The following is a 72,089-nucleotide window of genomic DNA, read 5'->3' on the forward strand; positions in this document are numbered from 1 at the left end:
AAGGAATCTTTTGGGATTGCAGAGGTCTTAAGGACTTGGCTAAGAGAAGGTTTCTTGCAGATGCGTCTATCGAGCATAGGTTGGATTTTATTGCGCTTTCGGAAACTGGTAGAGAAAATTTCTCTCCCCAGTTTCTTAGTACCTTATCGGGCGGTGTCGATTTTGATTGGCATTGCTTGCCTCGGAGAGGAAGGTCGGGTGGGATCTTACTTGGAGTTAGATGCGATTTGCTGGAAGTACGGAGTGTAGTGATGGGTGACTTTGCAGTTAAGTTCCGGGTTAAGTCCAAGGTTGATGGGTTCAATTGGGCTCTGGTTGTTGGGGATCGTAGCAGAATTTTAAAATTTCCTACGCATCACCAAGATCCATCTATGGAGTATACTAGCAACGAGGGGAAAGGAGTGCATCTACATACCCTTGTAGATCGCGAGCGGAAGCGTTCCAATGAACGGGGTTGATGGAGTCGTACTCGCCGTGATCCAAATCACCGATGACCGAGTGCCGAACGGACGGCACCTCCACGTTCAACACACGTACGGAGCAGCGACGTTCTCCTCCTTCTTGATCCAGCAAGGGGGAAGGAGAGGTTGATGGAGATCCAGCAGCACGACGGCGTGGTGGTGGATGTAGCGGGATCTCGGCAGGGCTTCGTCGAGCTTCTGCGAGAGGGAGAGGTGTTGCAGGGGAGGAGGGAGGCGCCAAAGGCTGTAGTATTGCTGCCCTCCCCCTTTATATAGGCCCCCTGGGAGGGGGGGGGGGCGCCGGCCAAGAACCCATCTATGGGGGGGGGGCCAAGGGGGGAAACTTCCCCCCCAAATCAAGTGGGGCGCCCCCCCACCCTAGGGTTTCCAACCCTAGGCGCAGGGGGAAGGCCCATGGGGGGCGCCCCAGCCCACTAAGGGCTGGTTCCCTTCCCACTTCAGCCCATGGGGCCCTCCGGGATAGGTGGCCCCACCCGGTGGACCCCCGGGACCCTTCCGGTGGTCCCGGTACAATACCGATAACCCCCGAAACTTTCCCGGTGGTCGAAACTGGACTTCCTATATATAATTCTTCACCTCCGGACCATTCCGGAACTCCTCGTGACGTCCGGGATCTCATCCGGGACTCCGAACAACTTTCAGGTTTCCGCATACTCATATCTCTACAACCCTAGCGTCACCGAACCTTAAGTGTGTAGACCCTACGGGTTCGGGAGACATGCAGACATGACCGAGACGCCTCTCCGGTCAATAACCAACAGCGGGATCTGGATACCCATGTTGGCTCCTACATGTTCCACGATGATCTCATCGGATGAACCACGATGTCGAGGATTCAATCAATCCCGTATACAATTCCCTTTGTCAATCGGTATGTTACTTGCCCGAGATTCGATCGTCGGTATCCCAATACCTTGTTCAATCTCGTTACCGGCAAGTCTCTTTACTCGTACCGTAATGCATGATCCCGTGACTAACTCCTTAGTCACATTGAGCTCATTATGATGATGCATTACCGAGTGGGCCCAGAGATACCTCTCCATCATACGGAGTGAAAAATCCCAGTCTCGATCCGTGCCAACCCAACAGACACTTTCGGAGATACCCGTAGTGTACCTTTATAGTCACCCAGTTACGTTGTGACGTTTGGCACACCCAAAGTACTCCTACGGTATCCGGGAGTTGCACGATCTCATGGTCTAAGGAGAAGATACTTGACATTGGAAAAGCTCTAGCAAACGAACTACACGATCTTTGAGCTATGCTTAGGATTGGGTCTTGTCCATCACATCATTCTCCTAATGATGTGATCCCGTTATCAATGACATCCAATGTCCATAGTCAGGAAACCATGACTATCTGTTAATCAACGAGCTAGTCAACTAGAGGCTTACTAGGGACACGTTGTGGTATATGTATTCACACATGTATTATGATTTCCGGATAACACAATTATAGCATGAACAATAGACAATTATCATGAACAAAGAAATATAATAATAACCATTTATTATTGCCTCTAGGGCATATTTCCAACAGTCTCCCACTTGCACTAGAGTCAATAATCTAGTTACATTGTGATGAATCGAACACCCATTGCGTCCTGGTGTTGATCATGTTTTTCTCTAGGGAGAGGTTTAGTCAACGGATCTGCTACATTCAGGTCCGTATGTACTTTACAAATATCTATGTCTCCATTTTGAACACTTTCACGAATGGAGTTGAAGCGACGCTTGATATGCCTGGTCTTTCTGTGAAACCTGGGCTCCTTCGCAAGGGCAATAGCTCCAGTGTTGTCACAGAAGAGAGTCATCGGGCCCGACGCATTGGGAATCACCCCTAGGTCGGTAATGAACTCCTTCATCCAGACTGCTTCCTGTGCTGCCTCCGAGGCTGCCATGTACTCCGCTTCACATGTAGATCCCGCCACGACGCTTTGCTTGCAACTGCACCAGCTTACTGCTCCTCCATTCAAAATATACACGTATCCGGTTTGTGACTTCGAGTCATCCAGATCTGTGTCGAAGCTAGCATCGACGTAACCCTTTACGACGAGCTCTTCGTCACCTCCATAAACGAGAAACATATCCTTAGTCCTCTTCAGGTACTTTAGGATATTCTTGACCGCTGTCCAGTGTTCCATGCCGGGGTTACTTTGGTACCTTCCTACCAAACTCACGGCAAGGTTTACATCAGGTCTGGTACACAGCATGGCATACATAATAGACCCTATGGCCGAGGCATAGGGGATGACACTCATCTTTTCTCTATCTTCTGCCGTGGTCGGGCATTGAGCCGTGCTCAATTGCACACCTTGCAATACAGGCAAGAACCCCTTCTTGGACTGATCCATATTGAACTTCTTCAATATCTTGTCAAGGTACGTACTCTGTGAAAGACCAATGAGGCGTCTTGATCTATCTCTATAGATCTTGATGCCTAATATATAAGCAGCTTCTCCAAGGTCCTTCATTGAAAAACACTTATTCAAATAGGCCTTTATACTTTCCAAGAATTCTATATCATTTCCCATCAATAGTATGTCATCCACATACAATAAGAGAAATGCTACAGAGCTCCCACTCACTTTCTTGTAAACACAGGCTTCTCCATAAGTCTGTGTAAACCCAAACGCTTTGATCATCTTATCAAAGCGAATGTTCCAACTCCGAGATGCTTGCACCAGCCCATAGATTGAGCGCTGGAGCTTGCATACTTTGTTAGCATTCTTAGGATCGACAATACCTTCCGGCTGCATCATATACAATTCTTCCTTAAGGAAGCCGTTAAGGAATGCCGTTTTGACGTCCATCTGCCATATCTCATAATCATAGTATGCGGCAATTGCTAACATGATTCGGACGGACTTCAGCTTCGCTACGGGTGAGAAAGTCTCATCGTAGTCAACCCCTTGAACTTGTCGATAACCCTTAGCGACAAGTCGAGCCTTATAGATGGTCACATTACCATCCGCGTCTGTCTTCTTATTAAAGATCCATTTATTTTCTATGGCTCGCCGATCATCGGGCAAGTCAGTCAAAGTCCATACTTCGTTTTCATACATGGATCCTATCTCGGATTTCATGGCTTCTAGCCATTTGTCGGAATCCGGGCCCGCCATCGCTTCTTCATAGTTCGAAGGTTCACCGTTGTCTAACAACATGATTTCCAGGACAGGGTTGCCGTACCACTCTGGTGCGGAACGTGTCCTTGTGGACCTACGAAGTTCAGCAGTAACTTGATCCGAAGCTTCATGATCATCATCATTAACTTCCTCCCCAGTCGGTGTAGGCACCACAGGAACATCTTCCCGCGCTGCGCTACTTTCCGGTTCGGAAGGGGTGACTATCATCTCATCAAGTTCCACTTTCCTCCCACTTAATTCTTTCGAGAGAAACTCTTTCTCCAGAAAGGACCCGTTCTTGGCAACGAAGATCTTGCCTTCGGATCTGAGGTAGAAGGTATACCCAATAGTTTCCTTAGGGTATCCTATGAAGACGCATTTCTCCGACTTGGGTTCGAGCTTTACAGGTTGAAGTTTCTTGACATAAGCATCGCATCCCCAAACTTTTAGAAACGACAGCTTAGGTTTCTTCCCAAACCATAATTCATACGGTGTCGTCTCAACGGATGTCGACGGAGCCCTATTTAAAGTGAATGCGGCAGTCTCTAAAGCATAGCCCCAAAATGAGAGCGGTAAATCGGTAAGAGACATCATAGATCGCACCATATCCAATAGATTGCGATTACGACGTTCGGACACACCATTTCGCTGAGGTGTTTCAGGCGGCGTGAGTTGTGAAACGATTCCACATTTCCTTAAGTGCGTACCAAATTCGTGACTTAAATATTCTCAACCACGATCTGATCGTAAGAACTTTATTTTCTTGTCACGTTGATTCTCAACCTCACTCTGAAATTCCTTGAACTTTTCAAAGGTTTCAGACTTGTGTTTCATTAGGTAGACATACCCATATCTACTTAAGTCATCAGTGAGAGTGAGAACATAACGATATCCTCCACGAGCCTCAACACTCATTGGACCGCACACATCGGTATGTATGATTTCCAATAAGTTGGTTGCTCGCTCCATTGTTCCGGAGAACGGAGTCTTGGTCATCTTACCCATGAGGCATGGTTCGCACGTGTCAAATGATTCGTAATCAAGAGACTCCAAAAGTCCATCTGCATGGAGCTTCTTCATACGCTTGACACCAATGTGACCAAGGCGGCAGTGCCACAAGTATGTGGGACTATCGTTATCAACTTTACATCTTTTGGTATTCACACTATGAATATGTGTAACATCACATTCGAGATTCATCAAGAATAAACCATTGACCAGCGGGGCATGACCATAAAACATATCTCTCATATAAATAGAACAACCATTATTCTCGGATTTAAATGAGTAGCCATCTTGAATTAAACGAGATCCAGATACAATGTTCATGCTTAAAGCTGGCACTAAATAACAATTATTGAGGTTTAAAACTAATCCCGTAGGTAGATGCAGAGGTAGCGTGCCGACGGCGATCACATCGACCTTGGAACCATTCCCGACGCGCATCGTCACCTCGTCCTTTGCCAGTCTCCGTTTATTCCGCAGTTCCTGTTTTGAGTTACAAATATGAGCAACCGCACCGGTATCAAATACCCAGGAACTACTACGAGTACTGGTAAGGTACACATCAATTACATGTATATCACATATACCTTTGGTGTTGCCGGCCTTCTTGTCCGCTAAGTATTTGGGGCAGTTCCGCTTCCAGTGACCACTTCCCTTGCAATAAAAGCACTCAGTCTCAGGCTTGGGTCCATTCCTTGGCTTCTTCCCAGTAACTGGCTTACCGGGCGCGGCAACTCCCTTGCCGTCCTTCTTGAAGTTCTTCTTACCCTTGCCCTTCTTTAACTTAGTGGTTTTATTCACCATCAACACTTAATGTTCCTTTTTGATCTCCACCTCCGCTGATTTCAGCATTGAATATACCTCGGGAATGGTCTTTTCCATCCCCTGCATATTGAAGTTCATCACAAAGCTCTTGTAGCTTGGTGGAAGCGACTGAAGGATTCTGTCAATGACCGCGTCATCCGGGAGATTAACTCCCAGCTGAGACAAGCGGTTGTGCAACCCAGACATTCTGAGTATGTGCTCACTAACAGAACTATTCTCCTCCATTTTACAGCTGAAGAATCTTTCGGAGACTTCATATCTCTCGACCCGGGCATGATCTTGGAAAACCATTTTCAGCTCCTCGAACATCTCATATGCTCCATGTTTCTCAAAACGCTTTTGGAGACCCGGTTCTAAGCTGTAAAGCATGCCGCACTGAACGAGGGAGTAATCATCAGCACGTGATTGCCAAGCGTTCATAACGTCTTGGTTCTCTGGGATTGGTGCTTCACCTAGCGGTGCTTCTAGGACATAATCTTTCTTGGCAGCTATGAGGATGATCCTCAGGTTCCGGACCCAGTCCGTATAGTTGCTGCCATAATCTTTCAGCTTGGTTTTCTCTAGGAACGCGTTGAAGTTGAGGACAACGTGGGCCATTTGATCTACAAGACATATTGTAAAGATTTTAGACTAAGTTCATGATAATTAAGTTCATCTAATCAAATTACTCAATGAACTCCCACTCAGATAGACATCCCTCTAGTCATCTAAGTGAAACATGATCCGAGTTAACTAGGCCGTGTCCGATCATCACGTGAGACGGACTAGTCAAGATTGGTGAACATCTCCATGTTGATCGTATCTTCTATACGACTCATGCTCGACCTTTCGGTCCTCCGTGTTTCGAGGCCATGTCTGTACATGCTAGGCTCGTCAAGTCAACCTAAGTGTATTGCGTGTGTTCCGAGGCCATGTCTGTACATGCTAGGCTCGTCAACAACTGTTGTATGCGAACGTTAGAATCTATCACACCCGATCATCACGTGGTGCTTCGAAACAACGAACCTTCGCAACGGTGCACAGTTAGGGGGAACACTTTCTTGAAATTATCATAAGGGATCATCTTACTTACTACCGTCGTTCTAAGCAAATAAGATGCAATCAAATAGTGACATGATATGGCCAATATCATTTTGCTCCTTTGATCTCCATCTTCGGGGCACCATGATCATCTTCGTCACCGGCATGACACCATGATCTCCATCATCGTGTCTTCATGAAGTTGTCACGCCAACGATTACTTCTACTTACATGGCTAACGCGTTTAGCAATAAAGTAAAGTAATTTACATGGCGTTATTCAATGACACGCAGGTGATACAAAATAATAAAGACAACTCCTATGGCTCCTGCCGGTTGTCATACTCATCGACATGCAAGTCGTGATTCCTATTACAAGAATATGATCAATCTCATACATCACATATATCATTCATCACATCTTCTGGCCATATCATATCACATAGCACATGCTGCAAAAACAAGTTAGACGTCCTCTAATTGTTGTTGCAAGTTTTTACGTGGCTTGTATAGGTTTCTAGCAAGAACGTTTCTTACCTACGTAAAACCACAACGTGATATGCCAATTTCTATTTACCCTTCATAAGGACCCTTTTCATCGAATCCGTTTCGACTAAAGTGGGAGAGACAGACACCCGCTAGCCACCTTTTGCAACTAGTGCATGTCAGTCGGTGGAACCTGTCTCACGTAAGCGTACGTGTAAGGTCGGTCCGGGCCGCTTCATCCCACAATGCCGCCGAAACAAGATAAGACTAGTAGCAGCAAGAAGAATTGGCAACATCTATGCCCACAACTACTTTGTGTTCTACTCGTGCATAGTAACTACGCATAGGCCTGGCTCATGATGCCACTGTTGGGGATCGTAGCAGAATTTTAAAATTTCCTACGCATCACCAAGATCCATCTATGGAGTATACTAGCAACGAGGGGAAAGGAGTGCATCTACATACCCTTGTAGATCGCGAGCGGAAGCGTTCCAATGAACGGGGTTGATGGAGTCGTACTCGCCGTGATCCAAATCACCGATGACCGAGTGCCGAACGGACGGCACCTCCGCGTTCAACACACGTACGGAGCAGCGACGTTCTCCTCCTTCTTGATCCAGCAAGGGGGAAGGAGAGGTTGATGGAGATCCAGCAGCACGACGGCGTGGTGGTGGATGTAGCGGGATCTCGGCAGGGCTTCGCTGAGCTTCTGCGAGAGGGAGAGGTGTTGCAGGGGAGGAGGGAGGCGCCAAAGGCTGTAGTATTGCTGCCCTCCCCCCTTTATATAGGCCCCCTGGGAGGGGGGGGGGGGGCGCCGGCCAAGAACCCATCTATGGGGGGGGGGGGGCGGCCAAGGGGGGGAAACTTCCTCCCCTAGTCAAGTGGGGCGCCCCCACCCTAGGGTTTCCAACCCTAGGCGCAGGGGGGAGGCCCATGGGGGGCGCCCCAGCCCACTAAGGGCTGGTTCCCTTCCCACTTCAGCCCATGGGGCCCTCCGGGATAGGTGGCCCCACCCGGTGGACCCCCGGGACCCTTCCGGTGGTCCCGGTACAATACCGATAACCCCCGAAACTTTCCCGGTGGCCGAAACTGGACTTCCTATATATAATTCTTCACCTCCGGACCATTCCGGAACTCCTCGTGACATCCGGGATCTCATCCGGGACTCCGAACAACTTTCGGGTTTCCGCATACTCATATCTCTACAACCCTAGCGTCACCGAACCTTAAGTGTGTAGACCCTACGGGTTCGGGAGACATGCAGACATGACCGAGACGCCTCTCCGGTCAATAACCAACAGCGGGATCTGGATACCCATGTTGGCTCCTACATGTTCCACGATGATCTCATCGGATGAACCACGATGTCGAGGATTCAATCAATCCCGTATACAATTCCCTTTGTCAATCGGTATGTTACTTGCCCGAGATTCGATCGTCGGTATCCCAATACCTTGTTCAATCTCGTTACCGGCAAGTCTCTTTACTCGTACCGTAATGCATGATCCCGTGACTAACTCCTTAGTCACATTGAGCTCATTATGATGATGCATTACCGAGTGGGCCCAGAGATACCTCTCCGTCATACGGAGTGAAAAATCCCAGTCTCGATCCGTGCCAACCCAACAGACACTTTCGGAGATACCCGTAGTGTACCTTTATAGTCACCCAGTTACGTTGTGACGTTTGGCACACCCAAAGTACTCCTACGGTATCCGGGAGTTGCACGATCTCATGGTCTAAGGAGAAGATACTTGACATTGGAAAAGCTCTAGCAAACGAACTACACGATCTTTGAGCTATGCTTAGGATTGGGTCTTGTCCATCACATCATTCTCCTAATGATGTGATCCCGTTATCAATGACATCCAATGTCCATAGTCAGGAAACCATGACTATCTGTTGATCAACGAGCTAGTCAACTAGAGGCTTACTAGGGACACGTTGTGGTCTATGTATTCACACATGTATTACGATTTCCGGATAACACAATTATAGCATGAACAATAGACAATTATCATGAACAAAGAAATATTATAGTAACCATTTATTATTGCCTCTAGGGCATATTTCCAACACTGGTGGCGGTTTATGGTGCCGCACAACCCGAACACAAACCTGACTTTTTGGTAGACCTTGTTTGAATTTGCGGTTCCGAACAGCTCCCGATCCTGGTTGGGGGTGATTTCAACTTTATTAGAAGAAGATAGGGAAAGAACAATGATAACTTCGACAGCAGGTGGTTGTTCATGTTTAATACCATTATTGAAAGCTTGGATCTGCGAGAGATAGAGCTTTCAGGTAGAAAGTTTACCTGGGCTAATACTTTGCCCACTCCGACGTTTGAGAAGCTGGATCGAGTCCTTGCGAGCGTCGAATGGGAACAAAAATTCCCGTTGGTTACGGTCCAGGCGCTTTCGCGCGGTATTTCTGACCACACGCCTCTGCCCGTGGACTCTGGTGAGGCCACTCGCATGGGGAACAAAAATTCTTTTTGTTCGAAATGGCATGGTTTGAACGAGAAGGCTTCTTGGATTTGGTAGCCAGGGAATGGGCTAAGGATGCAGGAGGTAGGACTGCGGTCGCGCGTTGGCAGAATAAGTTAAGACACTTGAGAAGTTTCTTGCGTGGGTGGGCTAAGAATCTTAGTGGGATGTATAAGGTTGAAAAGGAAAGGCTCCTTACACTTATTCAGTCCCTGGATCTCAAAGCCGAGTCCACGATTCTTCCAGCCACGGAGCTTCATGCAAAGCTTGAGGCGGAGATGAGATTGAAAGAGCTTCTTCGTGAGGAGGAATTGAAGTGGGCTTTGCGGGCTAAGGTTCGCAAAGTCGTCCAGGGGGACGCAAATACTCAGTTCTTTCACATGATCGCTAATGGCAAGCATAGAAAGAAAAGAATCTTTCAGCTTGAACAAGACGAAGGGACGATTCTAGGACAAGAAAACCTAAAACTTTACATTACCGAGTACTATAAGCAATTGTTCGGGCCTCCGGAGGATAGTTGTGTATCCCTGGATGAGTCTAGGATTGAGGATGTGCCTCAACTTGCTGCTGATGAGAATGAAATTTTGACCGCCCCATTTATGGAGAAGGAGGTGTTTGATGCTATTTCTCAGATGAAAAATAATAAAGCTCCAGGGCCTGATGGTTTTCCGGCGGAGTTTTATAAAAAATGCTGGCACATTATTAAGGGGGATTTGTTACCGATGTTCCATGATTTATTCTCTAGACAACTTCAGCTATTTCACCTGAATTTTGGAACAATAACCCTGCTTCCTAAGAAAACAGAGGCTCTGAGGATTGAGCAGTTCAGGCCGATCTGCCTCCTCAATGTTAGTTTAAAAATTTTCACCATGGTTGGGACCAATAGGCTCACGCAGATTGCTCATTCTGTGGTGCAGCATTCCCAAACTGCTTTCATGCTAGACAGAAACATCCTAGAAGGGGTTGTGGTCCTTCATGAAATGCTCCATGAAATTCACTCGAAAAAACTAGATTGAGTCGTTTTTAAGGTGGATTTCGAGAAAGCGTACGATAAAGTCAAATGGCCTTTCCTTCAACAGGCCTTGCGTATGAAAGGTTTTGATGAAGCCTGGCGACGCCAGGTAGATTCGTTCACGCAAAAAGGGAGTGCTGGAATTAAAATAAATGACGACATAGGTCATTATTTTCAGACACATAAGGGCCTGAGACAAGGAGATCCGATGTCTCCTATTCTGTTCAACATAGTAGTTGATATGTTGGCAATTCTGATAGGAAGGGCTAAGGAGGCTGGACAGGTGGGTGGACTGGTACCTCATCTAGTTATGGTGGTGTGTCTATCCTACAGTACGCCGATGATACGATCATCTTTATGGAGCATGACTTGGCAAAAGCGAGAAATATGAAGCTGGTGTTATGCTTATTTGAACAATTGACCGGGTTAAAGATTAATTTTCACAAAAGCGAATTGTTCTGCTTTGGTAGAGCCAATGACGAACAAGAGGCTTATAGGCAATTGTTTGGGTGTGATTTGGGGACTTTACCTTTTACGTACTTAGGTATACCAATCCACCATCGTAAGCTGACAAACAGAGAATGGAAGTGTATCGAGGACCGCTTTGAAAAGAAAGTGAGTTGCTGGAAGGGCAAGCTCATGTCATACGGAGGCCGATTAATTCTGATAAATTCGGTCCTCACGAGTATGCCTATGTTTCTCTTGTTGTTCTTTGAAGTCCCAGTTGGAGTAAGGAAAAGACTGGACTTTTATCGATCTCGTTTCTTTTGGCAGAGTGATGAACGAAAAAGAAAATACAGACTCGCCAAGTGGGATATTATCTGTCGACCGAAAGACCAAGGGAGTCTTGGCATTGAGAATCTTGAGGTCAAGAACAGGTGTCTTCTCAGCAAGTGGTTGTCGAAGTTATCCGTTGAGACTGATGCCACTTGGGCGCAGATTCTCCGTAGTAAGTATCTTCACTCCAAAACTTTGTCCCAGGTGACCGCGAGGCCGACTGACTCACCTTTTTGGAAAGGTCTTATGAGAGTCAAAGTAGTCTTTTTTAATAGGACAAAGTTCATTATCGATAACGGTGCTAGCACACGATTCTGGGAGGATACTTGGCTAGGAGAGACCCCCCTTGCGATTCAATATCCATCTCTGTATCGTATTGTTCAACGACGTGATGCTTTCGTTGCAACGGTACTTCAATCCATTCCCCTTAATATTCAGTTCAGGAGGACGCTAGCCGGCAATCGTTGGGAAGAATGGCTTCATCTAGTGAGTAGACTGATGGAGGTTCAGCTGTCTCAACAGACCGATAAATTACGCTGGAAGCTTACTAGGTCTGGAGAGTTTACAGTTAAATCAACGTATCTTGATGTTATCATTTCAAGTTCTATTCCTAGATCCAAATATGTTTGGACTGTCGAAGTTCCTTTGAAAATTAAAGTGTTTATGTGGTTTGTACATAAACAACTAATATTAACCAAAGACAACTTGGCAAAGCGTAATTGGATAGGACCTACTAGGTGTAGTTTCTGTGATCGGGATGAAACTATCAAACACCTTTTTCTTGATTGCCCGTTGGCCAAAGTTCTATGGCGAACGGTCCACATTGCATTTAATATTACTCCTCCGAGTTCTGTCCGAATGTTATTTGGAACGTGGCTTAATGGGATAGAGTCCGAAATAGCGAGACACATTCGCGTAGGAGTATGTGCTTTATTGTGGGCAGTCTGGAACTGCAGAAATGATTTGGTTTTTAACAGAACAACAAATATTCATTTTTTGCAGGTTATCTTCCGAGCCACTGCGTTGATCTGTATGTGGTCGCTACTCACTCCGACGGAGGCCAGGGATCATTTGGTTACCGGATCTATCCGCTGGGAGATGGTAGCACGGGATATATTCAACCGGTTTGGATGGCGGTCATGTAATAAGATAGGCAATTAGTTTACCTGTCTTTCTTATGCCAGCCGGTTGTGGCTTTTTGTGGCTAGTTTGTTTCTAGCCCTTTGACTCTTTGTGAGCTTTCCTCTATTTTTGTTTGAGACTTTAAGACCTTATTGAACCTATTTGCTTACTTATTAAAGTTGGCCGTATGCATCATTCTCATGCAGAGGTCGGAGAGTTCTCTTTTTCGAAAAAAAGACCCATGACGAGATGGTGGCTATAAACAAACACATATACACTCTGACCCGAAGAGGAAGTCAAATCCAAGACACATAAGCATTTCAATAGTAATACTGCGCGGAGAAAACCAGCATGGCTTTTGTCATGGAACGATGACGCGCGAGGTCGTGGACCTTTCCTTGGCAGTGGGAGTCCAGGATTCGATTCGCTTCGTGCAGTGGGTCACGCCGCTGAAGCTCCATAAACAAAACGAGCTGCAGCCGGGAGACGAGCCTCCCCTCACCTTTCCGCTCGCGCACTCCAGCCCAGGTAGTATTGCACCGCAGTTTTGTCGTGCTGTTGTGCAACGGTGCCACTGCTTTCCAGTATAAATAGTGGAGCATGTTAACCGGTCAGAACACACAAGCTCGACCTACTGATCATCAGCAGCAGAATCAAGCATCAAGCAAAGGCAATTTGGTACTACTGTACTAGCTAGCCCGTGTAGTTAGCCAACTACCGTAGCAATCTTGCATCGACATCCACATATTGATCGACCACCCTGGTCAGCAAACACCGACTCACCATGCCGTCGATTGACAAGGCCACCGACAACGGCGAGATGAAGCAGCGGCAGCCGGACCAGGAGCTGGTATGCGTGACGGGGGCCGGAGGGTTCATCGGCTCTTGGGTTGTGAAGGAGCTCCTCCTCCGCGGCTACCGCGTCAGGGGAACCGCCAGGGACCCCGGTAAGTCGATGATCGATCTCGCTGAATTCTGTGGCTCATCTAACGGGATGAGTGGTTTGTGCAGCGGACCGCAAGAACGCTCACCTGCTCGCGCTGCAGGGCGCCGAGGAGAGGTTCACCCTGTGTCGCGCCGATGTCCTCGACTATAACGGCCTTCGCGCCGCCTTCTGCGGTTGTCAGGGCGTTTTGCACGTCGCCTCGCCAGTCTCCAACGACCCCGTCGGTCCACTGACTTTGCTCTGCTCACTTCTTGAAGTTTCAGCAAGGGCCGCCTACTTACCTGCTACATGTGGTGCTGGTTTTTGCAGGACCTCGTGCCGGTCGCCCTTGAGAGCACTAGGGACGTGATCAGCGCAGCCGCGGACGCCGGCGTGCGGCGCGTGGTGTTCACGTCATCCTACGGCGCCGTGCACATGGACCCCAGCCGCAGCCCTCTATGTTACATGGTACGGGGATACAGATACGGCGATACGGGAAAACGGCACTTTCTCAAAATAGACTTACGGAGATACAGCGGGTATATATATATATATATATATATATATATATATATATATATATATATATATATATATATAGAAAATCAGCACCCCTAAACAATACTCACTTCTGCTTAAACATATCAAGGGCTGAGATTCCCCCATACCCCTTCGCTGTCAGGGGCACGACCGTCTTATGTAAAAAAAGTAACCCCCGCGCGCCTGTGTATACGCAGCTGCGGGACGAGCCGAGCCGCTTGGCAGCCGTGAGGACGCGAGCCGAGCCGAGCAGTTAGCATCCATGGCCCAGTATGTCAGATGCAGGGCGTGTTTTTTTTAAGTCGGCGTTCACCGGTGGGGGCGTACGTGTGGACGTGGCGCGGGCGGCCGTATCGTGGTGCAATTAACTGCTTTGCAGTAATTGCGGCGTGCATGCAGGCGCCGATTGCTCGCGGCTGATCTCCTGCCGCCCGCCTGCTGCCCTCGTAGTCCGCGCCCTCCACTGCCGCGCGTGCGGCGACCGGGCGCCTGCCGCCAGCCTTCCGCCTCGGGCCGGCAGTTGACGCGACCGGTCGGCTGCCGCCGCTGCGGCGACCGCCCGCTCGCCTTCAGACGCCACCGACGCATCGGCTGCCGCGCCTGCCGTCCTCACGCCTTCCCACGCCCCCGCTGCCGCGCCCAGACGCCACCGATGCCTCGCCTGCCGCGCCTTCACACGCCGCCACTGCCGCGCCTTCACACGCCACAGCTGTCGCGCGTGCCGCTAGCCGCCCTCCTCTCCCTCGTGGCGCGCGCCACCGACGGCTCGCCCGCCCACCTCCCTCCCCCGCCGTCTATAAAAGGCCGCACCAGCCCTCTCCACGCCGTGCCATCTCCCTCGCCCGCCCATCTCTCTTCCTCTCCTCGTCCGCCCATCTCCCTCTCCTCGCCGGCAATGTCTTCCAGCGACCCCGACGAGGGCGCGTGGCCGGGCGGCGTCTGGCCGCTGAGCCTCACCATCGGCGACACAGAGGATCTGGCCCGGTTCCGCCCGATGGTGCCGCCGGCAGCCAAGGTGCCGGGGCCAAGGCGGATTGGGGCGGACGGCATCCCCACCATAGGACCGCCGCCGACGAGGGAGCAGCTCCGCGCCTTCCCTGGCGGCCGGTACAACCGGAGGGCCCGCCGTGGGTTCTGGCGCGGGAAGAACTTCAACGTCGTCCTCGGCGCGTTCAGGGACTCGGTGGCCGGCCTCCCCGTCACGGACATTACCGGCGAGGTCGGCACTTCCCGTGGTCGCCGCTGCCACGGCCCACCTCCAGCCGCCCCAACTGCCCCGGCACTGCAGGCGCCCCCTGCCCTGGCACTGGTCGAGATCCCGCCGGCGCAGGCCGCCCTCGGGCAAGACGGAGACCCCGACGACACGCCGGGGCTACTTGCGGTGCTGGCCCGGTCGGCAGAGGAGGCGACGGCGGCGACCACTCGTGAGGAACGAGAGCGGCTGGCGGCCAAGCGGCGGTGCAGGAGCAGCAGGCGCGGGAAGACAACTGGTGGGATTTCAGCGACGACGACGACGGCGGCGACGATGGTGGCGACGGCGGCGAAGGAGAGGCCGGCGGTATGGCGCCGGTCGTCAACCTCACCGGCGCCAGTGACGACGAGTAGTCTAGTTTTAGGGTTTATATTTAAATTTCGGTCTAAGTTATGTAAGAGCAGTGCTCGGTTATGTTTAGGGTTATGTAAAATATTTTGAATTATGAATGAACTCGGAATGGTTTATCTGAAAAAAAATCCGTATGTTTAATTTGATGTTAGTCGTGCAACTTAAAAAAATAAACGGAAACATGCATTTTAATGTTACGAGCCGATAATCGACACAAAAATTGTAGAAAAATCAGTCGCAAAACGCATGCATGGGGCCTTCGCTCATACCCGAACGGTCTCCGGAGAACTTGTCATGCATGCACACCAAAAACATATTGCGTCACGTCCGGGGTGTGGTATGTGGTGTTTTCACCGGAAAAATTATAAAAAAATCTTAAAGCGATAAAAAAGCCAGAAAACTTTTCATGCATCCTAGTGATGATGGTGGAACACTATAAAAAAATGTGGGTACATTTGAAGGCTGTCGAAAAAAAACTCCTTTCGGACGGGGCCTTCGGTCCTGCCCGAACGGTCTCTGGAGAAGGAGGCCAATTTTTCGACATATTCGGAATGACCTCAATTTTTGCAAGTGAGTTGGTATGCCCACCCCCACAGTCAATACAAGAATTGAACGTATTTGGACATAAAAAACATGTTGCGTCACGTCCGGGGGTGTGGTATGTGGTGTTTTCACCGAAAAAATTATAGAAAATTCATAAAGTGAAAAAAAGCCACAAAACTTTTCATGCATCCTAGTGATGATGGTGGAACACTATGGAAAAAATTTGAGTTCATTTGAAGGATGTCGAAAAAAAACTCCTTTCAGACGGGTCCTTCAGTCCTGGCCGAACGGTCTCCGGAGAAGGAGGTCAATTTTTCAATATATTTGGAATGACCTCAAATTTTGCAAGTGAGTTGGTATGGCCACCCCCACATTCAATCCAAGAATTGAACGTATTTGAACACCAAAAACATGTTGTGTCACGTCCGGGTGTGCTATGTGGTGTTTTCACCGAAAAAATTATAGAAAATTCATAAAGCGATAAAAAAGCCAGAAAACTTGGCATGCATCCTAGTGATGATGGTGGAACACTATAAAAAATGTGGGTTCATTTGAAGGGTGTCGAAAAAAACTCCTTTCGGACGGGGCCTTCGGTCCTGCCCGAACGGTCTCCGGAGAAGGAGGTCAATTTTTCGACATATTCGGAATGACCTGAAATTTTGCAAGTGAGTTGATATGCCCACCCCCACAGTCAATCGAAGAATTGAACATATTTGGACATCAAAAACATGTTGCGTCACGGCCGGGGTGTGGTATGTGGTGTTTTCACCGGAAAAATTATTGAAATTTCATAAAATGAAAAAAAAAGCCACAAAACTTGTCATGCATTCTAGTGATGATGGTGGAACACTATGGAAAAATATTTGAGTTCATTTCAAGGATGTAAAAAAAACTCCTTTCGGACGGGGCCTTCGGTCCTGCCCGAACGGTCTCCGGAGAAGGAGGTTAATTTGTCATGCATCCTAGTCATGATGGTGAAATAGTATAAAAAAAATTTGGGTTCATTTGAAGGATGTCAAAAAAATAATGTAGATAGTACTAATGTAATTTGACTGAGGTGAGACTAAATTTGCATAGTGTGACAAATAATAAAAAATAAGACAGATAGTAATGATGTGATTTCAGTTTACACTGCAACTGGCAGCTCTGACGCACTGCCCGGGCAGTGTAATGAGCTTACACTGTCCGGGCAGTACGGCAGTGCCGCCCCTGGCAGTGCAAAGTCAAACCAAATTAGTACTAACTGTCTCATATAGCAATGTGCACGAACGCGGCTATATAAGCCAGTCCTGGCGTCCCTCGGCGCGCGAGGTGGGACTAAAAAAGCTCCCCTTCCACCTCCCCCGCGCCGTGACTCATAGAAGGCAAAAAAATAGTGATGCAAAAAAATAAGCCCACCTGTGCTTGCATGCCGCAACTGCGCTTAATCGGTCCGGCCCGATCAAGCCAGGTGGCGAAAGGGCCGGCCTTTCGGCCCAGCTACGACTGGCAGCACAGGCCAACGGGGCAGTGGCGGGACGGGGCGGGAATCAGAGGAGTTCGAAAGGGTGGTGGGAGGTTGGTATATAAGGCGGTCGCGGCGTCGTTCGGCGGGCGAGGTGGGACTAAACTTTAGTCCTCAGCCCCGCCGACCCTGCCCCCGCACCGCGCGCATAGTCAATGGGCTGGCCCACGCGCGCCATCGCGCACAATCACTGGGCCGTCGCGCACAGTCAAGACTTTTGTTTTTTTAAATAGTATTAAGTTTTTTAGTTATTTATGCCTTTTGTCATCGTATAAAAAATTATATAATTAATAAAAATCCATACGTAATATAGAATTGTTAACTATATTTATTATAATAATAATGAGTTGTTTATTACAATTTATAGGAAAAATAATGAGTCTTTTATAATTAATTGCTAAAACAATAATGAGTTTTTTGATAATTAATTGATAATGAGTTTTTTTGTAATGAATATTTTAATCAGTTATTTGTGTAGATCAGTAATTACATTTTTAACATTTATGTAATGTTAATTAATGGCTAAAAAATACTTAAAATATATGCAAAGTTTAGTACCGTAATGTGTTGCATTAATGGCTAATTGTTTTTTCATAATAATAATGCATTTTTTTAATAATTTATAAGTAAGAATAATGAGTTTTTTATTACAATTTATAGGTAAAAATAATCAGTTTATGTTTTAATTTTTTATGAGTTTTGCGTTAATGCCTAACATTTTCAGCTTATTAAAAAATATTAATGAGTTTATTGCTACTACATAATAATTTGGAAACGACCGTTCATAAAAAACACTACTTCACATAGAATTTATTAAGTAGTTAAATTAAAAACAGTACTTAATACAGAATTTATTAAGTAATTATATTAAAAAGTGTACTTAATACAAAATTTATTTCGTATTTAAATTATACATATAAAAACTTTGACTATAGTTATTTGTGCGTGAATTGACGAGGTGATATTAAAAAATAAGATAGTAATAATGTCAGCTGACTTTAGTTAAAGTCAACTGACATTATTACTATCTTATCTAATAAATAGCTCAAAGACGACTATATAAGCCAGTCCTGGCGTCCCTCGGCGCGCGAGGTGGGACTAAAAAAGTGCCCCTTCCACCTCCCCCCGCGCCATGACTCATAGAAGGCAAAAAAAATAGTGATGAAAAAAATAAGCCCACCTGTGCTTGCAGGCCGCAACTGCGCTTAATCGGCCCGGCCCGATCAAGCCGGTTGCATGGGTGGTACGAGGTGGCATGCACGAAACGTCACCCAATTTTGGAAGGCAGTGGGCATGCCCATGTTAGGGCCCCATGCAGGAGTTGAACGAATTCGGACACGAAACGCACGTTGCGTCACGCCCGGTCAGTGTTTTCGGTGCGTTTCACGGAGAAAACCATAAGAAATTCATACGGTGTCGGAAAATTATGAAAACTTGCACGCATGATGACCCTGGTGATGAGTGCGTGTGGAAAAAGTTTGGGGTCCACCGGCTGAGTCAAACACGAGAACGCAGTACGGGGCTGACATCCTACATATCCGATCAGTGCCGGTTGCATGGGTGGTACGAGGTGGCATGCACGAAACGTCACCCAATTTTGGGAGGCAGTGGGCATGCCCATGTTAGGGCCCCACGCAAGAGTTGAACGAATTCGGACACGAAACACACGTTGCGTCACGCCTTTCAGTGTTTTCGGTGCGTTTCACGGAGAAAACCATAAGAAATTCATACGGTGTCGGAAAATTATGTAAACTTGCACCCATGATGGCCCTGGTGATGCTGGCGTGTGGAAAAAGTTTGGGGTCCATCGGCTGAGTCAGAAAAGAGAACGCAGTACGGAGCTGACATCCTTCATATCCGATCAGTGCCGGTTGCATGGGTGGTACGAGGTGGCATCCACGAAATGTCACCCAATTTTGGGAGGCAGTGGGCATGCCCATGTTAGGGCCCCACGCAAGAGTTGAATGAATTCGGACACGAAACGCACGTTGTGTCACGCCCGGTCAGTGTTTTCTGTGCGTTTCACGGAGAAAACCATAAGAAATTCATACGGTGTCGGAAAATTATAAAAACTTGCACGCATGATGGCCCTGATGATAAGTGCGTGTGCAAAAATTTTGAATGGTTGCATTAAAAAATGCATTAATATTTTCTGTCGTTAAAAAAACATCAGAAATAAATGCATCATGGGCCAGCCGGCGGTAGTTTTACGGGACGGGCCAAGGGGCCCCCTATGGCGTGACCACGTCTATGACGCCGTACGTGCGTGCATGGCATGGAAACCATGCCGTCATTACCTCGCCCCAGGACCGCCTAACCACGCCGCCTCCACGCACGTCCTCACCCCGATCCGACGGTCGCACCGCCGTGGCCGTCCCAACTCCCTTCCCTGCCGGCCTGACGGCGGTCATACACTCCGGCATCTGCGCGCGCGACTTGGATCTCAGGCCCGGCCGTGCTGTCTTGGCAAAGTCGCCCGCACCCAGAACCGTAGGACGGGCCGTCGGCCAGCGCGGTGGTTGTTGGGGATCGTAGCAGAAATTAAAATTTTCTACGCATCACCAAGATCAATCTATGGAGTTTACTAGCAACGAGAGGGGAGGAGTGCATCTACATACCCTTGTAGATCGCGAGCGGAAGCGTTCAAGAGAACGGGGTTGATGGAGTCGTACTCGTCGTGATCCAAATCACCGATGATCCAAGCGCCGAACGGACGGCACCTCCGCGTTCAACACACGTACGGAGCGGTGACGTCTCCCACGCCTTGATCCAGCAAGGAGGAGGGAGAGGTTGAGGAAGAAGACTCCAACAGCAGCACGACGGCGTGGTGGTGGTGGAGTGACAGTTCTCCGGCAGGGCTTCGCCAAGCACACGCGGAGGAGGAGAGGTGTTGGGGAGGGGAGGGGCTGCGCCTTGGATGTGGTGCTGCAGCCCTCCCCTCACCCCTTTATTTATAGGGAGAAGGGGGAAGGGGGCCGGCCCCTCTAGATGGGATCTAGAGGGGGGGGGCGGCGGCCAAGGGGGAGGTGGCTTGCCCCCCAAGCAAGGGGGGGGGGTGCCCCCCTTTAGGGTTTCCCCCAAACCCTAGGCGCATGGGCCCAAGGGGGGTTGGCTCCCAGCCCACTAAGGGCTGGTTCCCTTCCACCTACAGCCCATAAGGCCCTCCGGGGCAGGTGGACCCTCCCGGTGGACCCCTGGAACTCCTCCGGTGGTCCCGGTACAATACCGGTATACCACCGAATATTTCCGGTGACCGTATGGTGACTTCCCATATATAAATCTTTACCTCCGGACCATTCCGGAACTCCTTGTGACATCCGGGATCTCATCCGGGACTCCGAACAACATTCAGTAATCACATACAAACCTTCCTTATAACCCTAGCGTCATCGAACCTTAAGTCTGTAGACCCTACGGGTTCGGGAATCATGCAGACATGACCGAGACACCTCTCTAGCCAATAACCAACAGCGGGACCTGGATACCCATGTTGGCTCCCACATGTTCCACGATGATCTCATCGGATGAACCACGATGTCGAGGATTCAAGCAATCCCGTATACAATTCCCTTTGTCAATCGGTACGTTACTTGCCCGAGATTCGATCGTCTGTATCCCAATACCTCGTTCAATCTCGTTACCGGCAAGTCACTTTACTCGTTCCGTAATGCATGATCTCGTGACTAACTACTTAGTCACATTGAGCTCATTATGATGATGCAATACCGAGTGGGCCCAGAGATACCTCTCCGTCATACGGAGTGACAAATCCCAGTCTCGATCCGAGCCAACCCAACAGACACTTTCGGAGATACCTGTAGTGCACCTTTATAGCCACCCAGTTACGTTGTGACGTTTGGTACACCCAAAGCATTCCTACGGTATCCGGGAGTTGCACGATCTCATGGTCTAAGGAAATGTACTTGACATTAGAAAAGCTTCAGCAAACAAACTACACGATCTAGTGATATGCTTAGGATTGGGTCTTGTCCATCACATCATTCTCCTAATGATGTGATCCCGTTATCAATGACATCCAATGTCCATGGTCAGGAAATCGTAACCATCTATTGATCAACAAGCTAGTCAACTAGAGGCTCACTAGGGACATGTTATGGTCTATGTGTTCAAACATGTATTAAGATTTCCGGATAACACAATTATAGCATGAACAATAGACAATTATCATGAACAAGGAAATATAATAATAACCATTTTATTATTGGTTCTAGGGCATATTTCCAACAGTCTCCCACTTGCACTAGAGTCAATAATCTAGTTACATTGTGATGAATCGTACACCCATAGAGTTCTGGTGTTGATCATGTTTTGCCCGTGGAAGAGGTTTAGTCAACGGATCTGCGACATTCAAATCCGTATGTACTTTACAAATATCTATGTCTCCATTTTGAACATTTTCACGAATGGAGTTGAACCGACGCTTGATGTGCCTGGTCTTCTTGTGAAACCTGGGCTCCTTGGCAAGGGCAATAGCTCCTGTGTTGTCATAGAAGAGAGTCATCGGCCCCGATGCATTGGGAATAACTCCTAGGTCGGCAATTAACTCCTTCATCCAGATTGCTTCATGTGCTGCCTCCGAGGCTGCCATGTACTCCGCTTCACATGTAGATCCCGCCACGACGCTTTGCTTGCAACTGCATCAGCTGACTGCCCCACCATTCAAAATATACACGTATCCGGTTTGTGACGTAGAGTCATCCAGATCTGTGTCGCAGCTAGCATCGACGTAACCCTTTACGACGAGCTCTTCGTCACCTCCATAAACGAGAAACATATCCTTAGTCCTTTTCAGGGACTTCATGATGTTCTTGACCGCTGTCCAGTGTTCCATGCCGGGATTACTTTGGTACCTTCCTACCAAACTTACGGCAAGGTTTACATCAGGTCTGGTACACAGCATGGCATACATAATAGACCCTATGGCCGAGGCATAGGGGACGACACTCATCTTTTCTCTATCTTCTACCGTGGTCGGGCATTGAGCCGTGCTCAATCTCACACCTTGCAATACAGGCAAGAACCCCTTCTTGGACTGATCCATATTGAACTTCTTCAATATCTTGTCAAGGTATGTGCTTTGTGAAAGACCTATGAGGCGTCTCGATCTATCTCTATAGATCATGATGCCTAATATGTAAGCAACTTCTCCAAGGTCCTTCATTGAAAAACACTTATTCAAGTAGGCCTTTATACTTTCCAAGAATTCTATATCATTTCCCATCAATAGTATGTCATCCACATATAATATGAGAAATGCTACAGAGCTCCCACTCACTTTCTTGTAAACACAGGCTTCTCCATAAGTCTGTGTAAACCCAAACGCTTTGATCATCTCATCAAAGTGAATGTTCCAACTCCGAGATGCCTGCACCAGCCCATAGATTGAGCGCTGGAGCTTGCATACTTTGTCAGCATTCTTAGGATCGACAAAACCTTCCAGCTGCATCATATACAATTCTTCCTTAAGGAAGCCGTTAAGGAATGCCGTTTTGACGTCCATTTGCCATATTTCATAATCGTAGAATGCGGCAATTGCTAACATGATTCGGACGGACTTCAGCTTCGCTACGGGTGAGAAGGTCTCATCGTAGTCAACTCCTTGAACTTGTCGATAACCCTTAGCGACAAGTCGAGCTTTATAGATGGTAACATTTCCATCCGCGTCCGTCTTCTTCTTAAAGATCCATTTATTTTCTATCGCTCGCCGATCATCGAGCAAGTCTGTCAAAGTCCACACTTTGTTTTCATACATGGATCCTATCTCGGATTGCATGGCTTCAAGCCATTTGTTGGAATCTGGACCCGCCATCGCTTCTTCATAGTTCGAAGGTTCACCGTTGTCCAACAACATGATTTCCAGGACAGGGTTGCCGTACCACTCTGGTGCGGAACGTGTCCTTGTGGACCTACGAAGTTCAGTGGTAACTTGATCATGATCGTCATCATTAACTTCCTCTCTAGTCGGTGCAGGCACCACAGAAACATTTTCTTGTTGTCACGACCGGTTTTCCAATAAAAATATTTATTGAGAAACCGATCCCGTCAATGGACCAGTAGAGAAAAATCTTTCTTACTGGTAGACAATTTCTTGATCACAGAAGAAAAACCAGGAGTACTAAATATAATACAAGGTTGAGCGGAGACTGCTCAACAATTTATTACAAGCACGCCAATATTAAACATAAAGGCGGATATGGTGGCATAACTACTGACTCGTAAAAAAAAGTGGTGGATATGTCACCGTGAAGTGGTGACATGACTCCTAAATCTTACAGCTCATCGAGCGTCGGGTGAGGCTCGATGATTCTTATTGTGGGTGGCGGAAGCGTATATAATACAAGTGACCGAAATCCAGGATCGCACGGGACTGACTGGGACTCCTCTAGGCGTCGGACTCACTATCAAACTCTTCATCCATGAGATCGCCTTCGTCAACATCTGGCCAAATCAACAAGCCAGGTGAGTACTATGAAAGTACTCGCAAGACAGTTCGGACATAAGATATAACAAATGCAAACATGATGCATATGAACAGATTAATAATGCGCACTCAGATAATAAAATAGCAATGCATGGGAAGTAAAAAGGAAGTCGGGCGGTAGTCCTCCCGAAATCCCAATGTGATACTGAGGGCCAATCGAGTGTCAGAATGACTCCTCGAAAGGATACAAATAAAATAACAATGCCGCAGTCGGGCGTCAAAGCGACACCACATAAAGGGCTTATAATGGAATATAAACGACAGTGCGTGCCACAGTCGGACGTCTGAGCGACATCACGTAAAGGGCTGATATCAAAAGTAAATGAAAAAAGTGCCACAGTTGGACGTCTGAGCGACATCACATAAAGGGCTTATATCAAAAGTAAATAACAAGAGTGCCATAGTCGGACGTCTGAGCGACATCACATAAAAGGCATATATTAAAAGTAAATGACAAGAGTGCCACAGTCGGACGTCTGAGCGACATCACATAAAGGGCTTATATTAAAAGTAAATGACAAGAGTGCCACAGTCAGACGTCTGAGCGACATCACATTAAGGGCTTATACTCATAACTTGATATTTCAGTAGCTCATGAAGTTAAATCATTTCAAGTAAATACTCAGGTATGATATAATAAAAAGGTTAGTCCATCCACAGGAATAACGTTCAACCGGGTTTACCACTCAAGCTTGTTCACCGGGGATTTCCACGGAAACTGACACAGGGACTAGCATGAATGTGGATAAGTTGGCCACGGTCCTTGACCATGGACGCGATGACTCGGAAGGATTTGACTCTGCAGAGCTTGTACTATTTAACCACAGCCAACGGATTTCAGTAGTCACAAGGGACTAGTTCCGTTTACGGTATTTTAGGAGAAACACATCTAACCAGTACACACCCATTCAACATTCCGTTGCTAGGAATCACCCCAAGCAACGTTCAAGAAAAACCTTGAGACGGGGAGGCTACAACCTCGCGTAGCATGGGATCAAAGTTATACCGCGCGCTCTAAGGGGTGCTCCCCTCTCAGTCCCAACCGGAAACACCCATGCCCCTGACCGAATGACTGGCTTTAATCCAGGGCCATGGAACCCTCATCCCGGCCCCTCTATTTGGTGTGTACAAGGATAGAGGTTAGCAACTTACTAAACCGTATTCTTTGCAGAAAACATGTGGCAGCACGAAAGGGGAAGAACGGTAACGTGGCTCAGTCCACGTTAGCGTCGGAGTTTATCGGATGACATAAGACTGGCATGCTACAACAATACCATCTTACTACCTCTCATGTCACCACATGATCAGGTCATCTCTCATCAAAGATCACAGTAAACTTCGAAGCACACGGTTAGTTGCCTTGCATGCAACGTAACACTCACCGATGCTCATATGCCATGCACAAACCATTCAAGCAAACATGCAAAACACTAATCATATCAAAGGTTCAAACATGCTTGCCTGGTTCGGAGAAGTCGGAGTCTAGCTCGGCGAAGTTCGCGGCTCCGTCACCTCCTCCGGAACCTACGGTATAACGAAACCGTATACTAACGTGAAAACCGTTGCGTGCATAAAAATTGTTCCAAAAATATTCCAAATAAATACTATAAAAACTAGACAAAAATATAAGATTGACAGAAAAAGAATCAATCAAAAAGCATCTTTTGTTAAAAAGATATAAGGGTTTTAGTCCAAGGACTAATCTGTGATGAAACAGAAAAGATCCAGGGACTTGTTTGAGAAAACAGAAAACGGTTCGGTATGAAATACGCTAGCCCAGAGAGAAAACACGTTTTGCCCGAAGGCGCTTTCAGAAAACGGTTCGAAGGGGAAAAGAAGAGAGGCTGACGGGGGGGTCCCACCCGTCAGGTTCGAAAACTTCCAACGGAGCTCGCTGGCGCCCGAAGGCTGCGGTGGTCGCCGGCGTTGAACCAGGGCGAGGCAGAGTGATCGGAGGGTACCTACGGGTTCAGGGTGCCCTTCCGTGTCGGTGGGTGGTGGACTTGACCGTCGGAGAGAACCACGTCGACGGCGACACTATCTCCGGCGGACGGTGGTTCGGGCGATGGTGGAATACTCCGGTGGGTGCTGCAAACTCCAAATTGACGCGCGGGTCAGAAGGGTGGATGCACTAGAAGACTACTGGCATGAGCTGAGAGGTAGGGGTGCACGCACGGGAGTGAATTGAGCTGGATCCCGAAGCGGGTCGAGGTGGCCGGAGTTGGGGAAGAAGACTCCCTCGGGGCTCTTCCAGTGGCTTGGCGTGGTACTAGTGGTGTGTAGAGGTGGTGCGGGTACGAGTTCGATCTCGGGGCCTCCTTTTATAGGCGATCCGAGGGGGTGGCCGTGAACGGGATAACTCCGGCGAGCAATTACGGCGAGGCAGAGGTTGGGCAGGGGGTTTAGGTGGCTAGGCATCATCGTGGAGGATCACTGGCGCCGTTTCTCTGCTCAAACCTCGGTCGGGCCTGCGTAATGCACTGGCCCTCGACGGAACGGCAGTACGGGCACGGCGGCGGCAGGGAGCGCGCTCCGCGCCTACCAGTTCGCGACGACGGACCTGCAGCGTGCACAGGTGAGTGGATAGCCACGCGGTGGCCTCTGGTGGCTTGGGCGGCGCTGGACGGCGCCGTCCGACGCTGCGCCTCTCTGGCAGCCGCAATGGGCGCTGCTGCCGTAGCTCACGGGGTGGCGCACCTCCACCAGCTCGTCGCCGACGCCCGCAAGCTTCCAGGCGATCGTGCGGCGCAGGGATAAGAAGGAGGCACGGGGCGCAAGGCGCCACCGCGGCTACTGGCGAGGTCGAGTAGAGGTTCTGAAGAAAACGACAGCGGCTCACTGAAACTGTATCTCTGAACTTTCTGAACTTGACAGTAACAGTGCCCGCCAGGTGTTTGATGATAAGATTTGGCATGAGAATTTTTTTTTTCTGGAGCTGGGACTTGGTGAGGTGACCTCTCGATGCATCCAGAGGCTGCCTGAATTTTCTCAGATTTTTAGGAGGAGAAAACAAATGAATTTCATCAAATTTGACAAATGTGGTCCAAACTTGCAGCAAGCACAATTTGAAATTTTTGAACTGGAGACCAGTAGATCTTCATGGATCTTGGTTGAGGGCTCTAAGGACTAGCCAGGGAAATTTGTTTGGAGGCAAAACTCAAAGGAGAAATGGTAGTTCCTTTGTAAATCTCCAAGAGCCAAAGTAGAGGACAGAAAAAGATTTTGATTAGAAATAAATGGAAACAAAGTCATGGGGGAGTTCAACTTGCTGGATTTGAAGTTTATTTTGACACCAAGAGGGGAGATGGCCTTTGGGAGGGGATTTCCACTTAGGTCATGGCAAGAGGAGATTTTGAAAGGGGAAAGAATCACTCCAAATGCCATAGAGTTATTAAAAAAAAAGATTTTCAAAAACTTTCCCAAATGAAAAACATTTGTGTTGATTCAACATAAGATGAAAAACCTCCAAGACCAAAGATCAAGTCTTGGGTAAATCCAAACAAAATACTTGTCATAAAAGAAATTTTTTGAGAGGGAGAGTTCTTTAGAAGAAAAATTTAAATACCCTCCTTCAAAACAAATAAAGATTTTGATAAAACCAAAATAAAATTTTTGGGTGTCACAACACCTACCCCCTTAGGAAAAATCTCGTCCCCGAGATTTCAGCTGATCCTCAAATAGATGTGGGTACTCTGCCTGAAGAAAATCCTCTCTCTCCCATGTTGCTTCATCCTCGGTGTGATTGCTCCACTGAACCTTGAAAAATTTAATCGTTTTCTGGCGGGTTCTCCTTTCAGACTCTTCCAATATTTTTACTGGCCGCTCTCTGTAGGTGAGGTCTGGTTGCACATCAATGCTCTCATGAGATACATGCTTTTCCGGGTTGCTCACACACTTCCTCAACTATGAGACTTGGAACACGTCGTGGACGTCTGACAGCTCTTTGGGTAGGTCTAGCTGGTAGGCTACTGTGCCTCTTCGTGCAATTACACAGAAGGGTCCAATAAATCTCGGGGCTAGCTTCCCTTTAATTTTGAACCGTTGCAGGCCTCTCATGGGAGACACTCGTAGGTACACATATTCACCGGGTTCAAAGCTGACCTCACGATGTTTTCGATCGTAATAACTCTTTTGTCGGCTTTGAGCTGTCTTGAGTCGGTCCCTGATTTGTTTAACTTTCTCCTCGGCTTCCTTGAGCATGTCTGGGCCGAAGATGCAACTGTCACCTGTTTCTGACCAATTTAGTGGGGTACGACACCTCCGTCCGTACAATGCTTCAAAAGGTGCCATTTGTAAGCTGGCTTGGTAACTATTGTTGTATGCGAACTCGGCATACGGCAAACTTTCTTCCCAATTGGTTCCATAGGTGAGAACACAGGCTCTCAGCATGTCTTCTAGGATTTGGTTTACGCGTTCCGTTTGTCCATCAGTCTGGGGGTGGTATGCTGTAGTAAAGGCTAGTTGCGTGCCCAGAGCTTGCTGTAAGTAATCCCAAAATTTGGAGACAAATTGAGTGCCCCGGTCGGATATTATAGTCTTTGGGACTCCATGCAGACAAACTATACGGGAGAGATAAAGCTTAGCAAGCCTTTGAGTGGAGTAGGTCGTCTTCACGGGAATGAAATGTGCTACCTTGGTTAGCCTATCTGTGATGACCCATATAGCATCATTTCCGCATTGTGATCGAGGTAGTCCGACAATAAAATCCATTCCAATTTCGTCCCATTTCCACTCAGGTATCCTGTTTGGCTGTAGCAGCCCTGCTGGTTTTTGGTGCTCAGCTTTAATGCGCTGACACGAATCACAACAAGCAATGAATGTGGCTATATCCCTTTTCATACCGTGCCACCAAAATCTTTCCTGAATGTCTTTGTACATTTTGGTTCCTCCAGGGTGGATCGAATATGGGGCGGTGTGGCTTTCGGTTAGGATTTGTTGCTTGAGTTCCTCAATGTTTGGTACGCAAAGTCTGTCCCCGTACCATAATATTCCCTCATTGTCTGTGACGAACTCTGAAGCCTTGCCAAGGCTCATTTTTCTCTTTATACCTTCGATGCTGGGATGTCCATGCTGAGCCTTCTTAATTTGTTCCATTAGGGTGGGCTGTATCTCCAGATTTGATACGTTGCCCTCAGAGACTATCACCATGTTGAGTTTAGCGAACTCCTGTTGAAACTCAGGCCTCAAGTTCTGTGGACTGTCGTTGCCCGAGCTGGGGTTCCGACTAAGAGCATGTGCCACTACATTTGCTTTCCCTGGATGGTAGTGAATGCCGACATCATAGTCCTTGACTAATTCCAACCAACGTCGTTGTCGTAAATTGACCTCTGGCTGCGTGAAAATATATTTAAGGCTCTTATGGTCCGTAGATATTTCACAACGATTCCCCAGCAGAAAGTGTCTCGACTCTTTGAGTGCATGGATGACTGCTGCTAGCTCCAAGTCATGAGTAGGATAATTTTCTTCATGTTTCCGTAGTTGCCTGGAAGCATACGCGACAACTTTGCCGTCCTGCATCAATACGCACCCGAGGCCCTTCCGGGATGCGTCACAATACACTTCAAAACTCTTGTGTATGTCTGGCACAACCAAAACCGGTGTTGTTGTCAGCTTCTTTTTGAGTTCTTGGAAGCTTTTCTCGCACGCTTCAGTCCATACAAATTTCTTATCTTTCTTGAGCAACTGAGTCATTGGTTTTGCCACAGTGGAGAATCCTTCAATAAACCTTCGGTAATATCCAGCCATTCCTAGGAAACTCCGTACATCTGTTATGTTGGCTGGTGGTTTCCAGTCAAGTATGGCTTTGACTTTTTCTGGGTCTACGGCCACGCCTTCTTGGGTCAATATATGGCCTAGAAAACCAACTTGTCTTAGCCAAAATTCACACTTGCTAAATTTGGCGTACAATTGATGTTTCCTTAATTCTCCCAGTACAATTCTGAGATGTTCAGCATGTTCTTCTGGTGTCCTTGAGTATACCAGAATATCGTCAATGAACACCACAACAAATTTGTCCATAAATTTCATAAACACTTTGTTCATGAGGTGGACGAAATATGCGGGGGCGTTCGTCAGTCCAAACGGCATTACTGTGAATTCATATAATCCGTATCTGGAGGTGAATGCTGTCTTAGGGATATCTTCTGTCCGTACTTTTAATTGATGATATCCCGATCTTAAATCAATTTTTGAGAACACCTTGGCTTGTGCGAGCTGGTCGAATAAATCATTTATCCGTGGCATCGGATATTTGTTTTTGATGGTGACCATATTGAGAGCTCGATAGTCTATACACAATCTCAGTGTCCCATCCTTTTTCTTGGCAAATAATACTGGTGAACCCCAAGGTGAGGAGCTGGCTCGAATAAATCCTTTGTCCAGTAATTCTTTTATTTGCTTCTTCAATTCTACCAACTCGGAGGGTGCCATTCTATAAGGTTTCTTATAAATGGGGGTGGTGCCAGGTGCTAGTTCAATGCTGAACTCTATCTCTCGGTCTGGTGGCATGCCTGGTAGTTCTTCAGGAAACACGTCGGGAAACTCACACACCACTGGAACTTTTCTCAATTCTGAAATGTCCACTTTGTTCAACTTTGGTTGCCGTGACCGTGGTCTCTCTTGAGCTGTAACTTTTATTGTCTTGCCATGATGGTGAGTGAGGATTACAGTCCGATTGAAGCAGTCAATAAATCCCTTGTTGGTGGTTAACCAGTCCATTCCTAGAATAACATCCAGTCCTTTATTTTCCAATACGATGAGATTAGCCTGAAACTTTAGTCCTTCAAATTCAATAATCACTCCTTGGCAGTAACTCTGAGTGATCTGCTTATTCCTGGGGGACTTGATGATCATAGATTTTTCCAAAGGAAGTATCGGAAAACCATGTTGCAAAACAAAACTCTTCGAAATGAACGAGTGAGAAGCTCCAGAATCAAACAAAACCATGGCAGGTATTGTGTTGACAGGGAACGTACCGAGTACGATGTCTGGGGCATTCTGTGCTTCTTCCTTGGTCACATGGTTCAGGTGACCCTTCCTGTGATTGTTGTTGGGATTGAAATTGTTACGCTTGGGGGCTGGATTGTTCCCACCATTGTTCGGCTTGGGGGCTGAGTTCCTTGGTTTTGGGCACTGTTTGGCATAGTGCCCTTCCTCTCCACAAGCATAGCAAGTGACCCCTGGACGGTATGTGAAGTCCTTGTCCCTTGAATGAAACTGTCTGGTTGGCCTTAGAGCAGTGGTCGTGGATTTTCTCGCTTCATTCCTCTGAACATCAGTCTTGCTCCGGTTGTTGCGAGCAAGAGTCGTCTTGTCCCTTTTTCGCTTACGAATATCCTCCAGACTGCGGCGCTCATTCTCCAACGTAATGGCCTTGTCAACCAGAGTCTTGAAATCGGGAAAAGTGTGTACGACCAGTTGGCATTTAAGTGCTGGCGCCAGGCCGTCCAAAAACTTTTCCATCCTTTTATTCTCAGTCATATGCTCGTCATAGGCATAACGAGATAGTTGAGTAAACTGACTGTTGTATTCAGTCACTGTCATGCCTCTTTGCTTGAGGTCATCAAACTTCCTTTTCTTGATTTTTATGATGCTCCTGGGGATGTGTGCCCCACGAAAGCCTTCCTTAAACTCTTCCCAGGTGATGTTATGTTCACTGGGGTGCATGTGTAGGAAATTTTCCCACCATGCGGCAGCTGCTCCAGTGAGGTAGTGAGGTGCATAAAGCACCTTCTCATGATCTGAACATTGAGCAATAATCAACTTCCTTTCGATGTCTCGAAGCCAATCATCGGCTTCAAGTGGCCTATCCGTGTGAGCGAACGTTGGAGGGCGTGTCTTCTGTAGTTCAGACAACTTGGAGTGCGGTTGGTATGGCTCACGGTGATTTCCCATATTGATGACGTGATTCATCATTTCTTGGTGTTGCTGTTGGCTTTGTTCGAAAAGACGACATACTTGAGATAATGCTGCCTCACTGTCCTGCTGACTAGACTGCCCCTGTGTGAAGTTGTTGCTTGTTTGGGTCCCATAAACTTCTTCCGGTGGATTTGGCATGGAACGAGTCCACGGACGAGACATTTTCCACTCTGGGGGTATTATTTTGCAAAACTCATGAGAAGAACTGTGTGGCACAAGGAAAATTTTGCAAAGGCAAAAATTTAAAGGACCTCAAGATTTTTCAAGAAAATATTTGATTGCGCACGGAGAAGGACTGCTCAGTACATATCTTACACATGATACGCAATCATACGATACAACACTCAGGATGTGCGTACACATTCCTGACATGTTATTTAGGTTAGTGCACTTCTCCGGGTCCTACATGATGCGCACACAAACTACTACCAACCTATGTACATATAAAACATATCATACAAGCGGGTACATCACACGGCTGCTAGGCGCACTCAGTCGGAGATGGTGAGTATGTCCTTCTGCCTGCCGAGGGTAAGACCCAGCGGCGCAGGAGACTCCACCTCCACCTCCTCCCTAATAGGCTCTAGGCGCGTAGCACTGCGCTGAGGAGAAGGCGCGGGTGCGACAGGCGGTGTAGCTCTGACTGGAGTGGGAGCAATGACCTGTTCGAACTCCTCAGTGGTAGGCAGACGGCGAGCGGTGGCCAAAATGGCAGGTGAATAGGATGCTGAGGATGAGACGAAAGTCAGTGGCGGTGCCATGTGGAGAAGCTCCCTCCTGTTGGCAGAACAGCCCCGAACTAAGTCCATACGGGCAGCCACAAGATCGTCCACGAGGTTGTCGAAAGCTGCCTCCAGGGCTTTGAGATACTCAACAAGCATCTCGATAGCTTCATCCCTCTCTCCCCTATGGCAGGCGAATGCATAGTGACAAGTATATGGCACATGGCATGGGAGGTAGCGGTAGCGACGAGTCTTCATCGCAGGAAGAATATCCCGAAGGCGAGCTATCGCCTCACGGGCGGCCATCTGCATGGCATGCCTCTCTGTAGGCATGGCCCTTCCCACAAAACGGAAGTGGCGAGACGCAGAACGTCCTCCCTTGAATTGCACCACGGCCTGGTGCATAGACACGTCGTCGCTGAGCTTGTGCTGGTAAAGCGTGAACTCCGGACGAGTCGCTGGCCCGATCGTGAGCTTGGTGATGGAGACGAGGAGTTTGACAAACCCCTCGGGCACATTAGTGAACACCCGAGTCTTGCAGTCGCTGCCAGCCATCTACAAAAGTAGTCAAAAATTCTGAGTAGTCAAATCATAAATTTATGATGACCAACAGAAAATAGCTACATTTGCAAAATGCTGAAAAAGCACTAAAAACGCTAATAACCGATTAGCGATCGCACCTAGTGGCTTCCTACAGTCATCCTGGCTCTGATACCAAGCTTGTCACGACCGGTTTTCCAATAAAAATATTTATTGAGAAACCGATCCCGTTAATGGACCAGTAGAGAAAAATCTTTCTTACTGGTAGACAATTTCTTGATTACAGAAGAAAAACCAGGAGTACTAAATATAATACAAGGTTGAGCGGAGACTGCTCAACAATTTATTACAAGCACGCCGATATTAAACATAAAGGCGGATATGGTGGCATAACTACTGACTCGTAAAAAAAAGTGGTGGATATGTCACCGTGAAGTGGTGACATGACTCCTAAATCTTACAGCTCATCGAGCGTCGGGTGAGGCTCGATGATTCTTATTGTGGGTGGCGGAAGCGTATATAATACAAGTGACCGAAATCCAGGATCGCACGGGACTGACTGGGACTCCTCTAGGCGTCGGACTCACTATCAAACTCTTCATCCATGAGATCGCCTTCGTCAACATCTGGCCAAATCAACAAGCCAGGTGAGTACTATGAAAGTACTCGCAAGACAGTTCGGACATAAGATATAACAAATGCAAACATGATGCATATGAACAGATTAATAATGCGCACTCAGATAATAAAATAGCAATGCATGGGAAGTAAAAAGGAAGTCGGGCGGTAGTCCTCCCGAAATCCCAATGTGATACTGAGGGCCAATCGAGTGTCAGAATGACTCCTCGAAAGGATACAAATAAAATAACAATGCCGCAGTCGGGCGTCAAAGCGACACCACATAAAGGGCTTATAATGGAATATAAACGACAGTGCGTGCCACAGTCGGACGTCTGAGCGACATCACGTAAAGGGCTGATATCAAAAGTAAATGAAAAAAGTGCCACAGTCGGACGTCTGAGCGACATCACATAAAGGGCTTATATCAAAAGTAAAATAACAAGAGTGCCATAGTCGAACGTCTGAGCGACATCACATAAAGGGCATATATTAAAAGTAAATGACAAGAGTGCCACAGTCAGACGTCTGAGCGACATCACATTAAGGGCTTATACTCATAACTTGATATTTCAGTAGCTCATGAAGTTAAATCATTTCAAGGAAATACTCAGGTATGATATAATAAAAAGGTTAGTCCATCCACAGGAATAACGTTCAACCGGGTTTACCACTCAAGCTTGTTCACCGGGGATTTCCACGGAAACTGACACAGGGACTAGCATGAATGTGGATAAGTTGGCCACGGTCCTTGACCATGGACGCGATGACTCGGAAGGATTTGACTCTGCAGAGCTTGTACTATTTAACCACAGCCAACGGATTTCAGTAGTCACAAGGGACTAGTTCCGTTTACGGTATTTTAGGAGAAACACATCTAACCAGTACACACCCATTCAACATTCCGTTGCTAGGAATCACCCCAAGCAACGTTCAAGAAAAACCTTGAGACGGGGAGGCTACAACCTCGCGTAGCATGGGATCAAAGTTATACCGCGCGCTCTAAGGGGTGCTCCCCTCTCAGTCCCAACCGGAAACACCCATGCCCCTGACCGAATGACTGGCTTTAATCCAGGGCCATGGAACCCTCATCCCGGCCCCTCTATTTGGTGTGTACAAGGATAGAGGTTAGCAACTTACTAAACCGTATTCTTTGCAGAAAACATGTGGCAGCACGAAAGGGGAAGAACGGTAACGTGGCTCAGTCCACGTTAGCGTCGGAGTTTATCGGATGACATAAGACTGGCATGCTACAACAATACCATCTTACTACCTCTCATGTCACCACATGATCAGGTCATCTCTCATCAAAGATCACAGTAAACTTCGAAGCACACGGTTAGTTGCCTTGCATGCAACGTAACACTCACCGATGCTCATATGCCATGCACAAACCATTCAAGCAAACATGCAAAACACTAATCATATCAAAGGTTCAAACATGCTTGCCTGGTTCGGAGAAGTCGGAGTCTAGCTCGGCGAAGTTCGCGGCTCCGTCACCTCCTCCGGAACCTACGGTATAACGAAACCGTATACTAATGTGAAAACCGTTGCGTGCATAAAAATTGTTCCAAAAATATTCCAAATAAATACTATAAAAAACTAGACAAAAATATAAGACTGACAGAAAAAGAATCAATCAAAAAGCATCTTTTGTTAAAAAGACATAAGGGTTTTAGTCCAAGGACTAATCTGTGATGAAACAGAAAAGATCCAGGGACTTGTTTGAGAAAACAGAAAACGGTTCGGTATGAAATACGCCAGCCCAGAGAGAAAACACGTTTTGCCCGAAGGCGCTTTCGGAAAACGGTTCGAAGGGGAAAAGAAGAGAGGCTGACGGGGGGGTCCCACCCATCAGGTTCAAAAACTTCCAACGGAGCTCGCTGGCGCCCGAAGGCTGCGGTGGTCGCCGACGTTGAACCAGGGCGAGGCAGAGTGATCGGAGGGTACCTACGGGTTCAGGGTGCCCTTCCGCGTCGGTGGGTGGTGGACTTGACCGTCGGAGAGCACCACGTCGACGGCGACACTATCTCCGGCGAACGGTGGTTCGGGCGATGGTGGAATACTCCGGTGGGTGCTGCAAACTCCAAATTGACGCGCGGGTCAGAAGGGTGGATGCACTAGAAGACTACTGGCATGAGCTGAGAGGTAGGGGTGCACGCACGGGAGTGAATCGAGCTGGATCCCGAAGCAGGTCGAGGTGGCCGGAGTTGGGGAAGAAGACTCCCTCGGGGCTCTTCCAGTGGCTTGGCGTGGTACTAGTGGTGTGTAGAGGTGGTGCGGGTACGAGTTCGAGCTCGGGGCCTCCTTTTATAGGCGATCCGAGGGGGTGGCCGTGAACGGGATAACTCCGGCGAGCAATTACGGCGAGGCAGAGGTTGGGCAGGGGGTTTAGGGGGCTAGGCATCATCGTGGAGGATCACTGGCGCCGTTTCTCTGCTCAAACCTCGGTCGGGCCTGCGTAATGCACTGGCCCTCGACGGAACGGCAGTACGGGCACGGCGGCGGCAGGGAGCGCGCTCCGCGCCTACCAGTTCGCGACGACGGACCTGCAGCGTGCACAGGTGAGTGGATAGCCACGCGGTGGCCTCTGGTGGCTTGGGCGGCGCTGGACGGCGCCGTCCGATGCTGCGCCTCTCTGGCAGCCGCAATGGGCGCTGCTGCCGTAGCTCACGGGGTGGCGCACCTCCACCAGCTCGTCGCCGACGCCCGCAAGCTTCCAGGCGATCGTGCGGCGCAGGGATAAGAAGGAGGCACGGGGCGCAAGGCGCCACCGCGGCTACTGGCGAGGTCGAGTAGAGGTTCTGAAGAAAACGACAGCGGCTCACTGAAACTGTATCTCTGAACTTTCTGAACTTGACAGTAACAGTGCCCGCCAGGTGTTTGATGATAAGATTTGGCATGAGGAAATTTTTTTCTGGAGCTGGGACTTGGTGAGGTGACCTCTCGATGCATCCAGAGGCTGCCTGAATTTTCTCAGATTTTTAGGAGGAGAAAACAAATGAATTTCATTAAATTTGACAAATGTGGTCCAAACTTGCAGCAAGCACAATTTGAAATTTTTGAACTGGAGGCCAGTGGATCTTCATGGATCTTGGTTGAGGGCTCTAAGGACTAGTCAGGGAAATTTGTTTGGAGGCAAAACTCAAAGGAGAAATGGTAGTTCCTTTGTAAATCTCCAAGAGCCAAAGTAGAGGACAGAAAAAGATTTTGATTAGAAATAAATGGAAACAAAGTCATGGGGGAGTTCAACTTGCTGGATTTGAAGTTTATTTTGACACCAAGAGGGGAGATGGCCTTTGGGAGGGGATTTCCACTTAGGTCATGGCAAGAGGAGATTTTGAAAGGGGAAAGAATCACTCCAAATGCCATAGAGTTATTTAAAAAAAGATTTTCAAAAACTTTCCCAAATGAAAAACATTTGTGTTGAGTCAACATAAGATGAAAAACCTCCAAGACCAAAGATCAAGTCTTGGGTAAATCCAAACAAAATACTTGTCATAAAAGAAATTTTTTGAGAGGGAGAGTTCTTTAGAAGAAAAATTTAAATACCCTCCTTCAAAACAAATAAAGATTTTGATAAAACCAAAATAAAATTTTTGGGTGTCACACTTGTGCTGCGCTACTTTCTGGTTCGAGAGGGGTCATCTCATCAAGTTCCACTTTCCTCCCACTTACTTCTTTCGAGAGAAACTCTTTCTCCAGAAAGGACCCGTTCTTGGCAACGAAGATCTTGCCTTCGGATCTGAGGTAGAAGGTATACCCAATGGTTTCCTTAGGGTATCCTATGAAGACGCATTTTTCCGACTTGGGTTCGAGCTTTTCAGGTTGAAATTTCTTGACATAAGCATCACATCCCCAAACTTTAAGAAACGACAGCTTAGGTTTCTTTCCAAACCATAATTCGTACGGTGTCGTCTCAACGGATTTTGACGGAGCCCTATTTAAAGTGAATGCGGCAGTCTCTAAAGCATAACCCCAGAATGATAGCGGTAGATCGCTAAGAGACATCACAGATCGCACCATATCCAATAGAGTGCGAGTACGACGTTCGGACACACCATTACGCTCTGGTGTTCCAGGCGGCGTGAGTTGTGAAACAATTCCACATTTCCTTATGTGTGTGCCAAATTCGTGACTCAAATATTCCCCTCCACGATCTGATCGTAAGAACTTTATTTTCCTGTCACGTTGACTCTCAACCTCACTCTAAAATTCCTTGAACTTTTCAAAGGTCTCAGACTTGTGTTTCATTAAGTAGACATACCCATATCTACTCAAGTCATCAGTGAGGGTGAGAACATAACGATAGCCACCGCGAGCGTCAACGCTCATTGGACCGCACACATCAGTATGTATGATTTCCAATAAGTTGGTTGCTCGCTCCACTGTTCCGGAGAACGGAGTCTTGGTCATTTTGCCCATGAGGCATGGTTCGCACGTGTCAAATGATTCATAATCAAGAGACTCCAAAAGTCCATTTGCATGGAGTTTCTTCATGCGTTTGACACCAATGTGACCAAGGCGGCAGTGCCACAAGTATGTGGGACTATCATTATCTACCTTACATTTCTTGGCATTCACACTATGAATATGTGTAACATCACGTTCGAGATTCATTAAGAATAAACCATTAACCAGCGGGGCATGACCATAAAACATATCTCTCATATAAATAGAACAACCATTATTCTCGGATTTAAATGAGTAGCCATCTCGCATTAAACGAGATCCAGATACAATATTCATGCTCAAAGCTGGCACTAAATAACAATTATTGAGGTTTAAAACTAGTCCCGTAGGTAAATGTAGAGGTAGCGTGCCGACGACGATCACATCGACCTTGGAACCATTCCCGACGCGCATCGTCACCTCGTCCTTCGCCAGTCTCCGTTTATTCCGCAGCTCCTGCTTTGAGTTACAAATATGAGCAACCGCACCGGTATCAAATACCCAGGAGCTACTACGAGCGCTGGTTAGGTACACATCTATAACATGTATATCACATATAGCTTTGGTATTGCCGGCCTTCTTATCCGCTAAGTACTTGGGGCAGTTCCGCTTCCAGTGACCGTTTCCCTTGCAATAAAAGCACTCAGTCTCAGGCTTGGGTCCATTCTTTGTCTTCTTCCCGGCAGCTTGCTTACCGGGCGCGGCAACTCCCTTGCCGTCTTTCTTGAAGTTCTTCTTACCCTTGCCTTTCTTGAACTTAGTGGTTTATTCACCATCAACACTTGATGTTCCTTTTTGATCTCCACCTCCGCTGATTTCAGCATTGAATATACTTCAGGAATGGTCTTTTCCATCCCCTGCATATTGAAGTTCATCACAAAGCTCTTGTAGCTAGGTGGGAGCGACTGAAGGATTCTGTCAACGACCGCGTCATCCGGGAGATTAACTCCCAGCTGAGACAAGCGGTTGTGCAACCCAGACGTTTTGAGTATGTGTTCGCTGACGGAACTATTCTCCTCCATCTTACAACTGTAGAACTTGTCGGTGACTTGATATCTCTCGACCCGGGCATGAGCTTGGAAAACCATTTTCAACTCCTGGAACATCTCATATGCTCCGTGCTGCTCAAAACGCTTTTGGAGCCCCGGTTCTAAGCTGTAAAGCATGCCGCACTGAACCAGGGAGTAATCATCACTACGCGATTGCCAGGCGTTCAGAACGTCTTGAGTTGCTGGGAAAACAGGTGCATCACCTAGCGGTGCTTCAAGGACATATGCTTTCTTGGCAGCTATGAAGATAATCCTCAGGTTACGGACCCAGTCCGTGTAGTTGCTACCATCGTCTTTCAGCTTGGTTTTCTCTAGGAACGCGTTGAAGTTGAGGGCAACATTAGCGTCGGCCATTTGATCTACAAGACATATTGTAAAGGTTTTTAGACTAAGTTCGTGATAATTAAGTTCATCTAATCAAATTATTAACGAACTCCCACTCAGACAGACATCCCTCTAGTCATCTAAGTGATACATGATCCGAGTCAACTAGGCCGTGTCCGATCATCACGTGAGACGGACTAGTCATCATCGGTGAACATCTTCATGTTGATCGTATCTGCTATACGACTCATGTTCGACCTTTCGGTCTCTTGTGTTCCGAGGCCATGTCTGTACATGCTAGGCTCGTCAAGTCAACCTAAGTGTATTGCGTGTGTAAATCTGGCTTACACCCGTTGTATGCGAACGTTAGAACCTATCACACCCGATCATCGCGTGGTGCTTCGGAACAACGAACCTTCGCAACAGTGCATAGTTAGGGGGAACACTTTCTTGAAATTTTAGCGAGGGATCATCTTATTTATGCTACCGTCGTTCTAAGCAAATAAGATGTAAAACATGATAAACATCACATGCAATCAAATAGTGACATGATATGGCCAATATCATTTTGCTCCTTTTGATCTCCATCTTCGGGGCGCCATGTTCATCATCGTCACCGGCATGACACCATGATCTCCATCATCATGGTCTCCATCATCGTGTCTTCATGAAGTTGTCTCGCCAATTATTACTTCTACTACTATGGCTAACGGTTAGCAATAAAGTAAAGTAATTACATGACGTTTCAGTTGACACGCAGGTCATAAATAAATTAAGACAACTCCTAGGGTCCTGCCGGTTGTCATACTCATCGACATGCAAGTCGTGATTCCTATTACAAGAACATGATCAATCTCATACATCACATATATCATTCATGACATCCTTCTGGCCATATCACATCACATGACACTTGCTGCAAAAACAAGTTAGACGTCCTCTAATTGTTGTTGCAAACTTTTACGTGGCTGCTATAGGTTTCTAGCAAGAATGATTCTTACCTACGCCAAAACCACAGCGTGATATGCCAATTTCTATTTAACCTTCATAAGGACCCTTTTCATCGAATCCGATCCGACTAAAGTGGGAGAGATAGACACCCGCTAGCCACCTTATGCAACTAGTGCATGTCAGTCGGTGGAACCTGTCTCACGTAAGCGTACGTGTAAGGTCAGTCCGGGCCGCTTCATCCCACGATGCCACCGAATCAAGATAAGACTAGTAACGGCAAGTAAATTGACAAAATCAACGCCCACAACAACTTGTGTTCTACTCGTGCATAGAAACTACGCATAAACCTGGCTCATGATGCCACTGTTGGGGATCGTAGCAGAAATTAAAATTTTCTACGCATCACCAAGATCAATCTATGGAGTTTACTAGCAACGAGAGGGGAGGAGTGCATCTACATACCCTTGTAGATCGCGAGCGAAAGCGTTCAAGAGAACGGGGTTGATGGAGTCGTACTCGTCGTGATCCAAATCATCGATGATCCAAGCGCCGAACGGATGGCACCTCCGCGTTCAACACACGTACGGAGCGGTGACGTCTCCCACGCCTTGATCCAGCAAGGAGGAGGGAGAGGTTGAGGAAGAAGACTCCAACAGCAGCACGACAGCGTGGTGGTGGTGGAGTGACAGTTCTCCGGCAGGGCTTCGCCAAGCACACGCGGAGGAGGAGAGGTGTTGGGGAGGGGAGGGGCTGCGCCTTGGATGTGGTGCTGCAGCCCTCCCCTCTCCCCTCTATTTATAGGGGGAAGGGGAAAGGGGGCCGGCCCCTCTAGATGGGATCTAGAGGGGGGGCGGCGGCCATGGGGGAGGTGTCTTGCCCCCCAAGCAAGGGGGGGGGGCGCCTCCCTTTAGGGTTTCCCCCAAACCCTAGGCGCATGGGCCCTAGGGGGGTTGGCTCCCAGCCCACTATGGGCTGGTTCCCTTCCACCTACAGCCCATAAGGCCCTCCGGGGCAGCTGGACCCTCCCGGTGGACCCCCGGAACCCCTTCGGTGGTCCCGGTACAATACCGGTATACCCCCGAATATTTCCGGTGACCGTATGGTGACTTCCCATATATAAATCTTTACCTCCGGACCATTCCAGAACTCCTTGTGATGTCCGGGATCTCATCCGGGACTCCGAAAAACATTCGGTAATCACATACAAACCTTCCTTATAACCCTAGCGTCATCGAACCTTAAGTGTGTAGACCCTACGGGTTCGGGAATCATGCAGACATGACCGAGACACCTCTCTAGCCAATAACCAACAACGGGATCTGGATACCCATGTTGGCTCCCACATGTTCCACGATGATCTCATCGGATGAACCACGATGTCGAGGATTCAAGCAATCCCGTATACAATTCCCTTTGTCAATCGGTACGTTACTTGCCCGAGATTCAATCGTCGGTATCCCAATACCTCGTTCAATCTCGTTACCGGCAAGTCACTTTACTCGTTCCGTAATGCATGATCCCGTGACTAACTACTTAGTCACATTGAGCTCATTATGATGATGCAATACCGAGTGGGCCCAGAGATACCTCTCCATCATACGGAGTGACAAATCCCAGTCTCGATCCGAGTCAACCCAACAGACACTTTCGGAGATACCTGTAGTGCACCTTTATAGCCACCCAGTTACGTTGTGACGTTTGGTACAGCCAAAGCATTCCTACGGTATCCGGGAGTTGCATGATCTCATGGTCTAAGGAAATGATACTTGACATTAGAAAAGCTTCAGCAAACGAACTACACGATCTAGTGCTATGCTTAGGATTGGGTCTTGTCCATCACATCATTCTCCTAATGATGTGATCCCGTTATCAATGACATCCAATGTCCATGGTCAGGAAACCGTAACCATCTATTGATCAACGAGCTAGTCAACTAGAGGCTCACTAGGGACATGTTATGGTCTATGTGTTCACACATGTATTACGATTTCCGGACAACACAATTATAGCATGAACAATAGACAATTATCATGAACAAGGAAATATAATAATAACCATTTTATTATTGCCTCTAGGGCATATTTCCAACAATGGTGTGGGCAGAGGGCGTGCGGCTGCCACGACTAACCCACACCGGGTGGGGTTAGCCAACGGGGGTTGCCGGTGCACGTCGAGGCGCCGGAAGGTATGGTATTAAACCATATGTATTGTTTTTTGAATCTCGTAACTAGTTAGATAACTGTCATCTTATTTAGAATGCAAGAATTCGGAGATGTGTACTGCTCGGTTGAGAAGTGGTGCGAATTGGTGGGAAAATTCACACCCAGACAGCGCATGATGCTACGTGGCAGAAATTTGGACAGTATGTTGAGAATTCCTTCAGTGAAAATGAGGAAAAATTTATTGGAATTTATGATTACAACGTATGATAGTAGTAGAAAGCCATTTATTATTCGGCCAAATACTGACGGCATCAGTGTGCTTAATGAAGATGTTTATGACATATTCGGGCTACGTAACGAGGGTGATGATGTCAGTAGCATGATAGCTACAGTACAACTAGATGCCAAAAAAATTGTTTCGAATCGGTTTCTAGACAAAAGAACAGGCCTAATCCTCATCGATGATTTGATAAAAAATATTGTTGATACTCAGTCATATGATGATGATTTTGTGAGAAGGGCCGTACTGGTTCTCATGGGTACAGTCTTAGCACCACAATCCACCAAGTTTGTTCCTTATCGTTATTACAAAATGGTGGAGGACGTGAACGCTATCAAGTCATACAATTGGAACGATTTCACGTTGGGGGTGTGCATGGATGCTATTAAAAAAACGGTCGAAGATCTTGAAAAATTCAAGTGGCCTATCGGGAACTTGGCTCTTCTTCAGGTACAAGTCCTTTCATAATAGTTGTATGTACATATATTTTTTATGTGATCTATGTGTCTGACTAGTTGTGTTAACTATCATGCAGTATATATACTGGGAAAAAGTTGAGCCAATTGGTGTGGATACATTTGATTCTTTGTCTCGTGAATACCCACTAATGCTTAACTGGCCAGAAACGGAAGGGAAAAAGCGAGACGACTATGATAATATGCACGGGCGGGGCACCGGCAATGTAAGTCAATAAGTATAGTCCTTATTGGTTTCACACAGTAATTAAGTATATTCGTTATTTAATTTATTTTAGTGTTTGTTGTACAGATTGAAAACTGCGTTAGCGAAGAGTACAGACGTGCTAAGGTAGCACGTGAAGGGACTGTCCCAGAGGAAGAAACGAAGAAACTTAAACGGAAAGGTGGTGGCAGGAGTAGAAAGCCAAGCACGTCCGCGGTTTCATCAAACACGACTTATAGTATGGACCGTGTGATGACATACATAAAGCTGCTTCACAAGGAGGTTCTCAATATACGCGAAAGATGTGCACAGGTAATTTACAAGTTGTATTGAACGTGTTTTAATTGTTCAACTACTTATCGTGTTTCATTTGTGTTCGTAGATGGTAATGGAAAGGTTGAACACGGAAGGTGTGCTGTACAAACCCAATAAGAGGGACAACAATGACGAATTTGATAATGTAGGTGAAGGAGTTGGGATGGAGAATGGCCAGTACAAGTCATCAAAATATTGGCCAGATATTGAATCACCTACGAACGTAAAGATAGGAACATCTTTCACGGGTATCAATGATACCTCCGTGCCCGTTGATGACACGGGAGCTCCAGCGACGACACCGGGTAAAGGTTAAGCTACTGATGCTTTCATTATAGACGATAATGGAAACTCTTCATCTTCGGCATCAACTGTACGTACAAAAGACTTTCCGTCTATGTCCCGAACCCCGCAGAATGCTGATATTTCTGGTGAGTCTATGGATGCTTTGTCACCAACAAAGTCCGAAGACACGTTTGAGAGTTTCCCGGCAGAGAGCAACATAGGTAATGGTGAAGGCAGTCAGGAAAATGAAGGTAAGCGCAAAAGAAAAAAGTCGAAATATTGTCAATCCCCCTACGACCTTCTCATTACCCGCAAGAAACGTGTTAAAAAAAGTAAGTCAAATACTACTTTATAATTCATTCACGCGTTATGTAATTTTTATATATAACTGACTGTAGCTGCATTGTTTTAGATCTGTTTGCATCGTCACCACATTCAATTCTAGCAAGTTCTCTTAATATGACTCCGGATCATATAGAGGCAGCCAGAGTTTTTGTTGAGACTCTCGCATCGTCAAAGAAGCATGCACACCGAATCGTGGTTGATGTGCCGCCACCAGATGGGGACATATGCACGCCAGCTATGCTTCACGATGTCATGACGTTTAAATGGTTGAATGGCGCTGTAAGTATGAGTTTGATTTTAACAAAACTCTCATTTGTACTTCACAAGTTGATAGAAATTTTTTGTTTATGTATGCAGATCATCAATGCATATTGTAAACACCTACAACACCGTGATTTTTCTGATCGTTACATATCAACAACGTGGTTCCCCAAATTTATGTTGAATAGGGCAAGGGGAAAGACCAAGTCAGTAAATGATTTAGGCTCAGAGAATGTTACAAAGAAAACAAAAGTCCTCGCAAGAGTAATGGATGAGTATTTCAGATGGGACAAGGTATTGCTTTCATATTTATTTGTTTTTATTTGTCATTACTATTTAATTGCACTAACATCATTTGGTTACTATGTAGGCGTATTTTCCTATGCACGTTAATGATAATCATTGGATAACCATAGTGATGCACACCGTCAAGGAGGAGTTTCAAGTTCTTGACTCAAATTCTAAAGGCGCAATTAGTCAAAGAATTCGCAATATGATTGCCACCCTGGTACGCTATAATTTTCGCACTAGCATTCAGAAAAATATTGGGTCATACCTTAAATTCTGGTTTTGTTAATTTGTTTCAGAGAGCTGAAATTTCTAACGATATTATGGAGGCCAACTCAACTCTTGAAGCAAAAAAATTTCCAGATGTCTCATCGTGGCCAATTAATGAGTATAAAATGCCAAGACAAAAAGATGGGTAAGTTAAATGAGTACAAGCAAGTGCATGCTACATCGTAAGCTGATCACACATGTTTATTGCAGAGTGTCTTGTGGACTTTTTGTGATGTGGTGCATAAAATACTGGGACGGAGATCGCTGGACACATGAATTTGACCAGGAAGAGATTAATGCGTCAAGGCCACGTATTGTCACGAAAATTATTTTTTTAGAGGTGAACAAATTAGAGAAGGTCAAGATGAAAATTGTTAAAATCATGGAGAAGGAATAGGTATTAACATCGGTAGGGTTTTAGTCCTGTAGAAGGTTTCCCTGCCGTTGTTGGATACTTTGATCGATTGTAATGCGACATGGCACTGGGACAGATTTCGACAATTTTCACGTTTTATTTATCGCTTTCGTGTGAGACTAAACATTTAAATGCGTGTGGGCAAGTAATATTTTTGCTGTGCTAAAATGTATCAGTTTGCGGCTGCGACGTTATATGTACTGTTGTTGTTTCTATTCGCGGCGGTCATTCATTTATTAAAAATATCCCCGCCATCCTGAGTTGGCGCGATGTGGACAAAACCTGCACAATATCCCAGGGCGATTCTGGTGGCAGCAGCGGCGCTGGATCCGACGAATATTCCAGCCCAGCCCGTGCGGTGGCCGACAGCCGACGCAGTGGCGGGCCCGCGCAGTCCAGCTAGTGCGGGCTGGCGCGATTCGCCATGGGCCACGCGCGCGTCTGGTGGCCCAGCAGCTGACCGAGCGATAGCCGCGGGCCCGGTGGCAGACGTCTCGTCCCGCCCCACCGAGCGGGCACATGCAACGATCTCGAGGGGGATTTATGGCGATCTGTCGGCCCATTAACAACGCGCGTGGGGCGCGTGGGCCGGCCCTTTAATGCCTCTTCATGTGCGGATGGGGACGGTGGCGCGTTGTGCCGACTAGGTTTAGTCCCACCTCGCCCGCGGAGAGACGCGACGACCGGTTTATATACCCGCGTCGTCTCCTTGTCACAAGCTCACTACAGAACACTAATGAATGCCCTGTTGTACGCCGTGGCCTCCCGCTTGGCGGCACAGAAGGCGTTGTAGCATACTGTCCGTGCGCGCGCCCGGCCACGACTGGGCCTTTTTTTCAAATATTTTTTTCACATAGATTAAATTTTAAAAATGTTAAACAGTTGACAAAGTCATGACAGCAGTAACGCATTCATACAAATATATCATGTTTCACACATAATAATAAAAATCGCATGTCTCATAACATTGAACAAGGTGGCATAAAGAATAAACTCAAAGTGCCATGTCTCTTATCCTTAAACAAATAAACTGAAAGTGCCATGTCGCATTAGAATCGAACAAATTAACCAAAATAAAGCGACAAATAGTACGACATGCTAATTGAACTCTGTCCCAGTGCCTTCCATTGATTATGAATACTTCATCTTTATGCCCGGTTCCTACATAATAAATTGTAAACAACTCATCAGACAATTGTAAAGAGAGAAACAAAAAATAATTAAAATAATGTAAAACTTACTTTTCATTCTCAGGGCACGTTTGCCGTCTATGGCCCTCTTTCTTACAAATGCCACAAAGAGGACCGAGTTTTCTCTCAGAAAATGATTTTGGTCTTTCATTTTTTGTAACATTTGGATCTTTCTTTGCCCGCCCTGACGTGCTCTGTTTAGGGGTGCCCTTCGTGGAAACTTTCACGGGATCACCTATAACATCAACATGTTGTTCCGGCTCACGTGGCTCCTCATGCACATTTCTTCTACTACCAACAACATCATCATCAGGGACCTTTTTCTTCGCTATTATATTCTGCAGACACTGCATCAACTCATCAAAGACGAATGGATCATTTGAAGCAACATGAAAAGCTTCAGCTCCTGTTATACTGAGTTGACTATAGCGAGCACGCTACTCTGCCCCTGTCCAACCCCAGCCAAACATGTCACTCTTCCGCTGTGCAGGCTGCCCACGTCTCGCAACTTTCGACATCTTCTTAAGGATGCAACACTTAGGCATTTTAGATATTTTTAGATGAACCAACACATACAGAATGTGTTTGCAAGGCAACCCTTTCCGAAGCATTCGTCCACAACTGCAGTCTATCGTATTCTCAGAGTTTTCAGCTCGATAATTCACGCTGAACTGAAATTTGCGGTTATTTCTCCATGCCACGATGAAGGTGTGGCAGTCAACTCCCACTAGCGTCTCAAAAATCTCAAGCTCTCCCATCTTCTTCAGATCTTGTTGAAGAATATAAAAATTGGAATGAGTGAATACTTTTGCAGCATGCTTCTCAATGTCCTTATATTCTGTGACTGATGGTGGCAATGACTGATTTGAAACACAGTCATCATGCGCCTCGTTCTCACGTAGTCGAACTATGCGATTCTCATAATGCACAACTAGGTCAACAATAGTCATACCGCCGTCCAGGTGAAGGTGAAGACAAGAGTTAAGGCTTTCACTCCTCTGATTACTGCGCATACCCAGAAAAATACAATCTGACAGATATGATGCTGCCCACAGACTCCTCTTCCTGTACATCCTACGCAGCCACTCTTCTGTTTTATCAGTCTTCCATTTACGGACAAAAGCGTGCCATCTCGCCTCAAAGTTGGCTGGAGAGGTGGAGTAGTACAAGAGTGCCCTAAACTCATTTAGCGATTTGTAATTAAGGTGCTTCTGCATATTTTTTCCACGTGCCATGAGCAGAGACGGTGCAACACATCAACCAAAACCAACCGAATAGCTCGTATCATTGCAGCGTCTCCATCTGTGATGATTGACCTTGGCTTTTTCTGACAATTGGCCTTCAGGAATGTCTGGAGCAGCCACACGTACGTCGCTTCGGTCTCGTCGGACACAATGGCACAACCAAAAACTGTGGTGCAACGGTGATTATTTACACCAACAAAGGGGATGAACGGCATACCATATCTGTTCATCTTATACGTGCTGTCAAACACAGTCACATCTTCATACAACTGATAGTCCCGCCGCGACTGTGCATCGCACCAGAACATGCTCTTCAAACGGCCCTCCTTATCGAGCACGTACTCAAAGAAAAAGTCTGGATCCTTCTCCTTTCTGCTCCTCATAATTCCGATTGCCGTGTTAGCATCACCCTTCGCAATCAACTTCATTTTTTCTCGGCAACATAGGTTGTAGACGTCTCGTCTCAGAAACCCACACTTATCATACGAGCCATACCTGCTAATGAAGTTGTCGACGATGATATGCTTTATGATCCCAACTCCTTCCATCGCCAAGATCTCAGCTATCTAGTGATCTCCCATCACTCGATGTGACCGCAGAAATACCACGTCATCTCCTCTAGCCAACAAATGGTTGTGATCATCCATAAAAGCTGCCACGAACCAAACTCCATGTCCTTTGTCCAACTTCACGACTAAATGTGCGCCACACTCGCAACGAGTCTCAGGTCTTAGCCTGCGGGTACGGCCCTCCGGGTTTAAAAATTTACTGAGACGTTTTCCTGCCCTCGAGCAAACGTATCGCCTATACCGAACAGTGGTTGAAAGTCCTTTTCCTCGTTTCACCTTATCTTTTCTGATACTGAATCCACGGTCTTTGGCGTAGTTATTATAGAACATGTAAGCCTGCCATTGTGATGCAAATGTCATACCCATAACCTTCAACTGTACCTCCAGCGCACGTTGCTGGATTTCAGCTTCCTCAATGTCCATATTAGCTCCATCCTCATGCTCATAGCCATCATCACCACTCCAACCATCAAAGTTAGCCTACAATATTCCACATAAGCAAGTGTAAGTTGTCATTAACAAGTTTTTATTATTGTATGACATCTTAAATTTTGGACCGAACCTGGCTTATGTTATCCGCGAAAGATTCAACACCATGATTTTCCTCGTTCTGGACGTCAATATCCTCCTGCACATAAAAGAAATCATATGCACATGTAAGTACCCATATGGTTCGTCATCCGACGAAATGAATGTACACGTCACTTATGTTTTCACTACAAGCACCCTCCTCCTTCTTTTGAAAATCCTCATCAGGTAAATTATCGTACGACGACCAGGATTCATTGTCGCTGCTATCATCATCATTTTTACTTTCATTACCATTCGTACGATCAACACTATCGCTACCATCCCACTCACTCGTATCCAAAAACAGATCCGTAAATTCAGTTTCTTTATCCATTGAATGACCTCACAACCAACGCTGCAACATTATAAATAAATATTGATCTATCAATTTTAAATCAAATTAAATATACTACGGTCATACGGATGAGTGATTGCAGATAATTATTTGCAGGTACAATTTTTTTTGACAAACTAGACGGCTTACATGGCATGCACGTGCACTTCGGCCGGCCTGGCCTGGCTGCGGACGGCGAGGACGTTCCCGGAGAGGTTGATCACGGAGTTGCGGGCGGCGACGGCGTCCACGTAGGCCACGTCACCGCGACGACTTGCACGGAGGCCAGATCACGTACGGCGGGCGACTCCAACAACGTCCGCGACGGCCAGATCCCGGGTGAAGAAGGGGAGAATGGTCGGAGATCGGTGGGGAAAGGCGGCGATCGGCCGGACGGGGAGACGTTGGAATTGGCAGTGTGATCACGGCTAGATCGGCGGGGAAAGGCAGCGATCGGCGGGTAAGGGCGGCGATCGGCGGGGCGGGGCGACGTTGGAATGGGCCGCGTGATCAACGCATGTCGTGGGTAATTTTTTTTTTCACGCAACTGGGAGGGGGTAGATGCGAGCCGGCCGTATCGGCTCGAGCCGTGCGCTCGGCTCTACTTGTATGGGCACGCCGCCTACGGCGCGAGATACGTTAAGCAGCGTATGCCCAAAATGCCCTTATACGTTAAGAAGGGGGGGAGGGTGGGGGGGGGGGGGGGGGTGGGGGTGTACCGAAGCAGACCTCAACAATACTTTGAGGATGAGAAAATTGACGTCAATGAAATAGTCTAATAGTCTTCCATTAATTGTGATCTGAATCATCAGCGTTGTTACTCCTAGACCCAGTCCCAAAACGAGTGACAGAGGATTAAATGTTTGACCTAGACGCCATTCCCTAACAATTGAGAAAAATAGATAAATAGATGCCCTCGTTCTTCCCTAAATCCCAATCCAAAGCATGGAGGTAAAACAACACAGAGAGCCGCGAGGAATAGATTGAAGCTTGCTTGCGTACAGATTCTTTAGATGGACAATTGACGAAGACTTGAAGACGAGCGGCGAGGCGCTGCTGGCGGCGCCTAGACGGAGCTTAGATGCGTCGCAGAGACTTCGATTCCTCGTGATGTGGCAACTGCAAGGAGACGGCGAGAGGATTACAGGCGATTAGGATGTTTTGTCATCCATCGAGCAGGCCTTTCGATGGGCTGTAACAGGCCCGTACGTATGGCTCATGTATCTCATGCGTGTCCCAGCCGTTTTCTGATTTTTTTGCTCTTTATTTTAATTCGAAAAATGGGATACTTTGGGATACGCGTATCCCAGGCGTATCTGTGCGTATCCCCGTCCTGGTGCAGTATTCTGCACCGATACGGCACCTCCTCGCCGTATCCCTGCAACGTAGGCAGCCCTGACACCGTGCTCGACGAGACCTGCTGGAGCGACTACAACTCCTGCAAAAACACAGGCGTAAGCACAAGCTCATTTCCCCCCTGGATCATCTGCTCTACCCCGTCACGACTGAACTCAACCTACCAATCCTCATGTGCACTGCAGAACTTGTACTGTTACGCGAAGATGATGGCGGAGATCACAGCGACAGAGGAGGCGGCCAAGAGGGGGCTGGAGCTGGCAGTGGGTGGTGCCGTCCATGACCATGGGCCCCATGCTGCAGCAGGCGCTCAACTTCAGTAGCAGCCATGTCGCACGCTACCTCACCGGCGCAAAGCCCACCTACCCCAATGCCGTCGCCGCCTACACCAACGTCCGCGACGTCGCCCGCGCACACGTCCTTGTCTACGAGCACCCCGACGCGCGCGGCCGCTACCTTTGCATCAGCGCTGTGCTACACCGCGCGCACTTCCTCCAACTCCTCGGTGACCTCTTCCCGCAGTACCACATAATCGCAAAGTAAGTACGACAACACCATGGTCGAAGATAACCTGCAAAAAAACCCCGATGTGGTGGTTTTCATCAAACCCAAGCCAGGAGAGCTTCAGGCTGCAAAGCGTATTTTTGAGGTTTTTGGGGAGGCTTCAGGTTTGCGGATAAACTTGGCGAAATCTGCGGCCCTTCCGATAAGGTGCTCGGATTAGGAAATCACTATGGCAAGCAGCGTGTTAGGATGCCCGAGAGGGTCCTTCCCTATCAAATACCTGGGCCTCCCGTTGGCATTACGGAAGCTGACTCCGGCGCAGCTACAATACTTGGTGGATCAAATGGCGAATTGTCTCCCTAAGTGGAAGGCGGCTTTGATGCCGAAGAGTGGACGGTTGACCTTGGTCCAATCGGTTCTTTGTGCCATGCCCATTCATGCCATGATGGCCTTGGATCTTCCAATGAAAACTATTGCTGCGATGAACAAAGTGTGCCGAGGTTTCCTCTGGTGCAAGCGAGCTAATGCGAATGGTGGCAATTGCGCTGTTGCCTGGGATACAGTTTGTGCACCAAAATGGGCTGGAGGTCTGGGAATACCAAACCTCAAATGGCTGAATGTGGCCATGCAAGCTAGGTGGCCACGGCTTCAACGGGTGGACTCGAGCAGACCTTGGAGTGAATTCACAACTAAAGTGCCAACGGATGCACAACTTCTGTTCCAGGTAGCCACCAGGAGTGAGGCACATTGTGGGCTTAACACGCTTTTTTGGGAAGATCGTTGGATCCATGGGATGAGGGTGCAGGAGATCGCACCAACCATATATGGCATGATTCCTCGACGAGTCAGATTGACGAAGCATGTAGCACTGGCCATTGAGGATGGCTCTTGGGCTCTGGATGTTGGCCCGGAGCTTGGTGAGCAAGCCTTGAGGGAATTCCTATCCCTATGGCTCTGTGTGTGCACGTGGGAGCCGGAGGTGGATGTGCCTGATAAAGTCACATGGTCCTGAGAGACGAACGGACGATACTCGGTGAGGTCGGCTTATGCGGCAAGGTTTTGGGGTCAGGAGGTAGCACCCTTGGCGGAGCTGACCTGGTCATCCCGGGCGCCCTCTAACTGCAAGTTCTTCACTTGGCTAGCATTACGAGATCAATGCTGGACCTCGGATAGACTTGCAAGAAGAGGGTTACCGCATCAGGACGCATGCCCTCTGTGTGACCAAGAGGAGGAAACGATCAATCACGTGCTCCTAACATGCGTGTTCGCTCGTTCCATATGGGCTGTGATTTGCGAGGCATTGGGCAAGTTGGACTGGACACCGACGGCTCATGACACGCTTGGCGTTTGGCTTCGGGATAAGCAAGGTCCGAACAACCTGCGGCGCAAGGATTTACATACTATATTCATCATCACTATTTGGGAGTTGTGGAAGCATCGTAATGCTATTGTGTTCGACGGAGCATCCCCGTCGGTGGATGTGCTTATTGCTCGGGTCAAGTCCGAAGGGAAGATATGGTCGCTAGCTGGCAAGTTCAAAGGGGACGTTGAACCCTGCATTGGTAGTTTAGAAAGGTGGGCGCGTAGGGAAGGATAATTGTAACGGAACTCTTGTAAATTATGGTGGAGACAATCTTTGCCTTTCTTCTTTAATATATAATATGCACGCTCGTGCATATTCGAGAAAAAAAAGAAGAAATCAGGATTTTGGGGATTCATCATGGAATTGTGCCTTTCTGCAAGTGTAGTATGTAACATGTTAAAGTTGCCATGTTGTAATTAACAAATAAATGATAACCTGGGATCGATGGAGAAGAATAAGTCTAACAAGTTTGATTTTATGGAAGTACTATACTCCATTTCTCACAGGAAGAGTACATTGCAAATAACCACCATAGTTGGCAGAGACCCTTGTTTCAATTTTTTATATTTTTGTTTTTTCCGTTGAAGAGAACTTCTTTTTTCGTTGAAGAGAACTTATATCTACACATCAAGATGATCCAATCCCACACAATTTCAAACTTGTCTCTGCATAACAAGATGGACAATAGAAGCTGAGCATATTGACACGCCATGGCATTCTGAATAAAAAATAGCCTACGCTAATTCGAACAAAACCTCCATCCATGTGTGGTAAATCCTTCACTAACTTACTACTGATCACTACCAATTTATTGAAGACGACCCTGCTGCTATAGACATGACCCATCGAACATTTTTTCTAGCTTCGTCCCTGCTTAAAAGTCACATATGTACTGAAGTAGGATATTCAGTGTTCCTTCTGGTACTCTGGCTGGTGGAAATACCCTGGCCGCCCCCTCCTCTCTTCCACTAAGACCCATGAAGGCCCATTAACACCCCCCCCCCCCCCCCCCCCCCGGTGGGTTCCGGTAACCCCCCGGTACTCCGGAAAATGCCCGAACCTATCTGAAACATTTCCGGTGTCCAAACATAACCTTCCAATATATCAATCTTCATGTCTCGACCATTTTGAGACTCCTCGTCATGTCCGTGATCACATCCAGAACTCCGAACAACCTTCGGTACATCAAATCACATAACTCACCTTTCCGGTGTCCAAACATAACCTTCCAATACATATCGTCATCGAACGTCAAGCGTGCGGACCTACGGGTTCGAGAACTATGTAGACATGACCGAGACTCATCTCCGGTCAATAACCAATAGCGGAACCTGGATGCTCATATTGGTTCATACATATTCTACGAAGATCTTTATCGGTCAAACCGCATAGCAACATACGTTGTTCCCTTTGTCATCGGTATGTTACTTGCCCGAGATTCGATCGTCGGTATCACTATACCTAGTTCAATCTCGTTACCGGCAAGTCTCTTTACTCGTTCCGTAATGCATCATCCCATAACTAACTCATTAGTCACATTGCTTGCAAGGCTTATAGTGATGCGCATTATTATACGTCTCCAACGTATCTATAATTTATGAAGTATTCATGCCATGTTTACAACAATTTTATATGGTTTTGGTATGATTTCCATGGAACTAACCCGGACTGACGATGTTTTCAGCAGAACTACAGTGGTGTTGTTTTTTGTGCAGAAATAAAAGTTCTCGGAATTGGACGAAACTTTTTGACGATTTTTTTGGAACAAAAGAGACCCCCGAAGCTTTGTGCGAGGGCCTGAAGAGCCACGAGGAGGGCACAACCCACTAGGGCGCGCCTGGTGGGCCGTCCGTGCCCCGGTGGGTTGTGCTCACCTCGAGGCCCATCTTAGCGTGAAACCAACGCCAAAAAATCCTATAAATAGCGAAACCATCAGAAGTTAACCTAGATCAGAAATTCCGCCGCTGCAAGGCTCTGTAGCCATCGAAAACCAATCTAGACCCTTTCCGGCACCCTGCCAGAGGGGGAATCATCTCCGATGGCTATCTTCATCATCCCGGCAGCCACCACGATGAGGAGGGAGTAGTCCACCCTCGGGGCTGAGGGTTTATACCAGTAGCTATGTGTTTAATCTCTCTCTCTCGTGTTCTTGAGATGTCACGATCTTGATGTATCGCGGTCTTTGTTAATATAGTCGGATCATATGGTGTTTCCCCCTCTCTATCTTGTTGTGATGAATTGAGTTTTTCCCTTTGAGATTTCGTTGTTACCGGATTGAATACTTTTATGGATTTGAGAACACTTGATATATGTCTTGCAATTGAATACTCGTGGTGACAATGGGGTATCGTATTGATTCACTTGATATATGCTTTGGCACTCAACTCGCAGATTCCCGAGGTGACATTGGGGAAATCTATGCATAGGGGTTGATGCACGTTCTTGTCTTTGTTCCTCCGATAGAAATCTTGGGGTACTCTTTGAAGTTCTTTGTGTTGGATTGAGTATTATGAATATGAATTTTCTTTCGTGTTATTTTAGTACAAACTCTAGGATAGATCGAACGAAAAGAATAGCTTTGTATTATTTTAGTACAAACTCTTGAATAGATCGAACGACAAGAATAGCTTTGAGGTGGTTTCGTACCCTACAAACATTTTATTCTTATGTTCTCCGCTAGATAGGAACTTTGGAGTGATTCTTCATCGCACTTTGAGGGGTGGTTATATGATCCAACTATATTAGCACTGTTGAGAGATAGCACTAGCGAAAGTACGGACCCTAGGCCTCATTTTCAAGCATTGCAATACTGTTTTTTTGATCGTTTACTATTTGCTAGCTTGCTGTTTTTATTTATTCAGATTATAAAAATATATTTCTACCATCAATATTACACTTTTATTACCATCTCTTCGCCGAACTAGTGCACCTATACAATTTTCCATTGTATTGGGTGTGTTGGGGACACAAGAGATTTCTTGTATTTGGTTGCAGGGTTGTTTGAGAGGGACCATCTTCATCCTACGCCTCCCACGGATTGATAAACCTTAGGTCATCCACTTGAGTTAAATTGCTACTGTCCTACAAAACTCCGCGCTTGGAGGCCCAACACGAGTCTACAAGAATAAAGTTGCGTAGTAGACATCAAGCTCTTTTCTGGCGCCGTTGCCGGGGAGGTGAGTGCATGAAGGTATATCTTTAGATCTTGCAATTGAATCTTTTAGTTTCTTGTTTTATCACTAGTTTGGTTACTAAAAGAAAACTACAAAAAAAAGGAATTGAGGTTGCATCATATTATTGATCATCTTTACAATATCTTTCTTGAAAATGATGGTTCGGAAAGTTGTGCTCAATTGACAGAAGAAGAATCCAATAGAATGTTTGGTATAAATGATGAGCATGATTGCAATGTTGTTAGTATGAATTCTTTGAATACCCATGATGCTAACGATATGCAAAGCCATAAGCTTGGGGATGCTATATTTGATGAGGATGATATTTTTAGTCCCCCAAGTTTTGATGATAAAATTTATTATGATGATTATATTGATGAAAGTGGATTCGGAGATGTCATGACTTTATTTGATGATGAATCCACTATTTTGGAAGAGGTTGCAATTGATTATGACAACAAAGTTGCTATCTATGATGATTATGGTGATGACATGTATGCTATATTGAATAATGATAACCATGAAACTTGTTATCTTGATTTTAATTTTGAATCCCATGATAGTTATTTGTTGAGTTTGCTCCCACTACTATTCATGAGAATAAATTTTCTTATGTGGAGAGTGAGAAAATTTCTATGCTTATGTATCATGATAAGAATACTTTATGTGATAGCTATTTTGTTGAATTCATTCATGATGCTACTAAAAATTATTATGAGAGGGGAACTTATGCTTTTACATATATCAATAATACCAAGTTTCCTCTCTTTATGTTGAAAGTTTTGAAGTTGCACTTGTTTTGCCTTCCTATGCTAGTTGATTCTTGTTCCCATAAATTGTTTGCTCATAAAATCCCTATCAATAGGAAGTGGGTTACACTTAAATGTGCTTGCCATGTGATTCATGATGCTCTTGTTATGTTTCAATTCTTATCTTTTATGCGAGCATCATTGAAATCATCATGCCTAGCTAAAAGGCATTAAAGAAAAGCGCTTGTTGGGAGACAACCAAACACTTTTACCTACTATTTTTGTATCTTCACATGATTATTCTACTGTATTGATCATGTTTTATTGCTTTTGTTTCAATAAAGTGCCAAGTAGAGCCTTTGGGATCATGTTGGGTGATAGTTGATTTGACCCTGCTAAAAAACGGGAACTTTTGCGCTCACGAAAATAATTCCTATTTTTAACATAAGAGTGATTTTGAGTTGATTCTTTTTGCAGAAGTTTAATATACAAATTTATCACGTGGAACAATTTCTTTCATAATTTTTGGAGTAGCAGAAGTATGGTAGTTATCCAGATCATTAAAGACTGTTCTGTTTGTGACAGATTCTGTTTTCAATCCATAGTTGTTTGCCTTCTAGTTTCTATGGCTTATATTGCTCAATATAAATTGTGGAAATGATATTCTACAGTAGGCATTGTGTGAGAACAATTATTAATCTTGTCTTTGACAGTACCAAAAGTGAAATGGTTTGCTCTTTATCATACTAACCTATCTCACGAAGTTCCGTTAAGTTTCGTGTGATTGAAGTTTTCAAGTTTTGGGTGAGATGTCGATATGAGGAGAATAAGGAGTGAAAAGACCCTAAGCTTGGGAATTCCCAAGGCACCCCAAGGAAATATTCAAGGAAGATCCAAGCAACTAAGCTTAGGGATGCCCCGGAAGGCATCCCCTTGTCAGTGTCAAAACCGGCAGATCTCGGGTAGGGGGTCCCAAGCTGTGCGTCATGGATCGATGGGTAACAGGAGACGGGGGACACAATGTTTTACCCAGGTTCAGGCCCTCTCTATCGAGGTAATACCCTACTTCCTACTTGATTGATCTTGATGAATATAGGGTTACAAGAGTTGATCTACCTCGAGATCATATGTTGTGGTCTAAGACCTAAGGGTATGATGAGTAATGTCATGATCCTCTATCAACTAGCCTAGCCTCAGCCTATATAACATACCGGAGGCCTAGGATAACAAGAGTCCTAGTCGAATACGCCGGTGGAGAGGAGTCTTTGTCTTCATCACCAAGTCTTGTGGAATCTTCCTCATGCATGTCATCGACTGTCCGAACTGGCCCATGAGTAAACGACCATGGGGGTCCTCGGCCCAATCCAGCTGACCGGGAGACGACGTGGTGAGTACCCCCTAGTCCAGGACACCGTCAATTGTCCCCTGAACCGGTCTTCAAGTTGGGGACGCTCCTCGGTTCTTCCAAACTGTTCTTCGTCTTCGGTCGTCGGTCTTGAAAACTGGTTCAATAAATCTTCCCATCTTCTATCTGGAGGGTTGTCTAGCTAAATCTGAAGATTTCACACGTCGGGTATCCGAGGAGCCCTTTAAGTTTTCGGCCTTTATCAATGCCTTGTTATTTTTATGCCACACCTAGGGTTTGAAGTGTTTCCCGTGCGGTAGTGTCCTCTTGCGTCCGAGCTCCAACGCCGGACTGTATCCAAGCTCCAACGCCGGATTGTATCCAAGCTCCAACGCCGGACTGTGTCCGAGCTCCAATGCCGGACTATGTCCAATCTCCAACGCCGGACTATATCCGAGGTACCATAGATCACCTTGGTTAAAAAAAGTTTTAGCCGAGCTTAATGCCGGAAATGCCCTCGAAGGAGCTAGCCACTTGCATCCGAGCTATATGCCGAACTGCTTCCGAGGTGGCTCAGCACCTCGGTCATGGGTTGATTGTTTGCGGATTTTATTTCCGATGCGTATAAATTTATTTGCTGACAAGATGTATTGCCAGTATCCCTGAAGGTGTCTGTCGGCCTAAGATCCGAGATGCACCTGAAGGAAAATATGAAACCGCAGATCCTAGTAGCTTCTGAGACTCAGATCGTGAAATCGGCCTGAGGATCAACTCCTAGCTCGGCAGCATACATAGGAATAGAAACGCAGTGTAATATATTAGAGGTAATGGTGATCGGTGGACGGGCCCCTGAGAGAGGGTCGTGAGAAGTCGCCGTGATATATCAGCTTGATGCCGGATAAGTCCCATATGGTACTTATTGTCGTCCGAAGACGCGCTTGTCCATAGTTCGGTTATGCCGAACACTGAGCACTTTGAATTTTCTGCATTGAATAGGCAATGCAGTAGCCCCCGAGCCACTGGTCGGGTGGCAACACCAGATCAGGGCATCAATGTGCCCCTTTAATATTTGTAAATAATGAGCGCAAAGCCCAGTAGCCCCCTGAGCCTTAATGTGGGCACGGGTGGCTGAATTAAGGATCGGTATCCAGAGTAAAATCACAATTTATGTGTAATGATTCTATGTATCCAAGTACTTTTCATCATTTATGCTCAAATCCGCATTGTACAAAACTTTGTTGACCGACCATTGGCTTCAACCTCCTCGGCCAGTAGCTGGGGAGTGTTTGTCCTATTTTATAAAGCCGTTATAAGGGCAAAGATTTATGGAAAACAAGGCAATCCGGTCATACAATTTTATAAACAAAGGTACGCAGAGAGATATGTTATATTACTGTTTAACATAAAAAATGTCTTCCAAAGAAAATAGTCCCACTATTGGTTCCTTTCTTTGGGTTGTCATGCTAAGCATGATCAATGAAACCTCATCTCGGATCAATGTGGGAGCAAAATATTGAGGATTTAGTTTGGGGAAAGTTCCCGAACTATGTGGTCTTAATGAACCAAAATATTCACTTCCATCGTTGCCGACCAATGTGATCCTCTAAGATTGCTAGCTTTCGGCTTCACCCAGTCTGAGGTACTAACTTGGATGACCCGGTAGTAACAATCACAGAGGTGCTCCCTTTACCACCTAGCCGAACAATCGGGAATGAAGGGGTAAGCACAGGAGCCAGGCAACGCATCTTGGCTAAAATCTTAAGTCAAATTGATGCATATGTATGGCTTTATAACGATGATTACAGAAGGCAACCCTTGTATATTAAAGACAAATGCCGATGATATGTTTATTTTGACTCCGTTGCGACCGTTTATCAATTGCAAGTGGCCCATCGCCGGCTTCTACCCCTTTGTAGATACTACGCAGGGTGTTTTCGCAATAACAAGACAACCCTTAGCCGACGTCTCGGTGCCCGAAGGTGGTTGTGTTAGCGGAAACGAGGCAATCGGATATGCGGGCTTTATAACTTTCACTTAGTCATAGGAGCTTTAAACTGGGGAAGCTAGCTACGAGCCCCCGGTTAGTGTTCGGCGACAGCCGAGGTCAAGCCGTAAACACTTCGGCCAATGTTATGAATGGCCCGTCATTTAACATAGTCATCGGATCGCTGACCAGTTTACGCTTATTGTGACAATCAGTTTTCGGCTTTCTCCACTGAGGTGCTTAACCATGCGAGCTAGAAGCACAATCGCAGTGGTTCTCCCTTTGCAACCTAGCCGAACAATCGGGAACGTAGGAGGCAAGCACAGGAGCCGGGTAATCCAACTATTGGCCAAAGACACAATTCGAAACCGATGCATATATAGCAATATCCGAGAATGTTTTTGCCGAATCTCTAAAGGTGTCCGGCGTTGCACTGCGAGACTTAAGCTGGAAACACACAAATAGGTTAAAAGTGCCATAAGCTTGGAGAATAAAAAAAAACTTCAGTAAAAACTTGAGGTCCGAACTAGATCAAGTGTTTGGTGCCAATCCGAAAATTGGTCTTAGGAAAAAATTGTGCTTCTGTCGTGCTTTAACATGACACATCCTATCTCAAGGCTTAAAGCGGGCCAGCCTACGGCATCAACCTCCTATCCCGAAGGTGGAGTACTTCTCGTTAGGCCAGTTTAGCAAACTAAACTCCAACGGCTTTGAGAGAGAAATTAGGCTCCCCGGCTATTGACCACACACTCGCGTCGAAAAAAGGAGTGATAGAAAAATACTTTGCAATGACTAAGAAGAACACTTATTATAAAACAACTCATACTAATTTAAGAGCCCCCAAGTGACTTGGGTAAAAGAATTTTATGTATAATGATTATATGTACCGAAGTACTTATATCATATCTGTGTTCACCTGAACTTTAAACGCATCTTAACCGACCGTCGGCTTCTCCCTCTTCGGTTAAGGGCCGAAAAGTGTTATGTACTCCACCTGTCGAGAATATGGACGGTGTTTCCGATAATCAGGCAATCAGGCCATAGGGCTGTAACAGACAAAGCGCGCTCACGGAACTTATGCTATATTACTGACGAAGTATAAGAAGCATCTTCGAAGAAAATAGTACCCCCACCGATACCTTTCTTCGGTTGCTCATTGTTACTATGAGACTTGTGTAATAGATTTTTTGTACTCATGAGTTCCGTTGTGTGCCAACCATGATTGAAAACAATAAGAGCGCTAGCTTTCGGCTTCACCCAGTCTGAGGTCCGAGCTCGGATGACCCGATCGTGACAATCGCAGAGGTGCTCCCTTTACTCCCTAGCCGAACAATCGGGAACGTAGGGGTAAACACAGGAGCAAGGCAACCCAGCTTGCGGAACACTTAAGTCAACATGGTGCATATTGTGGCGTAATACACGAACAAGGAACGAAGCCATACAAGTATAATCATATGCAAGAGGAAAGGCTTCATAAAGGAAGCCCCCAAGTAAACGGGATATTTGAATTTGTGTGTCACAAACAAAGTTTTGACAAGGAAGTTTTTCACATACAACTTTTTGCCAAAAAAGTATAATGCTTGGTCGAACCGAACAAAATTTAAAACTGAAAGGTTTTGAGCATGAAAGCGACTTAGCTAGTTAATGTGCTCAGTGTTGATGCGTGGCCCGAGCTTGCGGCGGGACAATGTCCCAGCCCCCAAGCCGGTCACGAGGTGGCGGAGCGAAGAGCTCGGCGCTCCGAAGTGGCGACATAGCACGACCAATGCAGGCCGACAGTGTGACGCCGAAGTCCCCGGCGTGGGTTAATGAAGTGATGACAAAGCCCCCGGTCCAGCCAAGGTGAGGTGGTACGTCGCTACGCCGAGGTGACAGCGCTGCCCGACCCGGATCATTTACCTGTGCATAGAAAATAGTGCAAGCCAGAGATAATAGGAATAATAATAAATTAAAAAAGGTTGCATAATTAATAATTTATGCAAAGTGAGTAATAAAAGAAATATGGCCCGTGTGTCGAACACTCGATGAGGTAGAGTTCTCTCAACGATGCCGAAGTCCCCGAGGCAACCGAACATGTCGGTATGGCAATTCGACCAAAAAGGTGATCACGCGAACTGATTTATGCCGATTGGGATGATGACGTCCACTTGCTGAAGTGACCGCATGACGCGGTCAAAGTCGATCGCCGAAGTCAATGTCGATGTAGGGCGTCGGTGTGACGCGGTGAAGGCGTGGCAAAGCCTGAATTCACAGGCCGGTCCGAATTCCGGATGCGGCGTTCGCCGAACTGTATATGCAAACTGTCCGAACCACCACGCGATCATCGTTAATGCGGCCACCATTTGACAGACCTGTGTACAGATGGTGAAACAAACCAGAGTAATAGCCCCTCAGGAAAAATAAAACCAAGCAAGAAAGAATTATTAGGATTAATAGCACCTGGTTTATCTGTTGTAGCAATATGAAGAAAGGTTACTCCCAAAATTGGGACTTGATCCGCACATCCATTGCATGATGGGCGATGAAGCGACGGCATGGCGATGCTAACAAAGGTTGGCTCGCCGAGGCAAAGCCCCCGGTCCAGCTAACGTGACGAAGTTGGTCGGCCGGTGACGCCGAAGTCACCGGAGTATGTTGATGAAGAAATAGCAAAGTCCCCGGTCCAGCCGAGGTGTCGAAGCCTTCATGTCAGCCGATGAGTCAAAGCAGGTCGGCTGGCGGCGCTGAAGTCACCGGAGTAGGTTGATGAAGAAATAGCAAAGTCTCCGGTCTAGCCGAGATGACGGAGCAGGTCGGCAGCCGTGGAGCAATATTGCCGGACTGGTTTGACACCAGCATGACGGTGAAGATTACCTCAGAGGAGGCTTAAAGTTTTATCGGCACGTGTTTAAAAACAACGCACAATACCTTAGAAAAAATTCCTTCAAAAAGGTTGTCCAATATCCCGTTCATGAAGAAACATGAACTCGGGTCGGATTCGTATTCGCGCAGAAAACAGATCCAAAATTTGGTCCACTCATCAGAAGGTTCCCGGAGTTTGAACCATCGGATCGAGCTGAAATTTGGAGGGGTTGTAGATATGGGAATTCCGCAGCAGATGAACGGTTGGATCTTCCAAAGGACCTCCGAGCCAGGCTCTGGAGACCACGCCCTAAACTCGTCCGGATTCCCATCCAGATTTGATAGGGCTCCAGTATATCGTAGATTCCCGGAGATTCCTCCATCGGAACTCGACGAATTTTGCATGGTTGTTGTAGACTTAATTACGCACAATTCCACCGAACGAATCGTCAAAGCGATGCTTGAGGAGGCGGTGGCAGCAGATACAAGTTTGATGTCCAGAAAAACAGCACGGTCACACGGGGGCAATGTTGACGTTGAGCCCCCGGGCTCCATGGATGATTCCTCCATGATCTTGAGAGAGATCGGAGTTGATATTGATGAAGGTCATTGTTCGAACAGGACGATCCGATGTGGAGTGCTGTCCTCGGTCGAGCCAAGGTGACCAGTCGAGCTGGTGACGAAGATGCCGACGTCGCAGTTAATCTACAGACGAGCCATTGATCCTTTGCCAATCACACAGCGGAACTCTCAATGAAAGCACCATTGTCGGTGTGAAAAGCGGCAAATCTCGGGTAGGGGGTCCCAAGCTGTGCGTCATGGATCGATGGGTAACAGGAGACGGGGGACACGATGTTTTACCCAGGTTCGGGCCGTCTCTATCGAGGTAATACCCTACTTCCTGCTTGATTGATCTTGATGAATATAGGGTTACAAGAGTTGATCTACCTCGAGATCATATGTTGTGGTCTAAGACCTAAGGGTATGATGAGTAATGTCATGATCCTCTATCAACTAGCCTAGCCTCGGCTTATATAACATACCGGAGGCCTAGGATAACAAGAGTCCTAGTCGAATACGCCGGTGGAGAGGAGTCTTTGTCTTGATCACCAAGTCTTGTGGAATCTTCCTCATGCATGTCATCGGCTGTCCGAACTGGCCCATGAGTAAACGTCCATGGGGGTCCTCATCCCAATCCAACTGATCGGGAGACGACGTGGTGAGTACCCCCTAGTCTAGGACACCGTCACCCCTCTTTCGTCTCCAACATTATCGGTAACCTCACTTGAGCTATGTTTTCATTCATCACATGACTTGTGTTTTGCTTGGAGCGTCAATTTATTTTGTTAAGAATTTGCTTGATGTTATTTAGAATAATGTTTTGCATCTTTTATTTCAATAAAAGTGGCATTGATAGCCTTTTCCATGCTTATCTTGCAAGTATACTTGTTGCTATTTGAAAACAGAAAGTTTATCGATGTTGCAAAAATTCCCGAGGAAAGTTAGAATGTGATAAAATGTTGAATTTTTTTTGCTTAATAAGATCTGATAAATTTTCTACAGTATGGTAGAATTTCATAATTTTTGGAGTTGAATAACTATTGATACTTTTGCATTCTTTACAGAGTGGGCTGTTTTGGCAGATTGTTGTTATGTTTGCATTGTTTGCATATGCTTGCTTGTTTAATGAATCTATTTGAGGATTGGAGTATTAAATATGCAGAGGCATTTAGTATGCAATGTTTAATAATAATTTTAATGATTTTCTATAGTAGAGAATGATAAGGTTTTTGCATTGGTTTATACTAACTTATCTCATGAGTTCTTGTTTAGTTTTGTGTGGATGAAGCTTTTGAGATTTTGGAAAACCGTGATATGAGAAGAATTAAGGAGACACAAAAGCTCAAGCTTGGGGATTCCCAAGGCACCCCAAGTTAATATTACAAGAGGTCTCAAGCATCTAAGCTTGGGGATGCCCCGGTAGGCATCCCACATTTCTTCTTCAACAATTATCGGTTAGTATCGGTTGAGCCTAAGTTTTTGCTTCTTCACATGATGTGTGCTATTCTTAGAATGTCATTTTATTTTGTTTTTGCTTGCTGTTTTAATAAAATACTTAGATCTAAAAGTTTTTAAATGAAATAGAGTCCTCAAATAGTTGCCAGGGAGGCAAAGTAAGCGGCACTCACATCCCGTCAACGAAGCTCTTTTCTATGGAATTGCTCTAGTGCTTCACTTATATCTTTTTGAGCATGGTGTGCTTTAGTATTTTTGAGGAAATTCTCGCTCGCTTCACTTAAATTAATTTGAGAGAAAGAAATTTTATGCTCATGATCTTCACTTATAGTTGTTTGAGCTTATCAAAAGCAACACATGAAAAGTAGTTCCAAAGTGATAGATATCCAAGAAGGATGTAACAAAAACTTTCATGAAGATCATTGGACAAAATAAACTTGATTCCTCGTAATAGTTTTGAGATATGATGATGTGATATGTGAGTCATGTTGATGAGTAATTATGCTTTAGTAAGAATATTGGTGTTAAGGTTTGTGATTCCCTATGCAAGCATGATAGTCAATAGTCGTGCAATGAAATTACATCCTACTTGTGGTGCATTATTCGTTGTTAATTATGCTCAATGCTCGCTTATGAGATTATTCTTTTCTTGGTTGGTCGCTTCTAAATCTTTTGCTAGCCTTCATTTTGCACTAAGTATGATCACTACTTGTGCATCCAAAATCCTTTAAACCAGTTTTCCCACATGAGTCCACTATATCTACCTATATGCGGTATTCTTTTACCGTTCTAAGCAAATTTGTATGTGCCACCTCTAATTTTCAAAATAAATTTCTCTTTTGTGTGCTCGTACCGCTCGCGAGGCGGTGAGGGGTGGCCAATATTTTCCATGCTAGATGTGTTATTGTCACGATGAGTGTTTATTCACTTGTCATTGCACGAGAATAAGGCAAAGGTATTAGGGATGCCCAGTCCCAAAATGAAAAATGAATTTACTTTATGTTGTCAAATAATAAATTCCTTAGAAAGTGTTGGTATGGAGGGAACCCGTGGATACGGTTAGCCATGGAAAGTGAAAGTATGGTGGAAAAAGGAATAAACTTTATTTTCTGTTTGGGAACCGCCTATGATATATCTAGCATGGAAAGTGTTGGGAGCTCTAAGTCATTTTCGTTGGTGGGAAAAGTATGCCTCTCAAAATGTTTTTATCTCTCAATTTTCGATTTGAGCTCTGGCGCCTCTACAAATCCCTACTTCCCTTTGCGAAGGGCCTTTCTTTTAATTTATGCAATTTTTATTTTTAATTCGAGTCTCCATCTTCTCTTATAAAGCACCAACTAGGAGGCATTATGATCATACTTGAGCATTGGGTGTAGCTAATATGCGAGTGTGTTTCATGAATGGATCAATGAGTGAGCATGATGGGCCATGGATAACTTATTTCAGCGTTGATATTTTGAAAGACATGGTTGATTGTTGATATGCTTGAGTATTTAAGTTTCATGTCAAAACTGGACTATTGCTTTGAACCATATAAAAAGTCCAAATGTCCATGCTATAAAGAAAAGAGTATATGATGAATATGATAGGTAGCATTCCACAACAAAAATTCCGTTTTCAATTGCTACCTTATCATGATATGTTTTATGAGAAAGAGTTGCTATTATGATGCTAGGAAAAGTGATTGAAATTATCATTGATCAAACTTATGCACTTTGCTAGGATTCACACTTCATAAATCATTTCTTTTATCATTTACCTACTCGAGGACGAGTAGGAATTAAGCTTGGGGACGCTGATACGTCTCCAACATATCTATAATTTACGAAGTATTCATGCCATGTTTACAACAATTTTATATGGTTTTGGTATGATTTCCATGGAACTAACCCGGACTGACGATGTTTTCAGCAGAACTACAGTGGTGTTGTTTTTTGTACAGAAATAAAAGTTCTCGGAATCGGACAAAACTTTTTGACGATTTTGTTTGGAACAAAAGAGACCCCGGAAGCTTTGTGGGAGGGCCAGAAGAGCCACGAGGAGGGCACAACCCACCAGGGCACGCCTGGTGGGCCGTCCGTGCCCCGGTGGGTTGTGCTCACCTCGAGGCCCATCTTAGCGTGAAACCAATGCCAAAAAATCCTATAAATAGAGAAACCATCAGAAGTTAACCTAGATCAGAAGTTCCACCGCCGCAAGGCTCTGTAGCCACCAAAAACCAGTCTAGACCCTTTTCGGCACCCTGCCGGAGGGGGAATCCTCTCCGGTGGCCATCTTCATCATCCCGGCAGCCAGCACGATGAGGAGGGAGTAGTCCACCCTCGGGGCTGAGGGTTTGTACCAATATCTATGTGTTTAATCTCTCTCTCTCTCTCTCGTGTGCTTGAGATGTCATGATCTTGATATATCGCGGGCTTTGTTAATATTGTCGGATCATATAGTGTTTTCCCCTCTCTATCTTGTTGTGATGAATTGAGTTTTTCCCTTTTAGATTTCGTTGTTACCGGATTGAATACTTTTATGGATTTGAGAACACTTGATATATGTCTTGCAAATGAAAACTCGTGGTGACAATGGGGTACCGTATTGATTCACATGATATATGTTTTGGCACTCAACTCGCGGATTCCCGAGGTGACATTGGGGTAATCTATACATAGTGGTTGATGCACGTTCTTGTCTTTGTTTCTCCGATAGAAATCTTGGGGCACTCTTTGAAGTTCTTTGTGTTGGATTGTGTATTATGAATATGAATTTGCTTTGGTATTATTTTAGTACAAACTCTAGGATAGATCAAACGGAAAGAATAACTTTGTGTTATTTTAGTATGAACTCTTGAATAAATCGAACGGAAAGAATAGCTTTGAGGTGGTTTCATACCCTACAAACAATTTATTCTTATGTTCTCTGCTAGATAGGAACTTTAGAGTGATTCTTCATCGCACTTTGAGGGGTGGTTATATGATCCAACTATATTAGCACTGTTGACAGATTGCACTAGCGAAAGTACGGACCCTAGGCCTCATTTTCAAGCATTGCAATACCGTTTTTGTGCTTGTTTACTATTTGCTAGCTTGCTGTTTTTATTTAGTCAGATTATAAAAATATATTTCTATCATCAATATTACACTTTTATTACCAACTCTTCGCCGAACTAGTGCACCTATACAATTTGCCATTGTATTGGGTGTGTTGGGGACACAAGAGATTTCTTGCATTTGGTTGCAGGGTTGTTTGAGAGAGACCATCTTCATCCTACGCTTCCCACGGATTGATAAACCTTAGGTCATCCACTTGAGGGAAAATTGCTACTGTCCTACAAAACTCTGCGCTTGGAGGCCCAACACGAGTCTACAAGAATAAAGTTGCGTAGTAGACATCACATTACCGAGAGGGCCCAGAGATACCTCTCCGACAATCGGAGTGACAAATCCTAATCTCGATCTATGCCAACTCAACAAACACCATCGGAGACACCTGTAGAGCATCTTTATAATCACCCAGTTACGTTGTGACGTTTGATAGCACATTAAGTATACCTTCGGTATTCAGAAGTTGCATAATCTCATAGTCATAGGAACATCTATAAGTCATGAGGAAAGCAATAGCAATAAACTAAACGATCATAGTGCTAAGCTAACGGATGGGTCATGTCAATCACATCATTCTCTAATGATGTGATCCCGTTCATCAAATGACAACTCATGTCTATGGCTAGGAAACTAAACCATCTTTGATTAACGAGCTAGTCAAGTAGAGGCATACTAGTGACACTCTGTTTGTCTATGTATTCACACATGTACTAAGTTTCCGGTTAATACAATTCTAGCATGAATAATAAACATTTATCATGATATAAAGAAATATAAATAACAACTTTATTATTGCCTCTAGGGCATATTTCCTTCAGTCTCCCACTTGCACTAGAGTCAATAATCTAGATTACATAGTAATGATTGTAACACCCATGGAGTCTTGCTGCTGATTATGTTTTGCTCGTGAGAGAGGCTTAGTCAACGGGTCTGCAACATTCAGATCCATATGTATCTTGCAAATCTCTATGTCCCCTTTCGGCACTTGATGACAGATGGAATTGAAGCGTCTCTTGATGTGCTTGGTTCTCTTGTGAAATCTGGATTCCTTCGCCAAGGCAATTGCACCAGTGTTGTCACAAAAGATTTTCATTGGACCCGATGCACTAGGTATGACACCTAGATCGGATATGAACTCCTTCATCCAGACTCCTTCATTTGTTGCTTCCGAAGCAGCTATGTATTCCGCTTCACACGTAGATCCCGCCACAACGCTCTGTTTAGAACTGCACCAACTGACAGCTCCACCATTCAATATAAATACATATCCGGTTTGTGACTTAGAGTCATCCGGATCAGTGTGAAAACTTGCATCGACATAACTATTTACGACGAGCTCTTTGTTACCTCCAGAAACAAGAAACACATCCTTAGTCCTTTTCAGGTATTTCAGGATGTTCTTGACCGCTGTCCAGTGATCCACTCCTGGATCACTTTGGTACCTGTCAGGGATATACCCTGTGGTATGATCCGGCCGGAGTTATAACCCGGCTGGGACTTGGTAAACTGGCAGGTTGATAAACCGGCTGACAGTTAAGACAGATGGCTAAGACGGACGGTAAACTGGCTGGTGGTAAACCGGCAGGTGTTAAGGCAGGTGGTAAGCTGGCAGGTGTTAAGGTAGGTGGTAAACCGGCAGGAGTTAAGTCAGATGATAACCCGGCAGGAGTTAAGTCAGATGCTAACTAAGCAGACAATCATAAACCGGCAGACCATCATAAACCGGCAGACCATCGTAAACTGGCAACAGTCATAACCCGGCAGATAGTGATAACTTGGTTGCCAGGGGTTATGAAGACCGAGACGTTATGAAGCCCGAGACGTTATGAAGCCCGAGACGTTATGAAGCCCAAGATGTTAAGAAGCCCATGAAGAGAAGTCAGAATAGTTAAGTCTTAAGTCCGAGCTGGACTCTACATGAACCTCCCTACTATACTTATAGCAAGGCACACATCAGGTCTGGTACACAGCATTGCATACATGGTAGAACCTATGGCTGAGGCATAGGGAATGACTTTCATTTTCTCTCTATCTTCCGCAGTGGTCGGGCATTGAGTCTCACTCAACTTCACACCTTGTAATACAGGCAAGAACCCTTTCTTTGACAAAACCTTCTGGTTGCATCATATACAACTCTTCTTCTAGAAATCCATTCCGGAATGCAATTTTGACATCCATTTGCCAAATTTCATAATCATAAAATGCGACAATTGCTAACATGATTCGGACGGACTTAAGCATCGCTACGGGTGAGAAGGTCTCATCGTAGTCAACTCCTTGAACTTGTCGAAAACATTTCGCAACAAGTCGAGCTTTCTAGACAGTAACATTACCGTCAGCGTCAGTCTTCTTCTTGAAGATCCATTTATTCTCGATGGCTTGCCGATCCTCGGGCAAGTCAACCAAAGTCCACACTTTGTTCTCATACATGGATCCCATCTCAGATTTCATGGCCTCAAGCCATTTCGCGGAATCTGGGCTCATCATCGCTTCCTCATAGTTTGTAGGTTCGTCATGGTCAAGTAACATGACCTCCAGAACAGGATTACCGTACCACTCTGGTGCGGATCTTACTCTGGTTGACCTACGAGGTTCGGTAGTAACTTGATCAGAAGTTTCATGATCATCATCATTAGCTTCCTCACTAATTGGTGTAGGAATCACTGGAACTGATTTCTGTGATGAACTACTTTCCAATAAGGGAACAGGTACAATTACCTCATCAAGTTCTACCTTCCTCCCACTCACTTCTTCCGAGAGAAACTCCTCTAGAAAGGATCCATTCTTAGCAACGAATATCTTGCCTTCGGATCTGTGATAGAAGGTGTACCCAACAGTCTCCTTTGGGTATCCTATGAAGACACATTCTCCGATTTGGGTTTGAGCTTATCAGGTTGAAGCTTTTTCACATAAGCATCGCAGCCCCCAACTTTAAGAAACGACAACTTGGGTTTCTTGCCAAACCACAGTTCATATGATGTCGTCTCAACGGATTTAGATGGTGCCCTATTTAACTTGAATGCAGCCGTCTCTAAAGCATAACCCCAAAATGATAGTGGTAAATCACTAAGAGACATCATAGATCGCACCATATCTAATAAAGTGCGGTTACGACGTTCGGACACACCATTTCGCCGTGGTGTTCCAGGTGGCGTGAGTTGTGAAACTATTCCACATTGTTTCAAATGAAGACCAAACTTGTAACTCAAATATTCTCCTCCACAATTAGATCGTAGAAACTTTATTTTCTTGTTACGATGATTTTCCACTTCACTCTGAAATTCTTTGAACTTTTCAAATGTTTCATACTTATGTTTCATCAAGTAGATATACCCATGTCTGCTCAAATCATCTGTGAAGGTCAGAAAATAACGATACCCGCCGCGAGCATCAACACTCATCAGACCGCATACATCAGTATGTATTATTTCCAATAAGTCCGTGGCTCGCTCCATTGTTCCGGAGAACGGAGTTTTAGTCATCTTGCCCATGAGGCATGGTTCACAAGCATCAAGTGATTCCAAAAGCCCATCAGCATGGAGTTTCTTTATGCGCTTTACACCAATATGACCTAAACGGCAGTGCCACAAATAAGTTGCACTATCATTATTAAACTTATATCTTTTGGCTTCAATACTATGAATATGTGTATCACTATTATCAAGATTTAGTAAAAAGAGACCACTCATCAAGGGTGCATGACCATAAAAGATATTACTCATATAAATAGAACAACCATTATTCTTTGATTTAAATGAATAACCATCTCGCATCAAACAAGATCCATATATAATGTTCATGCTTAACGCAGGCACCAAATAACAATTATTCAGGTCTAAAACTAATCCCTAAGGTAGATGTAGAGGTAGCGTGCCGTCCGCGATCACATCGACTTTGGAACCATTTCCCACGCGCATCGTCACCTCGTC

General features: G+C 46.1%; 1 pseudogene; it reads left to right on the top strand.

Moving 5' to 3' along the window:
* Positions 1-13,122: 13,122 nt before the first annotated feature.
* On the top strand, positions 13,123-51,636 carry LOC120966674 (cinnamoyl-CoA reductase 1-like; annotated as a pseudogene).
* The last annotated feature ends 20,453 nt before the right edge of the window (positions 51,637-72,089 follow it).

This window comes from Aegilops tauschii, chromosome 6, assembly GCF_002575655.3.
Source record: "Aegilops tauschii subsp. strangulata cultivar AL8/78 chromosome 6, Aet v6.0, whole genome shotgun sequence".
In the NCBI taxonomy this organism is placed as follows: domain Eukaryota; kingdom Viridiplantae; phylum Streptophyta; class Magnoliopsida; order Poales; family Poaceae; genus Aegilops; species Aegilops tauschii.